We start from the raw sequence: 65,568 nt of genomic DNA on the forward strand, positions 1-65,568 counted from the left end.
TTATGAGTAAAAAATGATTGATTAATTAATTAATTGCTTAGCAGGGTTTGAGGCTATGCAGTCTGTTAGTTCACCTCACCTCCAGATCAGAGTCGTTCTTTCTTTTGTCACCTCACTTTTATCACGTCTGTTCCCCAGAAAGATTAGACGCCTCTCGTGTCTAGAACTCCAAACTTTCTGGTCTCGACTCGGACTCTAATCGAATGAGCTGGTCTCGACTACAACTCTGTCTATTGCAATACATAATAATTTTAAGTAAAAATCTGGACTGTGGATATTTGCAAAATAATGTTATTAAACATGACTCCAGCCCAGTAATGCAGTGTGTGTGTGTGTGTGTGTGTGTGTATGTGTATGTGAGAGAGAGAAAGAGTGTGTGTTACATGTGTCCATCAGTGTGTGTGTATTACGTGTGTCTATTAGAGTGTGCATGTGTTACGCATCTATCAGAGTGTTTGTTATGCGTGTCTGTCAGTGTGTGTTACGCATGTCTATCAGAGTGAGTGTGTTACACATATATATCAATGTGTGTTACGCATGTCTATCAGAGTGAGTGTGTTACACATATCTATCAGTGTGTGTTACGCATGTCTATCAGAGTGAGTGTGTTACACATATCTATCAATGTGTGTTACGCGTCTGTCAGAGTGAGTGCGTTACGCATATCTATCAGTGTGTGTTACGCATGTCTATCAGAGTGAGTGTGCTACGCATATATATCAATGTGTGTTACGCATGTCTATCAGAGTGAGTGTGTTACACATATCTATCAGTGTGTGTTATGCATGTCTATCAGAGGGTGCTACGCATATCTATCAGTGTGTGTTACACATGTCTATCAGAGTGAGTGTGTTACACATATCTATCAGTGTGTGTTACGCATGTCTATCAGAGTGAGTGTGTTACACATATCTATCAGTGTGTGTTACACATGTCTATCAGAGTGAGTGTGTTACACATCTATCAGTGTGTGTGTTACGCATGTCTATCAGAGTGAGTGTGTTACACATATATATCAATGTGTGTTACGCATGTCTATCAGAGTGAGTGTGTTACACATATCTATCAGTGTGTGTTACGCGTCTATCAGAGTGTGCTACGCATATCTATCAGTGTGTGTTACACATGTCTATCAGAGTGAGTGTGTTACACATATCTATCAATGTGTGTTACGCATATCTATCAGAGTGAGTGTGTTACACATATCTATCAGTGTGTGTTACGCATATCTATCAGAGTGAGTGTGTTACACATATCTATCAATGTGTGTTACGCGTCTGTCAGAGTGAGTGCGTTACGCATATCTATCAGTGTGTGTTACGCATGTCTATCAGAGTGAGTGTGCTACGCATATATATCAATGTGTGTTACGCATGTCTATCAGAGTGAGTGTGTTACACATATCTATCAGTGTGTGTTATGCATGTCTATCAGAGTGAGTGTGTTACACATATCTATCAGTGTGTGTTATGCATGGCTATCAGAGTGAGTGTGTTACACATATCTATCAGTGTGTGTTACGCGTCTGTCAGAGTGAGTGTGTTACGCATATCTATCAGTGTGTTACACGTCTGTCAGAGTGTGTTACGCATATCTATCAGTGTGTGTTACGCATGTCTATCAGAGTGAGTGTGTTACGCATATCTATCAGAGTGAGTGTGTTACACATATCTATCAGTGTGTGTTACGCATGTCTATCAGAGTGAGTGTGTTACACATATATATCAGTGTGTGTTACACATGTCTATCAGAGTGAGTGTGTTACACATATCTATCAGTGTGTGTTACGCGTCTGTCAGAGTGAGTGTGTTACGCATATCAATCAGTGTAATAAAAGTTCTTGTATCGAAGGAAGGAAGAGGACAGGGATCGGCTTTGGGCTGCTGACAGTCTTTATTCTCACCAGAGAAAAATATCAAACACATAAACAAAAAGACGGTGCAACGCACACTCAAACACGTCCGGCCTGCAGCCCCCCCCCCCCCATTTCTGGAGAGGAAGTCGGCCACAGCCATCTGAACACCCGGCCTGTGGATCACCTTGAATTTAAAAGGCTGTAAAGCAAGATACCAACGAGTGATCCGCGCGTTGGTGTCCTTCATGCGGTGGAGCCACTGCAGAGGGGCATGGTCCGAACAGAGGGTGAATTCCCGCCCCAGGAGATAATAGCGGAGGGTGAGGACGGCCCACCTGATGGCTAAACACTCTTTCTCCACGGTGCTGTACTTAGCCTCTCTCTTGGAGAGCTTGCGGCTAATGTACAGCACCGGCCGCTCCTCACCCTCTATGTCCTGGGACAGGACCGCACCCAGCCCTCTGTCCGACGCGTCTGTCTGCAACAAAAAGGGGAGAGAGAAATCAGGGGAATGAAGTAACGGCCCGCCACATAGAGCAGCCTTCACCTTTGTGAAGGCCTGCTGGCACAGCTCCGTCCACTGGACCGTATCTGGTGCATCCTTTTTAGTCAGATCAGTCAACGGGCTGGTGAGGTCCGAATAATTAGGAACAAACCTTCTGTAATATCCCGCCAGCCCGAGGAACTGTCTTACCTCCTTTTTGGTCTTGGGACGCGGACAGGTTGCAACCGCTACTGTCTTATCAATTTGGGGACGCACCTGTCCATATCCCAAGTGGAAGCCCAGATACCTTACTTCCACGCGCCCAATTGCGCACTTCATGGGTTGGCCGTGAGCCCAGCTCCTCTCAGCGATCTCAGGACAGCCCTCAAATGCTGCATATGCCGCTGCCAATCATTACTAAAAATAATAATGTCATCCAGATAGGCAGCCGCATACGCAGCATGGGGCCGTAAAATCTTGTCCATGAGTCGCTGAAAGGTAGCCGGTGCCCCGAACAGCCCGAACGGAAGGGTCACGAATTGGTGTAATCCAAACGGCGTCGTGAAAGCGGTCTTTTCTTTGGATAATGGAGACAAGGGGATCTGCCAATACCCTTTAGTTAAGTCCAGTGTCGAATAAAAGCGAGCTGTACCAAGCCGGTCAAGCAATTCGTCCACACGCGGCATTGGATATGCGTCGAATTTCGACACTGCATTCACCTTGCGATAATCCACACAGAACCGCACTGAGCCGTCCGTTTTGGGAACCAAAACTATCGGGCTCGCCCAGTTACTGCTGGATTCCTCTATTACCCCCATGTCAAGCATTGCCTCTAATTCTGCGTGAACCACTTTTTTTTTGTGTTCAGGTAACCTATACGGCCGGCTGCGAATCACCACGCCCGGCTCGGTCTCGATGTGGTGCTGAATGAGGTCAGTACGGCCCGGTAGGGGAGAGAACACATCGGCAAACTCAGCCTGTAATTTGGAAACATCAGTGAGCTGTGAGGGCGAAAGGTGATCTCCCCCCGGGGCCAGAGCGAGAGATTGTTTTTTTACATTCGCCTCTGGCCCGAGATCATCCTCTCCGCTAATCACCGTCGCCAGCATCACTGACTCCGCCTCACTCCACTTTTTCAGGAGGTTGAGGTGATAAATTTGACGTGCCCCTCTCCTATCGGACCGTATTACTTCATAATCGAGATCACCAACTCGCCGTGTGACGGCACCAGTGTAATAAAAGTTCTTGTATTGAAGGAAGGAAGAGGACAGGGATCGGCTTTGGGCTGCTGACAGTCTTTATTCTCACCAGAGAAAAATATCAAACACATAAACAAAAAGACGGTGCAACGCACACTCAATAATTCCACATCCAAGGACGGGCTTCACTCCACGAAACGAGCACAGCTCACTCAGTCCGACTGTCAGCAGTCCCTCTCTCTCTCACACGCTCCTGCTTCTCCTGGCGTTTTATCCTGTCTCCACGCCAATTACTGGAACGAGAAACAGGTGTTCGTGATTTACATTCAACCCGTTCAATCACCGCACATCCCCAGACACTCCCTCCTGTTGCAGACTCCGCTAAACCACGCCCCCCTCGCCACAATCAGTGTGTGTTACGCGTCTGTCAGAGTGAGTGTGTTACACATATCTATCAGTGTGTGTTACGCATGTCTATCAGAGTGAGTGTGTTACACATATCTATCAGTGTGTGTTACACATGTCTATCAGAGTGAGTGTGTTACACATATCTATCAGTGAGTGTGTTACGCATGTCTATCAGAGTGAGTGTGTTACACATATATATCAATGTGTGTTACGCATGTCTATCAGAGTGAGTGTGTTACACATATCTATCAGTGTGTGTTACGCGTCTATCAGAGTGTGCTACGCATATCTATCAGTGTGTGTTACACATGTCTATCAGAGTGAGTGTGTTACACATATCTATCAATGTGTGTTACGCATATCTATCAGAGTGAGTGTGTTACACATATCTATCAGTGTGTGTTACGCATGTCTATCAGAGTGAGTGTGTTACACATATCTATCAATGTGTGTTACGCGTCTGTCAGAGTGAGTGTGTTACGCATATCAATCAGTGTGTGTTACGCGTCTGTCAGAGTGAGTGTGTTACACATATCTATCAGTGTGTGTTACGCATGTCTATCAGAGTGAGTGTGTTACACATATCTATCAGTGTGTGTTACACATGTCTATCAGAGTGAGTGTGTTACACATATCTATCAGTGTGTGTGTTACGCATGTCTATCAGAGTGAGTGTGTTACACATATATATCAATGTGTGTTACGCATGTCTATCAGAGTGAGTGTGTTACACATATATATCAGTGTGTGTTACACGTCTATCAGAGTGTGCTACGCATATCTATCAGTGTGTGTTACACATGTCTATCAGAGTGAGTGTGTTACACATATCTATCAATGTGTGTTACGCATATCTATCAGAGTGAGTGTGTTACACATATCTATCAGTGTGTGTTACGCATGTCTATCAGAGTGAGTGTGTTACACATATCTATCAATGTGTGTTACGCGTCTGTCAGAGTGAGTGTGTTACGCATATCTATCAGTGTGTGTTACGCATGTCTATCAGAGTGAGTGTGTTACACATATCTATCAGTGTGTGTTATGCATGTCTATCAGAGTGAGTGTGTTACACATATCTATCAGTGTGTGTTATGCATGTCTATCAGAGTGAGTGTGTTACACATATCTATCAGTGTGTGTTACGCGTCTGTCAGAGTGTGTGTTACACATATCTATCAGTGTGTGTTATGCATGTCTATCAGAGTGTGTGCTACGCATATCTATCAGTGTGTGTTACGCATGTCTATCAGAGTGAGTGTGTTACGCATATCTATCAGTGTGTGTTACACGTCTGTCAGAGTGTGTTACGCATATCTATCAGTGTGTGTTACGCATGTCTATCAGAGTGAGTGTGTTACGCATATCTATCAGAGTGAGTGTGTTACACATATCTATCAGTGTGTGTTACGCATATCTATTAGGGTGAGTGTGTTACACATATCTATCAGTGTGTGTTATGCATGTCTATCAGAGTGAGTGTGTTACACATATCTATCAGTGTGTGTTACGCGTCTATCAAAGTGTGTGTTACACATATCTATCAGTGTGTGTTACGCATGTCTATCAGAGTGAGTGTGTTACACATATCTATCAGTGTGTTACGCATGTCTATCAGAGTGAGTGTGTTACACATATCTATCAGTGTGTGTTACGCGCTATCAGAGTGTGTGCTACGCATATCTATCAGTGTGTGTTACACGTCTATTAGAGTGAGTGTGTTACACACATCTATCAGTGTGTGTTACGTGTCTATCAGAGTGAGTGTGTTACACATATCTATCTGTGTGTGTTACGCATCTATCAGAGTGAGTGTGTTGCGCACATCTATCAGTGTGAGTTACGCATGTCTATCAGAGTGTGTTACGCATGTCTATCAGAGTGAGTGTTACACATATCTATCAGTGTGTGTTACGAATGTCTATCAGAGTGAGTGTGTTACACATATCTATCAATGTGTGTTACGCGTCTATCAGAGTGAGTGTGTAACGCATATCTATCAGTGTGTGTTACGCATGTCTATCAGAGTGAGTGTGTTACACATATCTATCAGTGTGTTACGCATGTCTATCAGAGTGAGTGTGTTACGCATATCTATCAGTGTGTGTTACGAATGTCTATCAGAGTGAGTGTGTTACACATATCTATCAATGTGTGTTACGCGTCTATCAGAGTGAGTGTGTAACGCATATCTATCAGTGTGTGTTATGCGTCTATCAGAGTGAGTGTGTTACACATATCTATCAGTGTGTGTTACGCGTCTATCAGAGTGAGTGTGTTACACATATCTATCAATGTCTGTTACGCGTCTATCAGAGTGAGTGTGTTACGCATATCTATCAGTGTGTGTTACGCGTCTATCAGAGTGAGTGTGTTACACATATCTATCAGTGTGTGTTACGCGTCTATCAGAGTGAGTGTGTTACACATATCTATCAGTGTGTTACGCTTCTATCAGAGTGAGTGTGTTACACATATCTATCATTGTGTGTTACGCGTCTATCAGAGTGAGTGTGTTACACATATCTATCAGTGTGTGTTACGCATGTCTATCAGAGTGAGTGTTACACATATCTATCAGTGTTTGTTATGAATGTCTATCAGAGTGAGTGTGTTACACATATCTATCAGTGTGTGTTATGCATGTCTATCAGAGTGAGTGTGTTACACATATCTACCAGTGTGTGTTACGCATGTCTATCAGAGTGAGTGTTACACATATCTATCAGTGTGTGTTACGAATGTCTATCAGAGTGAGTGTGTTACACATATCTATCAATGTGTGTTACGCATCTATCAGAGTGAGTGTGTTACACATATCTATCAGTGTGTGTTACGCATGTCTATCAGAGTGAGTGTGTTACACATATCTATCAATGTGTGTTACGCGTCTATCAGAGTGAGTGTGTTACACATATCTATCAATGTGTGTTACGCGTCTATCAGAGTGAGTGTGTTACACATATCTATCAATGTGTGTTACGCGTCTATCAGAGTGAGTGTGTTACACATATCTATCAAGTCAAGTCAAGTCACATTTATTTATATAGCGCTTTTACAATTGGTAATTGTTCAAAGCAGCTTTACATATTAGAAGCACAGAAAAAGGGAAGTGGTTAAAAATAAGCTGTACAACCAAGCGTGGTAATATGTAACATATACAAGATGGTGCTACATTAAGCCAATGTCGGCTGACTCCCAGGGGTGGAAAAAACCCCCTAGGTGAAAAACCCAGCGTGCTAGCACTGGGAAAAAAGTCCTAGGAGGGAAAAAAGCCCTTGGAAGATATATATAATATATGTAAATGGATATGAAGCTCAAAATCAAATTATACATTTTAATTATAGAGATTAATAAAATAGATTATATATAAATATATGTAAGCAGATACGGGGATTAAAAATCCGAATTATAGATGCAGCCAGAACTGAGTCTGTAGGCCCATTGTCTCCTGGGCTACGTTGTAGTCAGGTCCAGATACAGGTTCTCCATCTGATCTGGATACGGCCTGGATCCAGCACCCAGCAAACCTCAGGATAAGCAGAGAGACAGATATTAGCGTAGATGCCATTCTTATTCTGATGTACAGGTATATCTAGTGTTATAGGAAATGTTCTCGGTTCCGGCCGACCTAATTATTGCAGCGTAACAATCCTTTAACGGATTTGAAAAATGTTAATGTATTGATAATGTGTCATGTGTATGCAAGAGCAAAGAGATGTGTTTTTAGTCTAGATTTAAACTGACAGAGTGTGTCTGCTTCCCGAACAATGCTAGGAAGATTGTTCCAGAGTTTACGTGCTAAATAGGAAAAGGATCTGCCGCCTTCAGTTGATTTTGATATTCTGGGTATTATCAACTGGCCTGAATTCTGAGATCGCAATAAACGTGAAGGACTATAATGCATTAAGAGCTCACTTAGGTACTGGGGAGCTAAACCATTTAGAGCTTTATAAGTAAGTAGCAAGATTTTAAAATCTATACGATGTTTAATAGGGAGCCAATGTAATGTTGACAGAACTGGGCTAATATGGTCATACTTTCTGGTTCTAGTAAGAACTCTAGCTGCCGCATTTTGGACCAACTGTAGTTTGTTTAAAAGCCGAGCAGAACAACCACCCAGTAGAGTGTTACAGTAATCTAGTCTTGAGGTCATGAATGAATGAACCAACTGTTCCGCATTTGTCATTGAGAGCATATGTCGTAATTTAGATATATTTTTTAGATGGAAGAAGGCGGTTTTACAGATACTAGAAACATGACTTTCAAATGAAAGATTGGTATCAAAGAGCACACCCAGGTTCCTAACTGAGGACGAAGGTTTAATGGAGCACCCGTCAAGTGTTAGAGAGTATTCAAGGTTTTTTCGTGAAGAAGTTTTTGGTCCAAAGATTAGGATATCAGTTTTTTCTGAATTTAATAATAAGAAATTTCTTGTCATCCAGTTTTTAATGTCAGCTATGCATTCTGTTAGTTTTGTGAATTTGTAGGTTTCGTCAGGGCGCGAGGAAATGTAGAGCTGAGTATCGTCAGCGTAGCAGTGAAAACTAACACCATGCTTCCTAATTATCTCTCCTAAGGGCAGCATGTACAGAGTGAAAAGCAACGGTCCTAGTACTGAGCCTTTTGGTACTCCATATTTAACCTGTGATCGGTACGACATCTCTTCATTAACTACTACTGACTGATAACGGTCAGATAAGTACGATTTGAACCATGCCAAAGCAATTCCACTAATGCCAATATAGTTTTCAAGTCTTTTTAAAAGAATGTTGTGATCGATAGTGTCAAAAGCAGCACTGAGATCTAATAACACTAATAGAGAAATACAGACACGATCGGATGATAAGAGTAGATCGTTTGTAACGAGAGCAGTCTCAGTACTATGGTATGGTCTAAATCCTGACTGGAAATCCTCACAGATTCCATTTCTTTCTAAAAAGGAGCACAGTTGTGTTGAAACTGCCTTTTCTAGTATCTTTGACAGAAAAGGTAGATTCGATATTGGCCTGTAATTTACTAAATCTCTCGGATCTAGTTGAGGTTTTTTAATAAGAGGTTTAATAATAGCCTGCTTAAAGGTTTTTGGCACGTATCCTAGTGTTAAGGATGAATTAATTATATCAAGAAGTGGACCTACGACCTCTGGAAGCATTTCTTTCAGTAGTTTAGTCGGCATTGGGTCTAACATACATGTTGTTGATTTTGATGATTTGATAAGTTTAGATAATTCTTCTTCTCCTATAGTGGCAAATGATTCTAGTTTTACCTCAGGGACACTACAGTGCACTGTCTGAAGCGAAGCTGTAGACGGTTGCATGTTTATAATTTTCTCTCTAATATTATCAATCTTGCAAGTAAAGAAGTTCATAAAGTCATTACTGCTGTGCTCTATGGAAACGTCAGCAGTTGAATCTCTGTTTCTAGTTAATTTAGCCACTGTGTCAAATAAATACCTAGGATTATGTTTGTTTTCTATTAAGAGATTTGAAAAATAAGTAGATCTAGCATTTCTTATAGCCGTTCTGTACTCAATCATTTTTTCTTTCCACGAAAGGCGAAAAACTTCTAGTTTTGTTTTCTTCCAACTACGTTCAGCTTTTCTAACAGCTTGTTTTAGAGCCCGAGTGTGCTCATCATACCACGGCGTTGGATTACTTTCCTTAATCTTCTTTAGACGTAAAGGAGCGACCGCATCTAATGTGCTGGAAAAGAGAGAGCCAATAGTTTCTGTTGCAACATCGAGTTCTTCTAAGTTGTCAGGTATACTAAGGCGATGAAACTGCTCGGGGAGATTATTTATAAAGCAATCTTTAGTGGTAGACGTGATGGTTCTACAATATTTATGGCTGGGTGGTGGTTTTGCAGCCTTGGCTAATTGTATTATACACGAGACTAGATAATGATCTGATATATCATCGCTCTGCTGTAGAATTTCAACAGCATCAATATCAATTCCATGCGACAGTATTAGATCTAGGGTATGATTACGACAATGAGTGGGTCCTGACACGTGTTGTCTAACTCCAATAGAGTTTAAAATGTCTGCAAATGCCAATCCAAATGCGTCTTTATTATTATCTACATGGATATTAAAATCACCACCAACAAGGACTTTATCCGCAGCCAGTACTAACTCTGATAGGAAATCAGCAAATTCTTTGATAAAGTGAGTATGGTGCCCTGGTGGCCTGTATACAGTAGCCAGCACAAATGTCAACTTACATAATGTTACATAAAGCACCATCACTTCAAAGGAATTATATTTGAAATTCTTTTGAGTGATTCTGAATATATTACTATAAATTACAGCAACACCTCCCCCTTTGTGATTGTGTTGATAATCATAACCTTGAGGACTAGATTCATGTAAAGTAATGTAATCGTCTGGTTTTAGCCAGGTTTCTGTCAAACACAGCAAGTCTAGTTTATTGTCTGTGATAATTTCATTTACAATAAGTGCTTTTGAAGAAATAGATCTAATATTCAGTAACCCAAGCTTTATCATTTGTTTATCTGATTTATCTGTGATTTTCATTTTTTGAACATCAATTAAATTGTTACCCTTAAAAGATTTCGGAAGTTTTTTGTATTTACTAGTTCGAGGTACAGACACAGTCTCTATGTGATAATATCTAGGTGAAAGAGTTTCTATGTGCTGTGAATTATTTGAGTTCTGTGACGTGAGGCGGCTAGCAGACGGTCGGTTTAGCCAGTTTGTCTGCGTCCTGATCTGGGCCCTGGTTTGTCATGTTTCAGCTCTAAGACTATTTGCCAAATTTCTAGATAGAAGAGCAGCACCATCCCGGGAGGGATGAATACCATCTCTTTTCAACAGATCAGGTCTGCCCCAAAAGCTTTTCCAATTGTCTATGAAACCTATATTATTCTGCGCACACCACTTAGACAGCCAGCCATTGAGTGATGATAACCTGCTAACTATCTCATCACTCCGACGAACAGGAAGAGGGCCAGAACAAATTACTTTTGCTGACATTGAATTTGCGAGTTCACACACCTCTTTAATGTTAATTTTAGTGATCTCCGACTGGCGAAGTCGAACATCATTTGTGCCGACGTGGATAATGATTTTAGAATATTTACGTGTAGTATTAGCCAGCATTTTTAAATTTGCTTTGATGTCAGGTGCTCTGGCCCCCGGCAAACATGGGACTATGGTGGCTGGTGTCTCTATTTTAACGTTCCGTGTAATAGAATCGCCAATTACTAGGGCACTTTCAACAGGATTCTCAGTGGGTGCGTCACTGAGTGGGGAGAACCTGTTTGATGTTCTAATCGGAACGGAAGAGTGGTGTTTGTTCTTGCCATTATGCCGCCTCACAGTCACCCAGTTAGCCTGCTGCGTGGCTTCTACAACCGGAACCGAATGTGCAGTGTTTACTAGGCTAGTCGCATCCAAAGCAGTATCTAAGGCCCTTTCATTCTCACTATCCTCAATTAAAGTTTGGATGCGTGTCTCTAATTCTAAGATTCTCTCTGTCAGCCTGACAATATCCCTGCATTTATCACATGTGTAAGTCTCACTGCTGACAGAAAGAGCTAAGCTGTACAGAACACTTGCACTGCACTGCACTGTTTCTGGTTTCCGGTTCAACGCTGCTCAACGCTGCTGCCTGCCAGCTGTCTGATCTACGCTCGGAGCTTCGTGGAGATTATCCTAAATCCTTCTCTTTATTCCTATTCGCATAATATAACTTTCTTATTTTTCACTAGATTACTTAACCTATTGCATAGTATTACTAAACGGAACGATTTATTACTAGCAATCCACCAGCGTAATCACCTAGTGTTAGCCATAGCCTGCTAGCTACCGTCTACTTTCTTTTTTTCCTCTAAACCAACCTTCCTTGTCGATTGAATGGCGGATTTATCCGATGTATGTTATTCTGATCTGTCCTCGCCAGATCGGGAAGCTGTGGAGACGTTGCTGCCCGACATTCATCGATCCACCGCGAGGTACAGCGTCCCGCACATCACCCTCGCCCCAGGCACCGGCAAGCGACCGAGACATCCAGCCAGCGAGTCCCGTGTGCGTTGCAGTTTTTCGGACGGCGTTCATCAAACACACGGTCAGTCATGTCCGACGATTATCATGTGTAGTAAATGCAACATGTACAGCTTAGCTCTTTCTGTCAGCAGTGAGACTTACACATGTGATAAATGCAGGGATATTGTCAGGCTGACAGAGAGAATCTCAGAATTAGAGACACGCATCCAAACTTTAATTGAGGATAGTGAGAATGAAAGGGCCTTAGATACTGCTTTGGATGCGACTAGCCTAGTAAACACTACACATTCGGTTCCGGTTGTAGAAGCCACGCAGCAGGCTAACTGGGTGACTGTGAGGCGGCATAATGGCAAGAACAAACACCACTCTTCCGTTCCGATTAGAACATCAAACAGGTTCTCCCCACTCAGTGACGCACCCACTGAGAATCCTGTTGAAAGAGCCCTAGTAATTGGCGATTCTATTACACGGAACGTGAAAATAGAGACACCAGCCACCATAGTCACATGTTTGCCGGGGGCCAGAGCACCTGACATCAAAGCAAATTTAAAAGTGCTGGCTAATGCTAAACGTAAATATTCTAAAATCATTATCCACGTCGGCACAAATGATGTTCGACTTCGCCAGTCAGAGATCACTAAAATTAACATTAAAGAGGTGTGTGAACTCGCAAATTCAATGTCAGCAAAAGTAATTTGTTCTGGCCCTCTTCCTGTTCGTCGGAGTGATGAGATAGTTAGCAGGTTATCATCACTCAATGGCTGGCTGTCTAAGTGGTGTGCGCAGAATAATATAGGTTTCATAGACAATTGGAAAAGCTTTTGGGGCAGACCTGATCTGTTGAAAAGAGATGGTATTCATCCCTCCCGGGATGGTGCTGCTCTTCTCTCTAGAAATTTGGCAAATAGTCTTAGAGCTGAAACATGACAAACCAGGGCCCAGATCAGGACGCAGACAAACTGGCTAAACCGACCGTCTGCTAGCCGCCTCACGTCACAGATCTCAGATAATTCACAGCACATAGAAACACTTTCACCTAGATATTATCACATAGAGACTGTGTCTGTACCTCGAACTAGTAAATACAAAAAACTTCCAAAACCTTTTAAGGGTAAAAATTTAATTGATGTTCAAAAAATGAAAATCACAGATAAATCAGATAAACAAATGATAAAGCTTGGGTTACTGAATATTAGATCTATTTCTTCAAAAGCACTTATTGTAAATGAAATTATCACAGACAATAAACTAGACTTGCTGTGTTTGACAGAAACCTGGCTAAAACCAGACGATTACATTACTTTAAATGAATCTAGTCCTCAAGGTTATGATTATCGACACAATCCTCGACAGAAAGGCAAAGGGGGAGGTGTTGCTGTAATTTATAGTAATATATTCAGAATCATTCAAAAGAATTTCAAATATAATTCCTTTGAAGTGATGGTGCTTTATGTAACATTATGTAAGTTGACATTTGTGCTGGCTACTGTATACAGGCCACCAGGGCACCATACTCACTTTATCAAAGAATTTGCTGAGTTTCTATCAGAGTTAGTACTGGCTGCGGATAAAGTCCTTGTTGTTGGTGATTTTAATATCCATGTAGATAATAATAAAGACGCATTTGGATTGGCATTTGCAGATATTTTAAACTCTATTGGAGTTAAACAACACGTGTCAGGACCCACTCATTGTCGTAATCATACCCTAGATCTAATACTGTCGCATGGAATAGATATTGATGCTGTTGAAATTCTACAGCAGAGCGATGATATATCAGATCATTATTTAGTCTCGTGTATAATACAATTAGCCAAGGCTACAAAACCACCACCCAGCCATAAATATTGTAGAACAATCACGTCTGCCACTAAAGATTGCTTTATAAATAATCTCCCCGAGCAGTTTCATCGCCTTAGTATACCTGACAACTTAGAAGAACTCGATGCTGCAACAGAAACTATTGGCTCTCTCTTTTCCAGCACATTAGATGCGGTCGCTCCTTTACGTCTAAAGAAGATTAAGGAAACTAATCCAACGCCGTGGTATGATGAGCACACTCGGGCTCTAAAACGAGCTGTTAGAAAAGCTGAACGTAGTTGGAAGAAAACAAAACTAGAAGTTTTTCGCCTTTCGTGGAAAGAAAAAATGATTGAGTACAGAACAGCCATAAGAAATGCTAGATCTACTTATTTTTCAAATCTCTTAATAGAAAACAAACATAATCCTAGGTATTTATTTGACACAGTGGCTAAATTAACTAGAAACAGAGATTCAACTGCTGACGTTTCCATAGAGCACAGCAGTAATGACTTTATGAACTTCTTTACTTGCAAGATTGATAATATTAGAGAGAAAATTATAAACATGCAACCGTCTACAGTTTCTCTTCAGACAGTGCACTGTAGTGTCCCTGAGGTAAAACTAGAATCATTCGCCGCTATAGGAGAGGAAGAATTATCTAAACTTATAAAATCATCAAAATCAACGACATGTATGTTAGACCCAATGCCGACTAAACTACTGAAAGAAATGCTTCCAGAGGTCGTAGGTCCACTTCTTGATATAATTAATTCATCTTTAACACTAGGACACGTGCCAAAAACCTTTAAGCAGGCTATTATCAAACCTCTTATTAAAAAACCTCAACTAGATCCGAGAGATTTAGTAAATTACAGGCCAATCTCGAATCTACCTTTTCTGTCAAAGATACTAGAAAAGGCAGTTTCAACACAACTGTGTTCCTTTTTAGAAAGAAATGGAATCTGTGAGGATTTCCAGTCAGGATTTAGACCATACCATAGTACTGAGACTGCTCTCGTTAGAGTTACAAACGATCTACTCCTATCATCCGATCGTGGCTGTATTTCTCTATTAGTGTTATTAGATCTCAGTGCTGCTTTTGACACTATCAATCATAACATTCTTTTAAAAAGACTTGAAAACTATATTGGCATTAGTGGAATTGCTTTGGCATGGTTCAAATCATACTTATCTGACCGTTATCAGTCTGTGGTAGTTAATGAAGAGATGTCGTATCGATCACAGGTTAAATATGGGGTACCACAAGGCTCAGTATTAGGACCGTTGCTTTTCACTCTGTACATGCTGCCCTTAGGAGAGATAATTAGGAAGCATGGTGTTAGTTTTCACTGCTACGCTGACGATACTCAGCTCTATATTTCCTCGCGCCCTGACAAAACCTACAAATTCACAAAACTAACAGAATGCATAGCTGACATTAAAAACTGGATGACAAGAAATTTCTTATTATTAAATTCAGAAAAAACTGATTTCCTAATCTTTGGACCAAAAACTTCCTCACGAAAAAACCTTGAATACTCTCTAACACTTGACGGGTGCTCCATTAAACCTTCGTCCTCAGTTAGGAACCTGGGTGTGCTCTTTGATACCAATCTTTCATTTGAAAGTCATGTTTCTAGTATCTGTAAAACCGCCTTCTTCCATCTAAAAAATATCTAAATTACGACATATGCTCTCAATGACAAATGCGGAACAGTTGGTTCATGCATTCATGACCTCAAGACTAGATTATTGTAACGCTCTACTGGGTGGTTGTTCTGCTCGGCTTTTAAACAAACTACAGTTGGTTCAAAATGCGGCAGCTAGAGTTCTTACTAGAACCAGAAAGTATGACCATATTAGCCCAGTTCTGTCAACATTACATTGGCTCCCTATTAAACATCGTATAGATTTTAAAATCTTGCTACTTACTTATAAAGCTCTAAATGGTTTAGCTCCCCAGTACCTAAGTGAGCTCTTAATGCATTATAGTCCTTCACGTTTATTGCGATCTCAGAATTTAGGCCAGTTGATAATACCCAGAATATCAAAATCAACTGAAGGCGGCAGATCATTTTCCTATTTAGCACCTAAACTCTGGAACAATCTTCCTAGCATTGTTCGGGAAGCAGACACACTCTGTCAGTTTAAATCTAGACTAAAAACACATCTCTTTGCTCTTGCATACACATAACACATTATCAATACATTAACATTTTTCAAATCCGTTAAAGGATTGTTACGCTGCAATAATTAGGTCGGCCGGAACCGAGAACATTTCCTATAACACTAGATATACCTGTACATCAGAACAAGAATGGCATCTACGCTAATATCTGTCTCTCTGCTTATCTTGAGGTTTGCCGGGTGCTGGATCCAGGCCGTATCCAGGTCAGATGGAGAACCTGCGTCTGGACCTGACTACAACGTAGCCCAGGATCCCCGTATCCGCTTACATATATTTATATATAATCGATTTTTAATCTCTATAATAAAAATGTACAATTCAGATTTTGATCTCCATATACATTTACATATATATATCTTCCAAGGGGTTTTTTCCCTCCTAGGACTTTTTTCCCAGTGCTAGCACGCTGGGTTTTTCTCCTAGGGGTTTTTTTCCACCCCTGGAAGTCAGCCGACATTGGCTTAATGTAGCACCATCTTGTATATGTTACATATTACCACGCTTGTTTGTACAGTTTTAACCACTTCCCTTTTTTTCTGTGCTTCTAATATGTAAAGCTGCTTTGAAACAATTACCAATTGTAAAAGCGCTATATAAATAAATTTGACTTGACTTGACTACATGTTGCATTTACTACACATGATAATCGTCGGACATGACTGACCGTGTGTTTGATGAACGCCGTCCGAAAAACTGCAACGCACACGGGACTCGCTGGCTGGATGTCTCGGTCGCTTGCCGGTGCCTGGGGCGAGGGTGATGTGCAGGACGCTGTACCTCGCGGTGGATCGATGAATGCCGGGCAGCAACGTCTCCACAGCTTCCCGATCTGGCGAGGACAGATCAGAATAACATACATCGGATAAATCCGCTATTCAATCGACAAGGAAGGTTGGTTTAAAGGAAAAAAGAAAGTAGACGGTAGCTAGCGGGCTATGGCTAACACTAGGTGATTACGCTGGTGGATTGCTAGTAATAAATCGTTCCGTTTAGTAATACTATGCAATAGGTTAAGTAATCTAGTGAAAATAAGAAAGTTATATTATGTGAATAGGAATAAAGAGAAGGATTTAGGATAAACTCCACAAAGCTCCGAGCGTAGGTCAGACAGCAGACAGGCAGCAGCGTTGAGCAGCCAATCAGTGGGTGTTACCCGTCTATCAGAGTGTGTTACACATATCTATCAGAGTGTGTTACGCATGTCTATCAGAGTGAGTGTGTTACACATATCTATCAGTGTGTGTTATGCATGTCTATCAGAGTGTGTGCTACGCATATCTATCAGTGTGTGTTACACATGTCTATCAGAGTGAGTGTGTTACACATATCTATCAGTGTGTGTTATGCATGTCTATCAGAGTGAGTGTGTTACACATATCTATCAGTGTGTGTTATGCGTCTAGCAGAGTGTGTGTTACACATATCTATCAGTGTGTGTTACACATGTCTATCAGAGTGAGTGTGTTACACATATCTATCAGTTTGTGTTATGCATGTCTATCAGAGTGAGTGTGTTACACATATCTATCAGTGTGTGTTATGCGTCTAGCAGAGTGTGTGTTACACATATCTATCAGTGTGTGTTATGCATGTCTATCAGAGTGTGTGCTACGCATATCTATCATTGTGTGTTATGCATGTCTATCAGAGTGAGTGTGTTACACATATCTATCATTGTGTGTTATGCGTCTAGCAGAGTGTGTGTTACACATATCTATCAGTGTGTGTTACGCATGTCTATCAGAGTGAGTGTGTTACACATATCTATCAGTGTGTTACGCATGTCTATCAGAGTGAGTGTTACACATATCTATCAGTTTGTGTTATGCATGTCTATCAGAGTGAGTGTGTTACACATATCTATCAGTGTGTGTTATGCGTCTAGCAGAGTGTGTGTTACACATATCTATCAGTGTGTGTTATGCATGTCTATCAGTGTGTGCTACGCATATCTATCAGTGTGTTACGCATGTCTATTAGAGTGAGTGTGTTACACACATCTATCAGTGTGTGTTACGCATGTCTATCAGAGTGAGTGTGTTACACATATTTATCAGTTTGTGTTATGCATGTCTATCAGAGTGAGTGTGTTACACATATCTATCAGTGTGTGTTATGCGTCTAGCAGAGTGTGTGTTACACATATCTATCAGTGTGTGTTATGCATGTCTATCAGAGTGAGTGTGTTACACATATCTATCAGTGTGTGTTATGCGTCTAGCAGAGTGTGTGTTACATATATCTATCAGTGTGTGTTATGCATGTCTATCAGAGTGAGTGTGTTACACATATCTATCAGTGTGTGTTACACATGTCTATCAGAGTGAGTGTGTTACACATATCTATCAGTGTGTGTTATGCATGTCTATCAGTGTGTGCTACGCATATCTATCAGTGTGTTACGCATGTCTATTAGAGTGAGTGTGTTACACACATCTATCAGTGTGTGTTACGCATGTCTATCAGAGTGAGTGTGTTACACATATCTATCAGTGTGTTACGCATGTCTATTAGAGTGAGTGTGTTACACACATCTATCAGTGTGTGTTACGCATGTCTATCAGAGTGTGTTACGCATGTCTGTTCGAGTGTGTGTGATTGTTATGTGCATCTATCAGTGTATGTTACGTGTCTCTATCAGTGTGTGTGTTGAATGGCATCTACGCTAATATTAGTCTTTCTGTTTATCCCGAGGTTTACCGTAGTTAGCCGGATCCAGGTCATATCCAGGTGAGATCGAGGACCTGCACCTTGACACGACCACAACCCAGATCGAGTCGACTAGATCATCCATTGTGAAGGCCTCATCAACACGACAGCCAGTGGCACAGCTCCTCAACAACCGTCCATCGTGATGAATACGATCCTCAACTGGATGGAACTGAAATAATACTTTGAATGTTGCGATCCTATCGGACTTATGATAGCAACCTGAGTCGTAACAAAGCACTGTTCGCCAGAGGAGAACTGGCCCCCCGACTTAGCCTGGTTTCTCCCAAGGTTTTTTTCTCCATTTTAACAATTTAATAATTTGCCACCTGATGTCACCTGCTGGAATTTGGGTTCCTTGCCACTGTCGCCTTTGGCTTGCTTAGTTGGGGACACTTGACATTTGACTTGACATTTGATATTCAACAGTGCTTTGATCTGCCTGCATTGACATTATTGTATGTGAACTAAACTGAGCTGGATGATGACATCACTGTTTACTCCAGTGCTGATATAGATGAATTAACTAAATTAATAATTATTGATTCTTACATCGGAATGAATCAATACTGAATTTACTTAAGATGGATACTGACACCATTTTCTTTAAGAATTATATACCAGTTATCAATGTAAAGCTGCTTTGACACAATCTGCATTGTAAAAAGCGCTATATAAATAAAGGTGACTTGACTTGACCTGTCTATCAGAGTGTGTGTTAGGCATGTCTGTCAGAAAGAGTGTGTGTGTGTGTGTGTGTGTGTGTTTGTGTTACACATCTATCAGAGTGTGTGTTATGTGTGTCTGTCAGAGTGTGTGTGTTACTCGTGTCTATTAGAGTGTGTGATGGGTTCTGACAGGTCCTGGTGGGCTTGGCTGGGCTCAGCAGAGGGTCTGATTGATGTTGTTAAAAAATTAAATAAAACAAAAACATCCTCTTCACTCTGCTGATTTACATTTACTGGACACACATGACTACAGATTATTTTTTGCAAAACCTTTTTGATTTGATTGTATTTATAAAAGAGAGATCACTGAAATTACATTTAATTACGCTGTATGGCAGTGACATTTTTATCCATAGTGAGTCACAGTCCATTCAGTTACAGTTTATCAGTCTGTGTGTTTTTTGGTAAAAATGTGCATCCCTTCCCTTTTCCTGTTTTTTTTTTTTATCTTTCTCTTTTTTCTTGCATATATATTAACGAAAATTGTTATATCTGTGCATTGCTAATCCAGAAATAAAACCAATCAGGGCTGCAGTCGAGTCACATGAGAACAAAAGCAAAAACAAATGTACATCTATACATTCTCACACACACACACACACACATACATAATGTGTGTGTGTGCGGACTATCAGTGAAGATCAAATGTGTTTTGCTGATTTTATGGAATATACTGTGTTGCTGTCTAATGGCACACTTTCATTCAATCATCAGAGTTAATGTGAGCCTGCAGTGTGCTAATATAATCTCATCTGCTGCCGTATGTGTCACATTTCAGCATGTCTGATACTAATGTAATATCCTCTCACCATGTCATCCATCCACTCACCCGCCCGGCGGTGAGGCCTAACACCTCCATCCCGGCCAGTGAAACATCAGTCAGATCATCGGAGAAAGACAGGCGTGCTTCTAAGCGCAGATTGTTTTTTAAGAGGAGCAATGAGCTGCAGAACACCAACCTCTTTGCCTGAGATCTCTTGAGCCGATGATGAACGGAACTCCAGCGCCGAACTCCTCCAGCTCGACCCCCTCCAGCCCCCCCGCCAGCTCTCGGCCGTCCAGGCGCTCGCGCTCCCTCCCCCCCGTCTGTGCCGCTGGGCCGTAATGGATTTTTATCAGCCTAAAGTATCAGAGCTGATTTGAGGAGTCCCTCTGCTGCTCTAGAATTCCTTTTGAAATGCCTTTCTTTGGTAGTCTCATTGCACTAGCCTGGGGCAATGGCCTTCAGAGATCACAATGTTATTAATATAAACATGTCAAAACGCATGCTGAAATTCAAAACAGGGGTGCCAAAATGTCAAGGTGTCAAACTGCTGAAATATAAATCACGCTTTAATATTCTAAAGCACTGCAAAAATGGCCGCACTGCAAATAGCTGTAACAATGCAGCTCATTTGAAATGAAGTCATTCTGCTGCACGCTAAAGGTGGGGCAGACACGGCCCGTAATGAGCAAAACAGGACATTATGTCTCTTCCTAATTGTGAAACGGCTCATGTACAGCGAGCAGCAGTTCACCGCATACTTCTGGACGGACTGAAAGATTGATTCTTCTCAGTTCAGTTGCGTTTAAATGATCGAAGAGCGGAACGTACCTGTGGAACAACGGTGGAAACCGAGACAAGAGCTGCGGCGAGGCTTTCTAGCGGCTTTTTGGCTTTTGGCTTGGAACTCATTTGGGTGGTGCGGTTAGAGTTTGAGTTCGGACGAGTCAGTGTTACGAGGCTGAGGTCAGGAACTGATGTGGTTGCTGCTGGGGTTAACCTTAAGAACAAGCAGAACATTTACTGTCCACCAGCAGAGTGAGAGATCATGGTTACACGGCATGAAAAGCATTCATGTGCTTGTCGTGCTGAATAAAGGTTAACATGTGGCCTTGGAATGCACTGCATCTGTGACAAAGCGGAGGAGAGCAGGCGGAGACATGGACTTACCTGATGTGATATGTCACCTCTTCTGCCCTGCTGATCGCGCGCGGCTGTTTGGAGCTGCTCCAGGCGTCCACACGTCACTGCGCATCTGTTCCGACACGGAGCACCAGGCTTCACAGCGACATCTGAAACACACTCGCAAACACACTGACAATCCAAACACTAGCAGTGCAAGTACTTACTGCCTAAACTACAGCCCTCTGCGTTTCCAATTGAATTATTATGCTAAGAAGTAGAAAGTCTGCATTTAATAACTTTCCAGTGTGTAAACTATTCTGATCATAACTTTGAAACATTAAAACTGATATTTTAGTCGGATTGCCTAAATGTTTAAATGTAAATGTCAGATTGTCCTTATGATGATAATGATGACTACTTATATAGCATTACATATATTAACAAGGCCTAAAATCAATCCAAAAACAACAAACTATAATGATAACTGGAGTGAAAATAAAAATCTAACACTCATTAAAAATACAATGAATACAAAGAGAGAAAGGCTTATTAATTAATTAATTAATTAATTAATTAATTAATTAAATAAATTTCATTAAGCAATTAATCAATTTAAAAAAAACTTTTTCCTTCAGGTGTTGTGTTTTTTTTGTTTTTTTTTTCAGTGTGAATTATGTGATTCATTATAATTCGTTTCACTTGGTAAAAGATTTCAGATCTAACAGCCGCTAGTTTCCCATCAGGCAAGTGTGTATAACGAATCCAGAGAAATCAAATCCATTGGGCTCCAGGGTGTCTAAACACTTTGCTGTTGTTTAAATCCTCTTTTAGCCTCATGATACTAAGTTTGTATTTCCCAGAGACACATAAAAATGACGTGAAGTTGAGAACAGATTAATTTACCTAATTCAATTCAAAGAGTAAAAGTGTTGCTCAAGACAGCATCTGGAAGGAATCTTAAGACTGAAGATTGAAGCTTTCCTCTTGTTTCCATGGCGAGGGTAAAGAGTCTGGGTCACTGTATAAGGTTAGTCCTCCAATCACATTAAAGCTTGACACCATCATCTGAAATTTTCAAATTATACCCTGGTGTGTTGATGGACTTCAAAAGTGGCTTCAAAATACTTTGACACAAAACATATATTTTTCAAGTAAAATATATTTGATTTTAGTGCCTTTAGCATTCATGTAAACAACACAGATATGACTGGAGATGCATGTCTGTGCTCTTTGATCTGTGTGTTCAGCCTTTGATCTGTCTATGAGAGTGAAAAATGTATTTTCCAGCGGGGCTGAAGCGCGGCGCTGCTGTGACCCCACAGACGCAGGAAACACCATCTCCAAATGCTCCTGGAAACCTGCAAATGAAAGCTGGAAAATGAAGTAAACATACTCATATCTGTCTGTTACACCATGACCTGCAATGCCTTAAAGCAGAGCTCTTCAACTACTCTCTCCTGGAGGTCACATGATCCAGATGAAAACCGGCGGGAGGCCATGCATTTTTTTCAGAGCAATTATTACACTGCCAGAGCACTTTCATTGTGAGAAACGGGTTAACATGACAAACAAAGCTTAACGCTGAATATTATTTGTGCACGACACGTTAAGATAGTCTGGGGTAATGAACTAAATCCTGTTTAATATCAGCTCCCATCCTCCACTAACAAACAGATTTAGAGAAACAGAGGACTAACATTTAAAAGATCTGCTAAAACCTCATTTCGCACGAGAAAGAAAAAGAAACAAAACGTCTGTTCTTTCCATGAGAAATTTAGGATCATTGGTGAAAAAATGTGATTTGGTGATGTTGACACAATGAGGATGTTAGCATGTATTCAGACAGTGTTTTTAAGCGACATTGGGCTTATTTTGCTGATGACCGTTGTGTGCTGCTGGACTCACCACTGAGTTCTCAGGTAGCGCAGCATTTTCATTAAAATCAGTTGGCATAAAAAGGTGTATTGAAGAGACCCGCCCTAAAGAGTAGAAAGAAGTAAAATATTACATTGTGGAGAGGTCTACTGTATGCCCAGTTTGACAAGTTTCTTGATCTCAGTTCAGTGGTCATTTGACTCTTAAGCTCACCTCAGAGTCCTTCAAACACAAACGGCTCAAATCACTGGCCTTCAGGAATATGGAGAATTAGTACGAGAGCTCACGCTCTGTTTCAGTCTGTGAGGTTCAAACCTGGAACTGTCAGGGTGTGCTGGGATGTCTGCTGGATCATTAGCATACGACCGCGGCCGAGGCGCTGCAGCTGCCATGTAGATTTTCCTCTCGCTCGCTGCCATTTTCTAATTGTCCACTCAGAGCTCTCAGCTCCACTTAGAGCATCTCCTCTGAAACAAGGCCTTCTGGGTAGTGAGATGGAATCAGTGGCCACTGGTCTGCCTTCACATTGTGATCTGCCACTGTAGATCCAGCATAAGAACATCCAGCCTTACGGGCGACACAGCACACACACTTACACACAGACACGTAGAACCCGCCGCCCCCCCATTTACACACACACACACACACACACACACACACACACACACACACACACACACACACACACACACACACACACACACACACACACACACACACACACACACACACACACACACACACACACACACACACTCTCACACACACACAGGTTTGTTTTTGTGAATTGTGGGGACTTTCCATAGGCCGCAATGCATTTTATACTGTACAAACCGTACTTTCTATCCCCCTACCCTACCCCTAACCCTAAACCTAACCATCACAGGAAACTGTGCACACCTTTTTTTTCTCACAAAAACATCATTTAGTATTTTTATTAATTTACATTGTGGGGACCGGTGGCTGGTCCCCACGATGTAGGTGAACTCAGGTTTATATTACATCGTGGGGACATTTGGTCCCCACAATGTAATATAAACAAACTCACACACACACACACACACACACACACACACACACACACACAGACACACACACACTTATATATGTGGTTTACAGGGACTCTCCATAAACATAATGGCTCTTATACTGTACAAACTGTATATTCTAACCCCCTACACTACCGCTAAACATAAACCACCCCCCCATTTACACATTTATCAATACTATAATCCCAAAAGCTGCCTAATGTGAAGCCAAAACCAGGGGCCGTCTCTCAGACACACTCTATTATTGCACAATTAGATTCCTCTTTGATAATTAATACAGATTAAATCATATAGTCACATGTGAAGATCAAAGGCACCCAGTAAACAGATCAAATATCTCAGGCTCGTGTTTCATGCAGTTTCTTGCCTCCAGTTCAGTATATTAAAAAAATATATGTTCTGACACCTCGCTCTGTTCAGATGCAAGCTGACAGAGACACAGTCCAGAATTTTTACATTTTTAATGTAAAAGACGTGTAAGCTCACATCTCTTGTTTGTTGTGTAATTAGCAGAGAAACTGAGGCTGATATCAGGTTAGATCTGTCATGCGGTTGCTCAAACGCTGGTCTGCTGACGCGAGGATCGAACGGCTCCCCGTCGCTGCTATAGTGATGAATTTGACTCACCTTGCATAAAGTGCAAAGCAGCATGGGTTCCTGTCTGAACCTATGATTCCACAATGAGAATGACAGGACAGTTACACAAACAGACATGTTCATCCGTGAGATGACAGGACTGTGATAATGTCATTGATTGTTGAGAAATATGTCTAAGGCAGAGTATCAAGTTATTGAAACAATCTTGATAAAAAATGAACATGCATAATTACTGATTATCAACAGCTTATTTATTGTGTTACCAATCGTAGTTGAATTTACATCTAAAATCACTAGTGAGAAGCACAACAGGCGAGTAGAGGAAAAATAATCTAGCGGCAGCCGGGCTCAGTCGCTCAATGAGAATCAGCATCAGTTTTTGCAGCTGTCACATCCCCAACAATGAGAAAGAAAATTTGCAGACGAACTTAAAAATTCTTAAAAATGCCTAAAAATGGGGAAAATTCAGTTGGTTCACTCAGAGCAGAATCGGTATTTTAACGTTCCTGTTCTTGCATTCCTTCTGTACCATTAAGATTCCGAAAACAGTTTGATTAGGAAAAATAGCGTACCAGTTAATAATCAGTGTTTTAAAACTTTTTCTCCCTATACTTTATTCAAGAGCTTACTAAACTGAGAGTGACTAAACCTGAAAATGTCGGTAAACTTCATACACAAGCTCCACCGCCTCAATCGTCAATGAAGTGCTGCACGTTTTGAAGATAGTCTCTACTTGTAAAATAAAGTAAATAAAGAACTGGTTCTATGAATAGGTACAGCGTTTTCTTTTGGCCAAATACTAAATGACAATAAAGTCTGAGCGCCCACACAGCTACAATAAACTTTGTATAAAAGTTGATAAAGGTGTAATGTGACGCACTTGCTGCCTGAGATGCGTCCGTTAGTGATGGACACAAATCTGACTCCGACATTTGCTGGTGAAAAACCTTGTAACACCTCGTAAGCTTTTTGGTAAAATGTTAATAATATAATGCAAGTGTCTGACTGACCTTACATAAAGCCACAATACTAACTTTGACAACATTGTGTTTGATCATTTAAAGACTGCAGAGTTTTTTTTTTTCATTTCCTCCTGAATAGTAGCGGTTCAAAACGCACACCACGCTGGATATTACCTGCCACTCATTTTACTTAAATGTAACGGTTGGTGACATATCCTCGGAAAAACTCCTGAGATCCAGAAGCTAATGTCAGGGCGTTGCCATGGCGACTTACCTATGATGACTTCACTCACGTTGGATGCAACAATGTCACATTTGCATAGGCCGTACTATTTGAATTCGTGATTGGTTGACTGACAAATAAAAATATTAAAAAGAATGATAAAATAATGTTATTACCCAGTTAAAGGTCATTTCAAATAAGCAATTCTGTTCAGAACCATTTAATTTGATTCGTTTTCATTTCTGTTAAAATTTAGTTCAGTTGCTTTCATTCCTTGAGCTGGTTCAGAGCTCTGGTGTCACAGACACGTGTGTCTCCGTCCCCTTCTGTGTGTAACACCTGGTAGAAAGTGAAATGCATTGCAGGGATGAATAAAATGTTCACTGAGCTACATTCATATCTGCAATCAAATAACATCCTGCAAGGATTTATCACTTCTCACTTCAGGACACTTTCCCAATGAGCCTCTCTGAAACTTCTCTGGCAAAGAAAACAAGCTCACCTCACGAGATGGTAAATGCATTTCTTTCTGCCAAGAGTTAACGTTAGGAAAACACAGCTCGGACATTGTACGTTGCATTGCTTTGCAAACACTCTTGACCATAAATTGGGTTTATATGTGACCTTTGGGTGTGAAGACTGATGGTGTCAGGAACTGGGACTTCCTGTTGGAGCTCGACCCGGATACACTGTGTGTGGTACTTGGTTAGGATGGATGGACACTTTGAGATTTGTATCCTGCATTCTTCACCACCAAACCACCACCAAAGGGACAAGGAAAGACATTTTTGAAATTCTTTTTTTTTTTTTTTTTTATGTGACGGTCTTTATCATTTGGGTTTGAGTGCAAGTTGAATATTAACAGCTTGATCGTACCTGAAAATCTCAACCCATTGTAGATCTTCACACTTTTTAAGTTCAAAGTGCATCTGAAGCAGCTCCAACTGGGATGAAATGATGTAAAGAGACTACGCCACTAACCAACCCAATCCGGCGTCGATCAGTTTACGATAAGAATATTTTTGAGAGACGTGGCCTTCCAGTTAACCCATGTGCTTATCTACGGCCGACCCGTGTTAGAGACCGGCGCGAGACCATTACTTGTGCATTGTCCTATCAGATTAAAGACTAAAGACAAATAAAAATAATATTTCAAACAGAACTCTTACCAACAATGAATGTACAGCAACAGCTGCTGTCGAACATTTCAGTTCAACGGATGAACCATTGTAAAGTGGAGCTGAAACAAGAGAAAAAAAGTTGCCCCAAACTCTACTGTTTATATTTCTACACATTCAAATCACATCCCACAATGCAAAAAAAAAAAAAAAAAAACATTTGTGAAGCATAAAAACTTCTGGTTTGCCCAAATCTCCCTCTCTAACACTGACAGCAGCCTGTGAGACGAGGATGTGCATGTGGCCGCAGTCATGTGACTGGACGGCAGGCTGGCTGATCTGCTGTGATGTAGTATATATGACATGCTGGTCAGAGCGCATCCCTAATAAGAGCAATGAAGACACACTGGGGCAACAAAAGGCAGCTGTTTGCTCACCAGTCAGGTGGAATGAAGGGATTGAACCGGTGGGTCTGAACTGAAGCCATCCGAGCAGAAGCTCTGAATATCTGCATGCCTCCAATTACTGCCTGTCCTGCCAGCAGCCTGTAACACACACACACACACACACACACACACACACACACACACACACACACACACACACGCGCGCACACACACACACGCACACACATTCCTGAGCACTTGGATTAATCTCTTTCTCTTCCCTTTGATTAAGGCAGTACTGCGCTTTAATGGTGAAGCCACAATGTTAGAGTGCTGAAACGATACGCATGTATTTACACAGACAGATTTAGACAGACTTGCCAAACGTCAGCGGTCAGTTCTCTGAACAACATCTTCACATTTAAACTGTTCTGCAGGAGGAAACTCACAGCCAACTTTCATCTGGTTGTTTCCCAAACAAATTATTTGGGTTTTTCCAACAGCATTCAACATTTAAGTATAACATTTTAAGCTCATTATTTTTGGTTGTTCATTGGTTGTAATTGTTCCTGTTCACATTCAAATTGAAGGCCTAGAATAAACATCACAGACAAGAATAAATGCAGTTCAGAGAACAGAACCTGAAGTCTTATAAAAGAACAGAGAGAATTATTAATGATGACCAGACCTGCAGTGAATTCACTTAAATAAACTTAAACTTTGAAAAAAAAAAAAAAAAAAACTTTTTATTTTTTATACAATCACTAGACTAAGGCACATTTCTCAATACTTGGGTCATTTTTTCAAAACTCTTCACACATTTCTCCTAACCAACTTTCAGCTTTCAGCAAATCACAAATCAACTCATTCTTCCAGAACATTAGCAAAGATTTCATCCAACAAACACACTCTGTCAGTCACAAAACACTGACCTAAAAAACACTAACACACAGGAGCATTATACAGTGTTTGTTTTTGTCAAATTTCTTTCTTTTGTAAAATTTATTTACTTATATTACTTATTAACTCTATTTTCTACTCATAATTCACTGCAGTTTATGTTACATGATCCATGTTTACATTACTGTGCAAAATGATTCTCAAGTTTCTCCTTTTGTATAGATTGTGATGAAACTGAAAGATGAAGATCTGTGTAGGTGTTCAGCTACATCTAATTGTTTTGATAGTATTTCATTTTTTTAGATTCTGAAAATATTTCAATGTCGTGTTACTGCAGAAATGTTGCATATTTCGATTTTAATATTTTTGTGTTGTGTTGCTGTTTTGAAAAGAGAATGAAGTGCTGATTGGCCTGTATAGTACATAAAGTTTTGGTGGTGTTTGTGTCTGAGTGAGAAAAGATTTCATGCCATTTGAAAGATGTCATCCATTGAATGCATTTTGTGTCAAAGCAATGATAAATGATCCTCAGTTTGTCCCACATAGACTGATGTCGTGCTCACTGTGTGAAGAGTTTTGAAAAAGTGACACAAGTATTGAGAAATGTGTCCTAGCGATTGTAAAAAACTAACTATGAAGGGCACTTCACATCAAACACAAATATTTGACACAAACTAGATTTTGAATAGAAAAAAATAGATATATAATAGCAGGATTTGTAAAGTTTATTTCTGTGAGTGTGGAGCTTACTTTTTTTTTTTTTTAATTCATTTTGCAGCATTAAACACTCTGAACCTACTGCTGTCTTTACACTCCACACATCTGAGCCCAAAACTGACATAAAATCCTTGCAGTTTGTAAGGCTTTGGAGTTATAAATGCATACAATTTTACATCTCTCCTTCTTTGCTTGAAAAACTTAAAATAATAAAACAGAACCAGGGCTGTTAAAAGAATATGTGTGCATATATAATGATGACAGCTTCAGATTTTTCAAGGCATGTTCACACAGCGTTTGACTGACAAGCGCATAGTAACCGCTAGGTGTTGGACCTCACATGGCCGTCTGAGTTGAAGCACCCTAACCCTCTCAGTCTTCCTCTGAGTCCACGCTCTTGAGCAGTAATACCGGCCATCCTAAGTCCACTAGATGTAAGTGCACATGAAGTGTGCCATTTGGGACAAGGCCCATGTCTTTTTTTTTCACGGTGCCAGCGCCGCTCACTGTAATATATGCCATCAATCCGACACCAGAAAACTGGCTCAGTTCCTCCAGAGCAACTACACGAGCTCCAATGAAAACACGGGTATTTCATGACTCGCCAGAGTAAGATCCTAACCCTAACTAACCCGTATTTAAAGTTTTTATAACAGTAAAACAAAATTGTCATGTAATTTTAATTCTACATTGTATTAAACATGGTATGTTTAACTAAATAAACTTAAACATATATAGGCCTACTTAATGAGTATTTAAATAATATACCCTTATCTTACTCTTATACTCTTTATTCTTGTACAGGCACTGTATAAAGCAGCACATAAGTTATCAATTGAAAAAAGTATTTATTACTACTGTGTGTGTGCATTTGGATGCAGAGCACAAATTCAGAATATAGGGCACCATACTTGGCTACACATCACGTCACTTTGATGCAGAGGGAGAAAATACAAATATAATGCTGTAATCTGCACTTTTTATGATTAGAGGTTGACTGATAGTGGATTTTACAGATAATTATAACCGTGTAATCAGCCGATAGTTTTTAAAATGGATACTGAATGAAAACAAACATAAAACATAAAATACTGCTGAACTTTATTACAAAAATTGAAAAATAGTACTGTACCTTGTACTGTACTTTTTAAATATAAAAAATATTAATATATGAATTATACCATGATCATTCATGCTAGTTCATAGTGCATTATCTAATCCTAAGAGATACATCTTCAAAATGTAAAAATTAATTAGTAAATGTTATAATTAACAATAAACAATACTTTTATTAACCTTAGTTAATGTTGCAAATGGACTCTTATTGTAAAGTGTTTCCATTTCATATAAATCCAAACAGTCATGCTTAAAGATGGGCATCTTTAAATGTCTACACAAAGGCCAGAGCATTGAAATTTGATTAGACACATATATATTGTATGTATACTCTCACGCTTTATTTGCTTATATTTTAGTAGACTTCATTATCTAATCATAATAACCAAATATGTATTACAGTGACGAAAAAAAGACAGAACTGAAATCAAATGCATTTTTGATTTGTTTGAATGTTTCTGTCAGCATGACGATACGGTTTGCTTTCTCAACTTCGCTGCATAACGAATGCATAAAAGTGACCAGCTGGATATAAACTAATGCAAATAGATTGGAAAAATTGTGACATTAAACATTTGGATCAGACTTTTTTTTTTTTTGTCACATTGTTTAGCCACTTGAGGTACTACTAATGCGCTTCTCCATTAATGCAGAATTCAGTCAACAAATGAATTGCTTTATAATGACATGAAAAAACGTATGGTAGTGTACTGTATACATACATACTGTCACTATCTGTTTTAAAGATGTAAGATTTTTGGATTAAAATATTCAAAAACCACTAGAACAGTTTTATATATTTTATATTTTTGTTGAAAGAAGCAATTGTAACCAGGACATGGACCGTGTCGGTGCGTCGCCTATCAATGACATCATACCCGCGTTACCCTCGGTTTCCGCTTTTATTTTGTAGAAACCATGGAAACACCAAAGACGCTTTAATATTTTTTTATTAAACAAGGGAACAACTGTTTTGATACATTTATAGACAGAAAACTAATCATTGTTATATAGTTCAACATGTTTAGTCTTATTGTTTGAATCTCGTTTTCTTGATTATGTTAATATGACATTGTAATATCGATCTATCTTACCGCAGTGTGCAACAGTGTCTCACAGCAGCTGCCGAGCGAACGCACAGAGTAACGTTATAACATCATTTTCAACACTCTCAAATATGATAAACGGTGCTTTGTTACCCCACAAGTGCTTGATCTGTATCTAAAGTGTCCCGCTCTGTGCAGCGCAACCTCACGTCAAAACAAACTCCACGAGGCGTCAGTGATAGTCTTTATTTCGCCTCTGGAGGTCGCTCTCATACTGTATAATGACAGCGGACCCTTCTCATCTACTCCAGCAAAGGACACAACCCGGAAAAACTATCAGTACGGATTTTTTCCGATAACAGATTGTTCCAGCAATCGGTTATCTGTGCCATGAATAGGTAATCGCAGCAGTGGATTGCCTGTTTTTTTTCCAATGAATTGTTCAGCTTTATGAGAAACACAAGAGGACAAAACATTTTAGGCTTTGCTAAAAACATTAAGGCCCGTCAGCTCAACCCGAGCGCCGCCGTTGCTTTGATTGGCCGTGAATTGAGACAGATGCTCTTCGCAGATGTGTGTAGTTATGACATGTACCAGCAGGGGCTAATAGAGCTATATAGTAACCAGCGAAACCTTGACCCATTGAAATAGACATTTGTAAACCATTCATTTAGCTTCTTTGTTCCGTGTTTTGTGTGTAATGGCCTTCAAGATGCCCACAGAGCACTGAAGACATGCTCTCTTCACTCAGTACAGTGAGGCTTTTTCACAGTAAGGTTGATCTCTTGTATTTGGTTTTGTTCGTCCTCACGGTCATTTTAACTTGTGGAGCTACTCAAAGAGAGAGGGAATGTGTGGTGTCGGTGTGCTGCGATGGTGGGGGGTTATAAAGCACATCTGGTTGAGAATGTGGGTGTTTCTCAGAGCCGCTTCCCTTCCCGTACCAGTCAGAGCCGTCGTACGGCTGATTTACGCTCCTCTAATGTCATGGAACGAAAACATGGAAACTGTGCCATAAACAGTGAATTCCTCATAAGTTGAGAGATTATGTTCAGTGCGTAGGGAGGAGGTCCAGCTTTTACGAGAGCATCAGTGCACTGGAGCAGTAAGTGCTGTTATCTCAAGGTGACCCGACGGCTCTCATGCTAAAATACAGTAACTTTCCATTATTTGTTCCTTTAGTCAGGGATACATGTCATTGCCAGTGAGATTATGTTTATGATTTCTCACAGAAAATGTTTTGGTAATGACTTCAGTTGAATGCTTGGCTATTCTGTTTGGGAGGGAGTCAGAAGCAGACAGATGCTCTCTGAGTGTGTGAAAGATTAATGCAAACTCTGGATTACCAGTGCCATTGCAGGCATTACACCAGAGTCTATCGATTTTCCTTCAGCTCATCCGAAAGAAGAAAAGAGAGAGGGCTATTCTCCACAGAGATGCTGCACGTCTGTTTTACCAAGAGGTTCTCCTGTCCATATTCACTCAGCAGTGCTGCTATCACAGGCTGCTCTTCTCTGCCAGTAAGCACAATAAATACTGGAACATTCTTTCTAGTCATGGGCTGGCCAGATTTACAACATGTTGACATTCATGACTGACAGCACAGATATGGTGAAGACCTTGTCACACTGCTGAATCTTTCAACTGCATAAATGGCGAAAGTGTAAGACCACTTTCATATTTCTATATATGAAAAGCCTGTGTGCTGCGTCTCATGAATAGCTTGTACAGGCGGTGTAGGAGTGATGGAGTTGTGAAGAGCTGCGCACTTTAATCTACTCGTTCACAGCCCACAGCGTTCGCACAGGTCTGCATGTTGCCATCCATATAAAGTACATGAGAATTTTAGTTTTTTAGAACAAGTCGTAAAACCCATAGATGTACATTTGCTATGTTGTCTAGTGTTTAGATCAGTTTGAAGATGTCGTGAAGTGAAAGCCTCACTTTGATCTGTAGACAGCAGGGACAAGGCCTGGAAGTATTGAATATATTGAGTATATCCATGAAGATGATCACCAAGCCCAAAAAGTAACTGCTAAACAACAGATAAATGTCTGTGGTGTTGTGAAGAAGTTAAATACAAATAAACCTGACGTCTTTTGCTAACCCCTGAAAATTGTGCCAAATGTGTGCATCTGCAGGGTTGTGTCAGGCAGCAGATATCTGCTGATGCTTGAAGGTATGACATGATAAATATACAGTTTCCCTTTTAAGTTTACAGACCCCCTGCAGAATTTGTACAAATATACGTTTTTATTCTTAGTACTTTCATTCAGAAGCTACATAAGATATTTACATATTTCCCTCAAGACAAAATAATAACAATGTTATGCATTACCTCTCAAGCTGTTCAGAAGTTTCCATCCCCTCGGTTTTTAATGTGGTGTGTTTCCTTCTTGAGCATCAGTGAATGTTTGCAGCTTCTGATATGGTTGTGACAGCGCTGATCCATCTCAAGCGGTCCAGTGGGAAAAAATTGCTTGGCCAGTTTTTATTTTTTTTATGCATATTGGTAAGGTAAAACCACCAGTTTTTAAATGTTTATTTTACTTGGTTTACCCACAGCACAAACTTGAACATATGTACGGTGGACAACCCAATAAGTGGACCTATGAGTCTTAAAATTATTAAAATGGTTTCAATGATTCCAGGATGATTCCAAGAATTTGTCCAAGACCTTCTGTTTAAAATAAATAAAATTGTATATATGATGTGAGTACATCATTACTGTTGTACAACTTCATTTTTAGTATTCTTTTAAAAAATTAAGATTGTTAATATAACTAAATTTAAATAATTTTAAGACTTACTAGGCCCCCTTTTGGAAGTTTGCAGAGTGGTCCTCGGACCCCTGATTGGGAACCACTGTTTTAAACCTCACTGACAAGCAGACACTGTTGTCTGATGTCAATTGTAATCATAATTACTGCAAAATACTTTTATACATTTTGTTCATTTGTTATGCTTATGTGTTTGTTCCTCAAAGCACATGAATAAATTAGGTTTTCCCCAGATTTCAAAGTGAGGGGAAGTGGACATTCTTATAAAGTCTCAAAGCTGAAATGTTCTGCATGTACACTATACTTCCATTCCCCCTGAAAATCACTACGGCTGAGACTCGAATCCTGCCCATTATAAACTGAGATTAAAGTGGAGCTTTGAGAATTGCTGTTCATTACATTTGGACTTTAGTTCTTAGTCTAAGGAACAAGAATGTGCAAAGTCTTTCAATATGTCCATGTACTAGTTGCTCTAGAGATCAGATTTTGTTCAAAGAGCTCGGACCACCCTGAGCTGATATTGAGGTTTCTGTAAATGTCTATATAACCCAAAATGTGTTGAGCACCATGACATAAAGACGACCGCTGTGGTTAAACCAAGTAAAAAAAAAAAAAAAAAACATCAAACAGTCACTTTTGGGAAGAGGTCAAATGTGCAGAAGATAGATGCTGGAAAACCAGTTGGCAGTTAAACAAGGGACTGATGAAATATCATAAAACAAAACAAAACAAAACAAAACAAAATAAAAAACTGTTCTGGATCATCCAGGGAAAGATGGTATTAAAAATCAACCATGTGCAAACCTTTTCACAAGGTCATTTGTGTAAATTCATTTATTATTTTGTCTTGTGGACAAATATGTAATCATCCTTTATGTGATGTACATTGTTCAGGGCAGTCCTAAATAATAAAATAATAAAATGCAGTTTCTATAATTTCTTCTTTATTTTTTTGAATGATGAACATCTTGCAGGTTATAGAGTATGCAAACTTAGTGTATACACTGCAGTAAGAACAGGGAATGTGTACGATCATGAGACTGATGACTGATCAGAACTGCTATTAAGCTCCAACATCCTTTAAAATGATATTCAAGCAGACAAGCTTGAACTGGGAAAATCCTCAGGGTGGGACATTTGTAAAACTCTATCAGAGTAAATGGCTTTTGTGTGTGTGTGTGTGTGACTGCTGATAGATGTTGCTCTAGTTGTGTCAGAGGAGCTGTGGCCACGTTTGGGCAGGTGTGTCTTTGGCTCAGACACGTATCGCCACGAAACAATCAGCTCATTGTGCAACATCTACATTCCAGCCGCCACATGAGCGTCTCAAAGCTGCTGCTCTTCACGTCCATCTGTGAGCCAGCAGCGACTGTGGCCGAACACACCTACATGACTGCTGGCCGGGGGACTCGCTGATTTACTGAATAAACATCCAGTTGATCTGACCTGTTTTCTGTTAAGAGTTCTTGTACTTTAAATTGTGGTTTCACATTACTCGAGTTTATAGTGAGACCTGCTATTCCTCTATCTTTCATGAGTGTTGGATTCTGGGAGTGCCCAAAGAGACTTCAGAGGTATATTTTGTTAGCCCGGGTTGGGTGTCTGGACAAGGTCCCTAAGCTGTTTTATAGTTTAACCAGCCTTGACTTGTTGGATGGTGACATGTATCTGCTGACTAGCAGGATCAGTGCGCTAAGCTGCAGTCTGATGCTTGAAAGGCTTTTGGCATGTGCTGGTGCCTGCGCTTTTCACCCTTGACTGAAAGCATATGCTGCGTACAGTGTTAGCATGAGTTAGCCTGTGTGCATGTGTATGCATATGTGTTAGCTTATGTGTGTGTGTGTGTGTGTGTGTGTGTGTGTGTGTGTGTCCGTCCGTGGGTTCCTGGCCATTTCCGACACATCTGGCAGTGCTTGGCTCCTTCAGGTGAATCATGTCTCTTGGGAGGCTGTCTCACTATGTGTGTGTGTGTGTGTGTGTGTGTGATGGGAGGCTGTCTCACTATGTGTGTGTGTGTGTGTGTGTGTGTGATGGGAGGCTGGCTCACTATATGTGTGTGTGTGTGTGTGTGAGAGATGGGAGGCTGGTTCATTGCGTGTGTGTGTATGTGTGATGGGAGGCTGACTTACTATGTGTGTGTGTGTGTGTGTGTGTGTGTGTGTGTGTGTGTGTGAAATGGGAGGCTGTCTCACTGTGTGTGTGTGTGTGTGTGTGTGTGTGTGTGTGTGTGTGTGTATATGTGTGTGTGTGTGATGGGAGAATGACTTCCAGCGTTGTGGCATCTGCAGTGTGGCAGGAAGTATGTGAATCTGTCTCACAGTTAATTCAGACACCACATGCTTTTCTAATTCCACCCCGTCACCCCCCTCAGCCCTTAAAGGGAAACGTCAGAAACAAAATGTGTAATCACATGCAGTTGATGATCTTTCTGTGGTAGTTTGGAGTGGCTAGAGCTAACTGGTTGTGACAGAAGCGAAGGGAAGGCTGAACACGTTCAGGAGAACGGCAGCACAGGTACGTTCAGCTCTGACAGGGCTTCTTTGCATGGCCGACGGTGTTCTCGGGGCCGAGAGCAGCTTTCACACTTACAAGCCCTAACACACATCAGCTGCCTGGGGCGGCGCATGCCTCCGTCTGCGATCAGCAGATAACAACCTAAAACTGCCGCTCTACACCAACAACTTCTACAGAACACCTAAACATTTACTCTTACCTTCAGCTACCAGGATGAAAGCTGAACAATAGATTGGACATAAAAACCCTACTCATTGTTGTTGAAACGGTTGTCTCTTTCTCTCTCTGTCACAGTTGTGCAGATTGTGTGTGCTAACTGTTTTGGAGGAAAAGGGTCATGGGTGTTACAGGAGAATCAAACAGCGGAGAGAGTTTGTCTCCACCCTAATGAAGAGACGAGAGGATGGAGACACGAAACACCAAATACACCCCCATACTAAAATAAACCAGCTCTGCCCACATCCACACACTCATGCAGACACACCGAACACTGACACCAGGTCACGTGTGTGTGTGTGTGTGTGTGTGTGATGGTTTACACCTGCAGTTTGAATACACGATTTGTTTTACCATCTACATTACCTTCTAATGAATTATTCTTTAAATTAATAATTTCTCACTGAAATTGAGCTTCATTAAGATATTGAACATGGCTCTACTCTTACAATTTTTGAGGAGCAAAGTCTGTCTTTGCATTTTTATTCTCATTTGACGATTTGTGAGTGTTAATTTTGAACCCTGTATGCAGCTATTCATAAGCTTCGATCGGGTCACTTTCACCGATGTGCCTAAATATTTTTTCACAGTTGCACACAGTAGAGCCCAGCTGAATCATGTTCAGAGTTTTAATTGCTCTAAAATGGAACACAATGTTTGGCAGATCCTTCACACTGTTATGACTGTAGATAATGCTTTAACATTTAGTACTCACATATTTCAGGCCTTTACTAGCAACTAAACATGTACCAGTTCCTTCTACTGACACTAATGTCACATAAATTCTTTATAACACACTTTGAGTGTGTTTGGAGAGAGAGAAAGAGACATGAAAGAAAGGGTTGTGTGTCACAAAGTGATAGTGTTGCTGACTGCTGTGTGTGTGTGTGTGCTGATTGAACACTATGGATGGGAATGTCAGTGTTTCTTGTGCTGTGAGGACGGACCGCTGAGCGCATGGGTGTGCAGTGTTTGGCTGGTAATACTGAACGCTGTCCCCTGCTGAAAGATTCCAGAAGCTTCTCCTCCTCACAGGGCTCCTGGGTCATGCGTTTGTCATCATGACCTCTGACCCCTCAGGCCAGCGTGGCAGCAGGAATGTAGGAGATGTTTACGCTGCTGAAACTGATGGAGTCCAGGTGGCCGTTTCAATTCCTCCATTCGCTCTCTTTCTTTCTCTTTCTCTGTATTGCTCGGTAACTCCCTCTTTTCTGCTTGTTATTTCTTTTATATGGATAGAACACGTACTGTGTGTGTATAACAGCTCACGGTTTCAGTTGTTGTTTTGACAACAGCATTTTCAGAGGCAAATGTTCGTGATGAATGTATATGGACGAGAGGAAGTGCAGGCATTGTCAGCGAGCCTTTGGCAGCGCGTGTGTCCCACCTTCGCGATGATGGTCCATCTCTCTCGCCATCATTCATCTGCTGATGGCTTTTTGAAGTGCTCTCTAACTTCTGGAAAGTTTTCCACCTCCCCCCTCTTTTAAAAGGCCATTAAACTGTGTTGTAATGCAAACGGTAATTCTAAAGAGACCAAACAGGTGTCCGATGTGCAGGCAGCGTGTCTAATGTAGCTATTACATGGACAACAGCAGATTATCATAAAAGCATCTCTCCTTAATGTGGACTGGACTGATCAATAGCAGACTGGCGATGAGACGTACACACACACACACACACACACACACACACACTGCAGACTGGAACTGATATTTGCTGCACTTTATTAATCCTCTCTCGTGACCTGAGCGGATTCTACACACACACACACACACACACACACACACCAAGTGTTGATGAAGCCGTGTTTCACTGTCACTTTGTGCTTGACAGACGTTTGTTGTTCTGCTCATCTGAATAGAAGCAAATTCCAGGGTTTGGCTTTGGATTAGGGTTAGGGTCAGATTTGACGTTATCCCATTTACCTTTGCTCTGCCTCTACACACATCTGTCTGTGCTTTGCCTGGGGCTCGTTCTGTGAGCGCAGAGAAGAGAGAGGTCAGAGGTCACACAGCTCCTCCACAACCATCTGACGTAACATCTCTCTGAAAGTGGCATGGGTGTCGGATTTGAATACGAGGACTTCTCATGGCTGCCGTGGCCTCCAGCTTGTTCAAAGGCAATATTTTTAGAGCCACTATGAGATAGAAGCTGCTCTTCGCTGCTCTCTGTGTTTTTGAAGTACTCTCTGCAGGCACAAAGCTTTTACTCGTACCTTTTTGGATTAAAACGATCCTCATTAAAGCACTATGAGGCTTTTCATCCTTTCAGTGGCGTGAGGGAAAGCTTATTTAACATGCTTTATTGAGTTTGTAGCTGCGGAGATGTGTCATGTTTTACTGCACAACAGAATCACTGAAATGTAATTTTAAGTCAAGTCACTTCTTTGCAATAATCAGTGAAATACTAAAATGACAATTACGAAGAAGATTTATTTTTTTAATTCTTTGAATATATATATTAAACCAAGATCCCCAAAACAAAATTTTTATTGTTTCTGAAATTGTAGTTGATAGTCATATCACAATGTTTCTGATCAGCACAGCCTTATTCTAAATTTGTTTGTAGATCATTGTAAAAAATTATTTTCATGATTTGTCATCATAACATTTTTTCTTTTGTCAAATCAACTTATAATTAATGTAGTAATAATATAACATAATATTTTAATTTTTTGTTGATTACACCAATCGGCGTCATTGTATTAACTCACATTTTTTATTTCAATGAACTCAAAATTGTAAGGCAACCTTACTTTTTAAAGTTTAACCAACAATTATTTTTTACAGTGAAGCTGAATGTAATTTAAGTTGATTTGGGCAAATATCTTTAGATAAACAGCCCATGCGCTTTAATGGTACCTAGTTTTTCCTTCAATAAAATACTTTGATATATTTACCAAAACTGTACAGCATGTTATGTAGTATCTAAGAGTACTGTACAATCACATCAAGCTCATCAAATTCACAGTGACTGTTGTTTACACACAAGACTAAATGACCAAATGCTTGCAGTTCAATACCAAGCTTTAATTCAATGACGTTTTTACTGTTGCTGTGTAAAAACATTCTTGTATGTTGTAGATGAAGAGATTTGTGTTTGCATGTGAAATGGAGTCACTGTTAGCAGGAGGGAATCTGCCAGTATGAGCCGGTGCTCGACTCCAGACCGCAGCCTGAGGGAAAAGATCAGCAAAACGAATTCTGTCTTTAAAAAAGCTATCTTACAAACAGCAGCACTGCAATCCAGCCAATTTCTGCATGTTGATTTGATAAGCATCCTCTGGGTCTCGCTGCACGACTGAGGGCTTCCCATGTGTGACTTCATAAAATTTGCCTCTTACAAATAAAGCTTTGATCTCCTGTAAGTAATACAGATTTAACTGAATATTTCAGGCTATATTAGCTACACAGTAATAGTTCCTGCCATTTTACTTGTTGTAAATTTGTAGTTAAAGGAGAAGAGATGCCCACTCAGTCATCTGTCTCTGAGCGTTAAAGAAGAAAAAACCTGTTAAAACCTGCTCTGTAATGGATTAAACGCTGCATGTTTTTACCTGCTGTGTAATTGGTGTATTAAAATGTCAAGTGACTGCACCGAATGTAATATCAGCTCAATAGATAGAAACTTCACAGACTGATTGTCATACATTGCGAGACACAATTACCAGAAATTTGCATTTAGTGAAATGTTTTTTGAATTCAAGCGCATTCAGCATTCAGTGAAAATCCTTCATGTCCTTCTAACAATGAGTACCAATGACCAACCGATTTTCTAGAGAACATACAATTTTCAGGTAGTTTGGAACTGAAAAGTTTGTGTTTTATTTCTGTATTTAAAGAAGACATATGACAACCGAATCGCTGCAAAGAAGAATCTGTTGAAGAATCTGTTGAAACACAATTCTGGCGAGCAAAAGGCATAACTTGCTGGGATTGATCAGAGGCTGTTAAAGCGCGCACACACACACACACACACACACACACACACACACACACACACACACACACACACACACACACACACACACATCCAGTATCCAGTGCTTGAGTGTGTCTTGTGCTGGGCTGCATTGATTTAATGCATTACTCAAACTGCTGGAGAGAGAGAGAGCAGAGGTAGAGAGTCTCTCCTGACTGCATTAGGAGCCTCCAGCCTTTGTGATTCCTTTTGATCAAATCTCTGTGAGAGACGCGTGTCATGCCCTCTTCCAGCCAGCTGTGAGGGGACTGGCCCGCCACCCAGTGGGGGAGGTGTGTGTGTGTGTGTGTGTGTGTGTGTGTGTGTGTATGTGTGTGTGTGTGTGTATGAGTGAGAGAGAGAGAGAGATCTCCTAAGGTGAGAGGCAGAGAGTACGGCGGGTAGGAGGGTCTCATTCCACTCCCCAGCGCCCAGTTCCTGCACACACTCATCCTGGACGCTTTAGAGCCGCTCACACACTCACACGGGCCTGTGGACGAGCGACGCGTTTGTCGATTGCAGGAGAAAGTGTGTGTTGTGTGGGTGAGTGTGACTGAACTGTGAGTGATGGATCTCTCGCAGTAGAACGTAGAACTTGTACAGACAGGAGCTGCTGGAATGGCAAACTGCTCAGAAACACTGGAAACTTCAGTCTGATCAAAATGTCTGAGGTAAGAAGTTTAGTTTGGGTTCAAGTCTTTCTTAGAGAATTTAAATAAGAACAAAAGTGGATTGTGAGTTATATGCAGATGATGTTACAGTGAGAAAAATATGCTTTTTTTTCTGTGTGGTGCTTTCACTGAATTGGCAACTTTTATCTGTGTTGGTCATTTATTGGTGTCCGGGACAAAAATGAGCTAAACTGTGCATTTACATATGAATCAATTTATAAAGAGGTTTTTTTTTTCATTAGTAGATCAATTTGCTAGCTAGATCTTTCAGAAGAAACTTTATTGTGCTGTTCAGATGGGTGTGATATGTCTTCACACAAGTGTGTGAGTGTTTGTTGGTTGTCCGCTGGAATGTAATTCAAGACAGGAGTAATTCTCTGCCACAGACATAATGCTGGATGAATGTTTGTGTGAAGAACGCTTGTTTAATCTGAAGACCAATGTTAAAGACACATTCATTGTAGAGACTCACTGAAATATTTTTTTTAACGGAACAACAGGAGTCCAATTCTTTTTTTCTCAATTCCACTTTCTGGCAGTTTTAAGACATCCTCTCGCTGCTCTCTCTCTCTGTCTTTGTGCTAATGGTGAGGAGTTAGTGTCCCAAAGTGGGACTAAGACCCCGTTACTGGGCGGGCAAACACAGTTAATGGCCTTGGGGTGTGAAAGCTTTGTGTGTGTGTGTTCATTAAGCTCATGTTGATCTGTCATTGTTGTTCGCTGCTACAGGCCTGTGTTGTGAGATCTGACAGTGATACTCTTTCTGTTAGAGATTCCTCCACCGCTCCGCTCATTTTCACCACACGCTGCAGCTTTTCTCTTCATATACCTGCACATCGATATTCTACACTTTTGTGGTCCTATAGGAGAACTACTAACTTGTACAGCTTCTCAAAATAATATTTGTCTGATATTATGTGACATTCTGGATTAAAACATATCAGTCAGTATTTTAATTATGACCTTTGGGTTGAAGTTTACACATTAGCAATAAATACAGAGTACATTCATGCATTTTACAGTTGTCATGATTTTTAATAAATGTAATTATTTTTTGATCATTCACATTCAAAATAATATGCTGTATCACTGCTGTAGTGTATTTAATAATACAGTCAGCCATAAAGCTGGATTATTTAACTGTTAGGGAAAACGTGAATTAGCATGTTTGTATAGAATGCCATGTATTACAAACACAGTAAAAATTCTCACATGTATTTCATAAAGAGGAATTTTATGAACACAATAATGATAGAGTTATGGAAAATGAACAGCACATAAACCAGCATAAGTAGACATTTAATATTCATTCAGAAATTGAACACTCAACACTGTTTGGCATAACATAATGCATCAAGTATTTTTATTTTGAAAGGTATCATGTGCTTTCCATTGACTCTTGTGATGTAGGTGCATTTTCAAATGTCGCTCTCTCTTTTTGTGTGTGTGTGTGTTTTAAGTGCCGGTGTGTTTATTTAAGGTTTGAGGGAAAATAACTGATGTGATTATTGTGGCTGTTGCCCTCTGTTATCTCTATACAGGATTTGTGCTAAAATGTCCATAATTAATATGAAATTACATCTCTATCAACCTCACTGTATGTGCCTAGAGGAGTACTTTATATCATGTATGTATATACACTGAGGTCCAGTCTGAGACCACTAGAGAAAAATGCTCTAATTGTATTTCTTTATTTAATTAATTGTTTATTTAATACAAAATTATCATTACAGCATTACCTGAATAAATGTTGAATTAAAAATGGACATGAATTTGAGAATGTCTCAATAACACGTGTCTCTCTTTTGGTTTAATGACAGCAGGACTGGAGCTACTGTACGTAAACAAAACCTAATGATCATGTTCTCCAGCTTGAGAATATTCCAAAGAGCATCCTAATAAATATATAGAGATACACGCATATATGTAGAAAGATACACACATGTATGTTTACACAGACACACAGACACATATATACAAGGACATTTTTATTATATATATATATATATGCAGATTTAGGAGAACATTAACAAGTTAAAGTATTAAACAGAGCAACAGAGCATAACGGCATGTTTGTGATGATATGTGGAATATATTTAAGCTCAGTGACATCATTATTGTGTGTTTTTGGACAGGCTATTTGCTGCACGGTGGTGAACTGCAACTGTGACAGTTTCAAACCTGGTAAACTGAGGCGGCGTCTCTGTGAACACTGTAGGCACGGCTGGGTCGCCCATGGTGAGTTTCACATGCTATAGAATATTACATTACACACAGACGTTTTTCACACATCTTTGAATCAGGTTTTAAGACTCTTCACTGTCATCTCTGTCTGTCTTTCTTTCTGCCTCTTCTACCTTCCACATCACTTTAAATGAATATTCTGTGTTCAATACAAGTTAAGCTCAATCTACTAAAAATGTTTATTACCTTAAAATAATTTCAACATGTCTTAAAAATTGTCTTAAAAAATTCTGTTTCTGTAACAGTGAGACACTTAAAAAAGAAATTAATGGGGCTAATTTATAAAAGCTAAAATACTGTTTCAAAAGTATAGCGACAAGATGTAAACAATGTGCGTGTCAAAATGATTTTTATTGAGGAAAAAAATGCTTCCTAATCTTTTCTTGGTAAATTTATTTACAAGTTTACAAATTGGTTTCCATAAAAATGTGATACCTACAACAACCATAAAAATTATTTTACAAATTAAATTAGCAACTGTACAGCTCAAATAATACACAACTTTTAACTGAAGTGATTTTATAAAATTATAAGCTTCACATTTCTAGTTTTAAATCCTCAAAGAATATATCGTGGTGGTCATCAATATTATTCTGATGTTTGAGCTTAACTCGTTGAACCTTAAATATTCCTTTAATAAACATAGAAAGAAAGAAAGAAAGAAAGAAAGAAAGAAAGAAAGAAAGAAAGAAATCTGCTCAATATAAATTAATTTATACCTTAATATTGCTTTTCTGACATTAACGCTACGTGGCATAAATGGACAAATTGATGGCCAGTTTAGAATCCCAGTATATTTTTTGTTGTAATTGTTTTTGTTTGTAGATGATAATCATTTACAATATTGTCTGTAATTTCTCGGCCATGCACATAAGCAAATATATACAAACACACTTTTATTAAATACATATGTTATAACATGTTTATGATAAACATCTTTTAAAATTTGTACAAATGCTCACTGAAAGCCACACCATCAAAAAAAAAAAAAAAAAATCCAGATACACACATTCAAAAGTGCTGCCATGAAACACGAAGAGATGCTTTGCTGATTTCTGCATGTGGAATGTAAACTGGTGTCTGTTTTGCTGAATTGCAGCTCTCAGTAAGCTGAAGGTTCATCACATGTACCAAGGAAGCCAGGTGGAGATTGTTCACTCCAATGTGGTGTTTGATATCTGTAGTCTGATGCTTTATGGGACGCAGGCAATTCCAGTGCGTCTCAAGATCCTGCTGGACCGACTCTTCAGCGTCCTTAAGCAGGAGGAGGTTATTCAGATCCTAAATGCACTGGACTGGACTCTCCAGGACTACATCCGTGGTTACGTCCTGCAGGTGAGCTGCTAGCAATCTGCTCCTTTCACTCGACTCACACTTGAAAACCTACTTCAATTTGAGAGGTATAATTACAGTTTTGTCACACTTTTCCTCAAAAATCCAGTGGTGAGCCACCGAGATTTCTTCATTCTATTTGCTTATCAAGTATTCAGGTGGCTGAATTAAATTCATGCTAGTTCCTCTAGTGGAGAATGTAAAGTTAAAGCCTCTTCAGACCTCCAGATGAATGCTGTATGATAAAATATTTATTCTGGTTACAACATGAAGCTGCTGCATGACTTTCAAAGCCTGCTGGCACTCAAGAGTAATTACAGGCGGACTGAAAGACTTGCCCGACTCCCCTCTGATCTCTCCCCTCCCCTCCTACTTCGACAGGGAAACCCGCATCATCTAAATGAAGAAAAATTACGCTCCAGAATGTATCACTCTGCTGCAGTAATTAGACCTCTCAAGTCCACATGCATTAGATGTATGGACGACTTGTTATTTAGTAACTCTGTCAATCTGTCAGAAGTTATGGAGTATTTTAGGGTCCCAGTACAGGACATGTGTTAGTTTAGAATTTATAATGCAAATGATATTCCTTGTGTGTCTAGGATGTGGCCGGTAAGGTTTTGGACCGCTGGGCCATAATGACCTTTGAAGAGGAGATCGTAACGTTGCAGCAATTCCTGCGTTTTGGAGAGACCAAGTCCATCGTGGAGCTCATGGCCCTGCAGGATAAGGAGGGACAGGCTGTTGTTGTTCCGACCCCTAGGACCAATTCTGACATCCGCAGCTTCATCGAAAGCAGTACACAGCGCTCTGTGCGGCCGCCAGCTAAAGCAGAAGCACCCAGTTGTAGTAACGGACACCATTTTGAGACGCTAGTGAACAGTATGGCCCTCATGTTGCCACTGCAACTGCTGAATTCTGTTCCACCATTGCTGAGCTCCAGTACAGAGTCTAGCCACCAGGAGGCACAAATGAGACACGAGACATCAGAACTAAGTCTTGACAGCACTGCTCCATTCGACACGGGCCCTGTGAGAGCAGAGGTGCTGCTGGACACACAGTCTCCAAAGATGGAGTTGGAAGAGTTTAATGTGAGTGGAAACTCTTCTCCCTCCACGCCTTGTACGTCCTCCATCACATCTGAAATCACACACATGTCACCTGAGAACAAGATGCGGTGTGCAGAGAAGAGCGGATCCTTGAAGAAGGGCCGTGTGTTCTGCAGTGCCTGTGAGAAGACCTTCTATGATAAGGGCACGCTGAAGATACACTATAATGCCGTTCATCTGAAGATCAAACACAAGTGCACCATTGAGGGCTGCAACATGGTGTTCAGCTCTTTACGCAGTCGAAACAGGCACAGTGCGAATCCGAACCCACGGCTGCACATGCCAATGAACCGCAATAACCGTGACAAGGACCTGCGGGGCGGTCTGAGCCCAAGGCAGGAGGATGAGGCCGAGGGTGAGAAGAGAGAGTTCGCCTCCATCCCAGAGAGCAGGACTGTCTCAAGTTTCATCATCCGCAACTCTGAGCCCAAACTACACGGCTCTTTATCCGGCATGAGCCAAAGCGGAATCCTCTTTCCCAACCTAAAGACTGTGCAGCCCGTGCTTCCCTTTTACCGAAGCCTGGTGACCCCAGCCGAGCTGGCTCATACGCCGGGCAGCCTGCCCTCCCTCCCGCTTCTGTCCTCCTCTGTGCCCGTCAGCACCAGTCACATGCAGACCGACACGGAGCCGGTGCCAAAGAAGAAGTCTCGGAAGTCCAGCATGCCCATCAAAATCGAGAAGGATGAGCTGGCAGCAGAGGGCATGTCCGGGGAGGAGACTCCGCCCCTCAGCCCCTGTACAGACACAGAAAAGTGTGACATCAGCAGCATGGAGCGTGAACCTGTGGACTGTGATGTTCTTCTCCGATCCACCCCCAACTCCCAGGACACAGAATGGGACAAACTGACTCAGGAGGACAGTCGTATCATCTCACCGTCTTCTCCTTCTCTCTTTCACACTAAACGGAATGATGAGAAAGAAAGGGAGTCCTCAAAATGTGAAGAACCAACATGCAGTTCACGGCCAGACCAACCCTGCAGCCACCGACCGGCCCATTTCACACACAGCAGTGAAAACTGTGCAGACGGCTGCAGTGACCCAGAGACCATATGTACAGATGATAAGGAAGAGCAGTCGCACCCTTGTGAGATCTGCAGCAAGACATTTAAAAACCCTTACAGTGTCAAAATGCATTATCGAAACGTGCACTTAAAGGAGATGCACATGTGCACTGTGGATGGCTGCAATGCTGCTTTTCCTTCCCGTCGCAGCAGAGACCGGTAAGATGATTAGGCATGAGAGAAATCAATGTGTGTGTAATATATTACACCGGGCAGTTATTTAAAAGCACATGACAGTTTTTGTGTTGATGCATTAGTACTAAGAGTCAGGTCCGGCTCCAACTTTGAGAAAGGTGGGCCAAGTGATATTCCTGGTGGGCTGGAGTTTATACATTATTTTATTTTTTTCCCCGCAACAAATTTTATAACTTTATTTTACAACAAAAGGGGCAGGTCTTAAAAGGTATATATGAACTCAAAGGGCTCAACACTAGGACGTTACTGGTTACTTGCCCTGCCAAAAAACCTTGTATTTTAATAAATAATGTTAATAGACAAGTAAACAGTCAGTAATAAACTAAGAACAAATGAACAAATTACATGCAATATCACAAATAAATACAATAAAACAAAGATACAAATGAAATAAACAGATTTCCGGTAGGTCTAACAGTATTTAGGTATGAAATACTATAATGTATAAATCAAATATATATTAATCCTATTAATGCTAAAGAAGTTATTCAATCAAGCAGATTTAAAAAAAAAAAACATTTATTTTGTTCTTTAATTAAGTTTAATAACACAAGACAGCAGCAGGTAAATTAAGGTACTGTCACTTTAAGACCAAAGGCAGGGATCTGACACACATCAGATTTTATTCCAACTGTTTGAGTTGATTAACATTCATTTTACATGCTATAAGACGCATTAGAGACGCAGCTCTCTGTCTCAGTCATCGCGCGAGTTTCTTTCACGTCTTCTTACGCTTAAACTGTTTAAAATCATTTGAATGTTTATGAAGACCACAGCGGTCATGTTCAATACTGCTTACTAGTTTCTAAATAACAAGTGGATTTTTTATACCAAGTGTCCAAAAAGCATGATCTCCTTCAAAATCTGGAGCCGAACTGAACATCGCACCAATTTGCCAATTATTTGGAATGGGGCCACGGTGGGCCTGTAGAGCCGGGCCTGCTAAGAGTTTAAGACTCATTTTATTCATGAAAAAATTTAGAAACGAATGCATGTTGGTTTTCTCTTCAAACGTTTTTGCTTTTAATTCTCTAGACACAGTGCAAACCTGAATCTGCACCACAGGCTGTTGACCAAAGATCATTCAGGAACATCTTCTCTCCGCAGAGAGCATCCAGATCTCCCTCACAAAGAGCCCCTCAGTCAGATGTCTGTCATCCTCAAAGGGAGTCACCGTACAGGCCTCGTCTTCCCCATGAGTAAATCACTGGAGAGAGCAACTGAGCCAGTAGAGGGTGCTGCAGAGAATGAAGCTGTATTGGACCTGAGCACCAGAGGAAGCGCCCACTCATCCTGGGACTCAGACATGGGCAGTGAAGAAGGGCTCCCTCTAGAGGATAGCGACGAGAGCTGCGACGGGCTGAGTGTCGGAGGGGCCGCGTCTCCACCTTGCCTCAGCCAGCAGTCCCACAGCTTATCACCCATCACTTGCCATCTCTGTCAGAAAGTTTACAGCAACAAAGGCACATTCAGGGCTCATTACAAAACAGTGCACCTTCGCCTCCTTCACAAGTGCAAAGTTCCAGGGTGTGACACTACATTCTCCTCTGTTCGGAGCCGCAACCGACACAGTCAGAATCCAAATCTACACCGTAACCTTGCGATGAATACCTCCCTCAGTCAGGAGTAGGACACAAACACAGAGCCATATTCTCCTAAATATACATACTCAGAGATTCACTCTTAACAACTTGGGTTCATAAGCACTCTGGTCATTGTACTGTACAATCAAGCACAACTGGAAGGACAATCATATTTATAATAAACCCTGATGTCTTTTACCTTTTTATTGTTAAGATATGTTTTCATCTCTACCGTAATATCTACTTGAGGATCTTTACTTATATTTATTGATTTTTTGAGAGTAGGACAGAAAGACATATGCCTAAAATGACTGAAGAAATGACAAAGCAAAAGACTGAAGAGACAGTGATGCTCACCAACACGCAAGAAAGCACATGCAAAATCATTTTAATCACCTTTAGAGATCCTTAAAAACAATTAGTGCTGTTATACAGTATGTTTAGTCCCTCTTTCTTTATCCAAAGCTACATAAAAATGATGTTGTGTTTTTTTCTTCTCTGCACTTTTCCACTGAGGGGACACATTTCTCCTCATCATGAGACTGGGACAGAACATTGATACAGCATGACTACAGCAGATTAGAGAAAGAGTGAGCGAGCGAGCACTATCGAGAACTGGCGAGAGAGTGAATAGAAGCCTGAGCTGTTTGAAGGTGCAGGACTCGCATGTGCTGCAGGGAGTTTTCTGGTAATACATTTGTGTTTGCTTGCTGTTCAGATTTGTTTTTATTACAAAAGATTTAGTGAAGTTGGTAGATTGTGTTGCCATTTCAATCAATATGCTCTTTAGAGACTGTTGTGTTCTTGTTGAGTAAGTTATTGTATGTATGTTTTATTTTAGGGGCCAAGCACCTGCAGTGTTTGTTCATTTTCTTCTCATGCCGTGGGAGTCTGTGACGTCCCTAGAGCACATCTGGGGTCTGAAACAAAACAGTTCAAATTTGGGCTTTTCTTTTGCCTTTAACTATTCAACCATGCGGCTTAGCTACATAATTCTTTGTGATGAAATGCATTATTTCGGCAGGACTGGCTTTGTGTTCTCACTCTATTCTTGTTGTGAAATTTGAAAAAATCAGTGAAATCTGTCTTACTGTTATTTCAGTCTGAATCCTTGCTGTCACAGTCATTTTTACAATTGTTACATTAAATAATGCTATATCCTATTAAATTGACTTGTAACTCCCGCTGTCGTGCTTGGCCCCTTAATTGCTGTTTGCAGCTATATTTGCTATAGTTGTTATTCTTGTGGAGACCAAAGATTCTTGAGCAACAGAAGAGTAAAACTGCTCACATGGACACACCAGGGTCCTTGTAAATGCTGAAACACAGATTGCCCTAAAGACTGAAGATTCATTTATACAAAATACATTTGCATCAGTTTAACATGATGTTGCTTTATAATGAGCATGAGGAATTAGTAAAGTCAAAGGATCATACCAGTGAAGGGTTAGGCTGAGGTCAGCAAATGAAGACTTTCTGATGCTAATACATCTGTTTGTGAATCAGAGCTCAACAAAATGAGTCTTACAATGGTAGAGCGAGAAGACTCCCACAAACCTGTGGACATTTATTCCTCTAACTTTTAACTTTGCTTTATATGTACAATCTTTTCTAACCACCCCCACTACCACCAAAAGTGTATGATGAGATGTGATAAGCAGGGTTTTCAGGATTATGACATCAATCTAATGCTAACCCACAGTCATTTATTTGTGTTCCATCATTTTTGTTTGCGTTAATAAACAATCTTAAAATATCAGTACATGTATACTTTTATTCAGAAACCTAGTAAAGCAGGGAGAAACAAATGAAATATAATTTTTGGTTCTTTTCTGAGCTATGTGTGGTTTAACAATCTTGTAATGACAAGCATAACATTTTGACAAGTTCTGTATTCCTTAGCAGAAAAAAAAACCTGACATCAGACAAGTACTTAATTACAGACATCTATGCTGTGACCTCGTTCACTATAACATTTGTTTTCGCAGACATTTTTTATCCAAAGCAACGTACACTGTTGTTTTTGTTTATTTGTCATTTGCACAGTTTACACCGGGTTCACTGAAATTCCTGTAAATAAGCCCAGATTACAGGACATGAACAACAGATGGTATATGTGAATAAAAGCAAAAAAATGCAGTATACATATGGCATAAAACGTAGAACCTTCTCTACCCGCACTCTCAGTCTCACATGCACTTGTCTGTGACAAGCAACTGGAAATGAGCTGAAGTCCATTAATGTGTGTTTGAAATGTAACAAGTAAAGCAGTATGACTGTGATCGTGGGTCAGAAACATGAAATACCAGTGATAAGGAAAACAGAACTTCTGTTGAACTGATCACAGCACCAATCTCACATCAGGTAAAGTTGTTGCATTTTAAATGTTATAAAACTTTACAGTTTATTAATTACAGTATTTTTGCCCAAACAATAATTGTTTTTGTGTGTTACTTTTTCCATTTTTCATTTTAGACCACAGCATTTCATGTAAAAGGTCAATCTGAGGCAGGTGTAAAGTAAAAATTAACTACTGCTGTGAAAACATACCAGCATTTTGCTAGTGGCATGTGTCAGGCATAACTGTGTGATTGTGCATGGTTGATTGATTGATTGATTGATTGATTGATTGTATATATATCAGATTCCATATGTAATTCCAAATGACCATTTTGTTAGTAGCAATCTGGCTCCACCTTGTGGCTCATGACACACTGACACACTATTTTGTTCAGTTGTTTGAACAGTGGGTCCGAATCCACACATAAGAAAGGCAGGCATGAGTTTATAAAGAGTTTGTGGATGAAGTTTGGGTTATGGTTTGGGGAAAAGTTTCCCTTTCTTAAAATTACTCTTCTGTGTCATAACTGCAAGAAACGACTCATGTATCGGCCATCCCAGGAGCTTTTTATGCACTCAAGATGTCCGTTAGGACTTGACAGAATTTTCAGTGTTTTTTTTTTTTGCTTTGTTTTTTTTCATGATCCCAGTAAAGATGTTGGTTATGAATTAAACCACATATGAATGGGCCAAACAGATTAGGTTATGGACAGAACCGATGAAAACAGGTAAGAGCATTAGTTATTGTGTTTAAACATTTAAAGATAATATGCTTTATGAATGAAGCTTCATATTTCTCATTTTCTCTACTGAAGGAAGCTGCAAGGGAGGAGACAATAGAAAATAAGGCAGACATTGTGTGGGTGATGTTTGTTTTTTAAATTATGTTGTTATTTTGATTATTACTGATACTCTGTTAGGTTTGCTCATATAATCTTCATAAGATATTGGTTTAGAACCTGATTAAGGACTATGAAGCTCACAACACATTTGTTTAGGAAAAAAAAAAATTGCTCAGTCTTTATACACTTCAGTTCATAAGACATTTGCTGTCAGTTAAACAACTTTATTTAGTGTACTAATGCTGTAAGTTCAGAAACACTCATACACTACAGCAAACTCTTGACAGTGAATGTCATTTTAGACAATAGTAAATTTATTTAAACAAACAACCCAAATTATAGATTGGTACTGTATTGTTGACCCTTGAAATTGATTCAATCTTCCCTGTACTTTATACAGATTGCTTCAAAGCAACTTTACAGTAATTAGAAGTAATTGTACAAGAAGTGTAACATTTAGTGTGACACAAAATTAACATTTGACTGAAACAAAACTCCAAAAGATTTAGGTCAGGGGTTGGCAATTAAGTTTGGCATTGGACCAAAAAACATTTTCGCCACTAGATGGCGGGCCAGAACATAGTCAAAGGATAATTTAAGAAATTAATTGAAAAATGCAACTAGAATTGCCTGTGACAGACTGTAACAGTGTCTTTTGTAACTGGTATTGAGCTACTCAAAAAGCCACATTTGTGTGGCGGTGTCCAGGTTTTACACTGGATAAATTAATAAAGCAGAGTAGTGACAAGTAACCTGGCAAGTATCTTCATTCACCAACTTGCAACACAGACCGCCTTGCTAAAAATAAACGTGGGAGATGTGGAGTGGATAAAACTAATAACTTGAATAAGCCCATTAATGGCATGTTTGAGTCATGCTCTTAACCATGGGGAAATTTAAACTGTAGTGCATGGTTAAGATATCTCTGGATTACAGTCAGGACACTTTCCAAAGGGGGAAATTTCCAAAGGGGAAATTTGAACTGCGTTCCATAGGTAAGATATCTCCGGAAGGGGGATTAGGGCTGTGTGGTGCAGTTTGAGGTGTCTTGGCAAAAGGGGAGATTGAAACTATGTTTATCAGTTTGAAGTGTACAGGTAGCAGTCCTGTTGGATGACGAAGATTCATTCTGATCTGCTCTGATGAATAGATCCGTTTAGATCCAACTCTGATGGACGACAACAACAACATCAACAACAACAACAACAAACTCCCTGAGACTTCCTAGCTCTTCCATCCAGATAGCAAAATTCTCTGTTTTTACTGTTATTTCTATTCCTTATGCTCTATTTTTATTATTCTTTTTATGTAAAGCACTTTGAATTACCATTGTGTATGAAATGTGCTATACAAATAAAATTGCCTTGCCTTGCCTTGCCTTGCCTTGACCATAAATGTCTGAGTATTTTAAGCTGTTTCCGCTTTTAGGATAAGAAAATTCAAGTGAACGCGTCGGCGCCTCATGCGCAACATCAGTTTTAGTAATTTGACATCACAGCCTGTAACTGTCAAAATAACATACATTCAACCAAATATATAAAAAGTTATACTGCTCATTTTAAGTAGTCTGTGTAGGCTACAATAAAAGCGTTTAAATAATAAATACAAAGTTCAGTCATGAAACTCTAACCGAGCGCTGATTTGGTCTTTCTACGCCATGGCATCAGCCAATCGGAAGTAATTCCATATTCACACAACCATATATATCGTACCCTAGCCTGCGATCGACAAGCTGTGCAATGTGAAGCGCTGTTATCCCTCCTCCTCCCCAGCTCCACCTGTAGAGATCTGCTACGGGGGTTCTACCATCCTTGCAGCAGCCTTTTCCTTGTTGTTTTATTTGACTAAGCTAAACAATTTGTATTTGCTCAGCAGCAACAGCAACAGCGTAGCAGATCTCGTACGCCAAAATCAAGCCATGTATACTTCATACCCCATGCCAATAAATGCTGGTTGAATTTAATTCACTCCGAGAGTTGTCATGATTGAAATATAGTGTAGCCTCCAAATTGTGAATATTGAAACATTTGGATTTGTGTCAAATTTGATAGGTAGTTAACGCCGGTTTCTGTTTCAGTTCAGCTTTAAATTAATTCGTTTGGCTTAACATTTATATAGGCTATTATTTTTGTCATAACTAAAATAGCTACGTAGCTGTAATTTTGATCCTTAATGTTTGATCTTTACATATTCCCTCAATCTTTTAACCAAAGGGTTATTAACATTAGCCTATATTCAGCAGGCAATGTCAGGCTATATAAAATAAATAAATAAAGAGAGATGAGCTATTGTTTGTTTTTCAAAATTGCTTACACTACTTATTTATTGTGATTTATTCTATTTATTCAAAATAGAATAAAATAAAAACTGTAGGGTTTTTTATTTTTTTATCTGTGCTTTTCATCCGCTCCTCTGTGTGGGTAGTGCAGTTTCACTATGCATATTAAACTACAACCAGCATTACAACAGTCTGTGTGCTGATTAACATTTCTGAAATAAATATTTCTGTAAAATACGCATTAGGTTGCACAGAAGAAAGCCAATTTATGACATCTACCGATATAGCGGCAGAGGACTGTTATTTCATTGAACGAACTGAAGATGACGTCACTGGCTCAGATTTGATTGACCAATTGACTGAAAGGGGCGTGAAATGACCGCCCACATGTGGAAAACGAGTTTTGAAGTCGTGTTTCTGTTTTCTATCCGTGACCGGTGTTATGAAATATTCGGTGTCTGAGATTTTCGGTGACACTGGGCGGAGCTTACATGAATATTCACGAGTTTCCTGTTTTGAGTTAAAGCGCCACTGAAAATGTTAGTGCACGCTCTTCGGCTTACATTAAACGTAATTAGCATATGTTTCAGCGTTAAACGAAGTCAAGCTTATATTCTAACTGTTACTGATGCACAAGATTTTATAAGCTGTATTGTTTTATGTCGTGTCATGTGTTAGCTGTTTGATATGAACACAGCCAATGATTCACGGGTCTTGTTAGGATTCGCTAAATGAGCCAATAGCGTTTTAAGTAGCCTATTTTTATTGAGTCTTAAGCTTATAATTTTGAAAGTTTGCCAAAATGTATGGTAGCATAATAATATTAATTGTAAACTCCTGTGGTGAAGGCAGCAGTAAACTTTCCTAGTTTGCAGAACTTGAAGCACTTCTAATCTGGGTAGACTTGAATTTCTATATGTAATGTTTCAAAAATAAATTGCACACATGCAAGAAAACATGTTAATGTACTTTATAAATAGTTTATTTATTATCCAAATAGGCCATGGTGAATTATGCATGCGATAACTAATATAATATCTATAGCCAATATTCTTTCATTCCCAAATATGACTTTTGCCAATAAATATCCCTGTACACCAGACAAAGCAGACACTTTTATTTTTCACTTTGTTTTGAACATGATAGTGTATTAAAATTGTAATAATACATGTTTGTTGTAATGTCATTTTATTATATATTTCAGATTGTGTCAGTAGCAAAGGCTGGTATCACTGGAATCACAAGAGCAGACCAAACTTTCATTTGTCTGGGATTCCAAGACCCTGTGTAAAGTGTACCCATCCCTAGCTGTTTAATCCCTGCTGGTTTCTTTTTTGTGCCGGAAAATGGTTCATTACTCAAAGCTTTTAACAGTGCACATTAGCGACATCTGGTGGTCAGACTTGTATTCTGCATCATATCTAGATCATTGCGGAGCAGATATGGTTTGAAAAAGCACGTGACCAAACAAAGCGTCGGAAATCTGTGACATGTGGAATCACTCTTGTCTTGGATCAATACAGTTCTATCTAATCTGATCTAATCTCATCTAAATTAATTTGTGACAATGAGACCACAACCGTGTCATGCGTAGCCTGATCAACGGATTCACATATTGATTAATAATATAAAATACAATGATGTGATCATAATTGACATGTTCTGTTCAGGGTCTCTGAGACCCCAGCAATAAAACAGGATCAAATGCATTTTCTTTTTATGCATCAGTTGAAGCACCAATGTTTTCTAACCAGCTGTCCCGACTTTCCAATACTGCATGACGTTTGAAGCTTCAAACGTCATCAATCACGTGGTATTGTCATTTCGATACAAGCATCGGTACAGTGCTTTGAAAACTGCATCGAAGCATTGGAGTCACAGTATCAACAGTCCCATCACTAATTGAGAGAGAAATTGTTTTTAATGTTTGTTTTTTTCACTTGTTATGCTATAGTTTCATAAAGTTTCTTGAGTCACTTATTGAAGGAAAAATTATTTATAAAAATTATTTTATAAATAAATAATGTGTTGTGAATGGGAGGACTCAGGCAGGAGATCCAAGTGCAGCGTTTTATTAAGAATGAGAATGGTCGTACAGGCAGGGTCAATCAGGAACAAACAGGAGCAGCAAAGGACAGGCAGGGTCGTAGTCAGGGTACAGGCGGTAGGTCAAAAGGCAGGCAGATATCACTCACAGAACAGTATGCAAGGCAAGGATCAGGACAGGCAGCAACGGATCAAACAACAGGAACAGACAAGGTTGAGAACAGACAGGCAAACAGGGAATCAACGCTCAGAAATTGCAACAACAGTTAACAATACTTCGCGGTGAGGTGGTGTGAGTGGAAGTCCTTTATAGTCCTGATAATGAGCAGCAGCTGGGTGTGGTGATTAGTGATTAGTGTTAAGTGTGTGCAGGTGAGTGGCAGAGAGGATGATGGGAGATGTAGTCCGGGAACTGACAGGAACAGACGGTGATCATGACATAACGCCCCCCTCCCGGAAGGCGCGTCCTCGCGACCTAAAGGAACAGCTAGGGAGGGGGGGGTGGGTGCATTGGAGATCTAACAGTAGCCGGGAACGGGATCTCCAATGCAGCCCCCGGGGACTCAGGCAGCCACGGTGGGTCAGGTGGCTCGGGCGGCCACGGCAGGTTAGGTGGCCTGGGCGGCCACGGCAGGTCGGGTGGTTCAGGCAACCACGGCAGGTCAGGTGGTTCGGACAGCCACAGCAGGTCAGGTGGCTCGGGCGGCCACGGCAGGTCAGGTGATTCGGACAGCCACGGCAGGTCAGGTGATTCGGACAGCCACGGCAGGTCAGGTGGCTTGGACGGCCACGGCAGGACAGAGTCCATACATGGCCCTAGTGGCCTACAGTCCATGAATGGCCATAGTAGTTCAGAGGCCCTTAAAGGCCATGGTTGAGCAGGGTCCCCACCCACAAGCTCCCCACCCCTAGGTATACTGCCCCCCCCCAAAAAGTTCTTGGGGAAATCAAGGGAGGCATTGGCGGGTTCATGGGCAAGGAGCTCGGGTGGCGCCAGCAGGGCAGATGGCCTGAGCGGTAGCGGTAGAGCAAATGGTCCAGGCGGTGGTGGCAGGGCCGACCAAGGCTGCTCTGTGGCCTTATCAAGGAGAGCGGGCAGTTCGGTGACGGCCTCCATGGCCATATCAAGGAGAGCGGGCAGTTCGGTGACGGCCTCCATGGCCGTATCAGGGAGAGCAGACAGCTCCGAGACGGCAGCGGGCTCGGGCTGCTCCGGGACGGCAGCGGGCTCGGGCTGCTCCGGGACGGCAGCGGGCTCGGGCTGCTCCGGGACGGCAGCGGGCTCGGGCTGCTCCGGGACGGCAGCGGGCTCGGGCTGCTCCGGGACGGCAGCGGGCTCGGGCTGCTCCGGGACGGCAGCGGGCTCGGGCTGCTCCGGGACGGCAAAAGAGCTTGAGTTCCTCAACGCACGTAGGACAGCCAAGACATAAAAAGTGAGCACAGCCCTCTGGGCCAAGACAGGACAGACCAGGAGAGCAGGCTGTGCTGGAGCGGACTCACTGGCTGGAGCGGACTCAATGGCTGGAACAACCCCTGCATCCTTGAGCACCGCAGGGGCGGCCATCTTGCCCGTGGGCACTGGCAAAGCAGCCATTTCGTCCATCGCGTCCAGGGTGCTTAAGTCCACTGCAATCGGCGAACAAGAGTCCATAGCAACCGGCGAGCTTGAGAGCGTTGAAACCGGCGAGCTTGAGAGCGTTGAAACCGGCGAGCTTGAGAGCGTTGAAACCGGCGAGCTTGAGAGCGTTGAAACCGGCGAGCTTGAGAGCGTTGAAACCGGAGAGCTTGAGAGCGTTGAAACCGGCGAGCTTGAGAGCGTTGAAACCGGAGAGCTTGAGAGCGTTGAAACCGGCGAGCTTGAGAGCGTTGAAACCGGCGAGCTTGAGAGCGTTGAAACCGGCGAGCTTGAGAGCGTTGAAACCGGCGAGCTTGAGAGCGTTGAAACCGGCGAGCTTGAGAGCGTTGAAACCGGAGAGCTTGAGAGCGTTGAAACCGGCGAGCTTGAGAGCGAAGCGGCAGACTGGCTTGAGAGCGAAGCGGCAGACTGGCTTGAGAGCGAAGCGGCCGGCTGGCTTGAGAGCGAAGCGGCCGGCTGGCTTGAGTGCGAAGCGGCCGGCTGGCTTGAGTGCGAAGCGGCCGGCTGGCTTGAGTGCGAAGCGGCCGGCTGGCTTGAGTGCGAAGCGGCCACCGGGTTTGAGAGCGAAGCGGCCACCGGGCTTGAGAGTGAAGTGGCCGGCGGAGACTTGAGTGCGGAGAGCGAAGTGGCCACCGGGCTTGAGAGCGAAGCGGCCGACGGAGACTTGGGGATGCCAGCTGCTCGGACTGAAATCAACGGTGGATCGGTCACACTGGAACGCAACCCTCTCCGCTCCCGGACTGATCTAGAGACGTGACGTGACTCTGGGCGATCAGCGGCGACGTGACTTTGCTCTGGGCGATCAGCGAAGGCATGACGTTGCTCTGGGCGATCAGCGAAGGCGTGACGTTGCTCTGGGCGATCAGCGAAGGCGTGATGAGGCGGTGTAGCATCCGCCATTTTGGGTGCGCAGTCACTGGCTGGAGCGGACTCAATGGCTGGAACAACCCCTGCATCCTTGAGCACCGCAGGGGCGGCCATCTTGCCCGTGGGCACTGGCAAAGCAGCCATTTCGTCCATCGCGTCCAGGGTGCTTAAGTCCACTGCAATCGGCGAACAAGAGTCCATAGCAACCGGCGAGCTTGAGAGCGTTGAAACCGGCGAGCTTGAGAGCATTGAAACCGGCGAGCTTGAGAGCGTTGAAACCGGCGAGCTTGAGAGCGTTGAAACCGGCGAGCTTGAGAGCGTTGAAACCGGCGAGCTTGAGAGCGTTGAAACCGGCGAGCTTGAGAGCGTTGAAACCGGAGAGCTTGAGAGCGTTGAAACCGGCGAGCTTGAGAGCGTTGAAACCGGAGAGCTTGAGAGCGTTGAAACCGGCGAGCTTGAGAGCGTTGAAACCGGCGAGCTTGAGAGCGTTGAAACCGGCGAGCTTGAGAGCGTTGAAACCGGCGAGCTTGAGAGCGTTGAAACCGGCGAGCTTGAGAGCGTTGAAACCGGAGAGCTTGAGAGCGTTGAAACCGGCGAGCTTGAGAGCGAAGCGGCAGACTGGCTTGAGAGCGAAGCGGCAGACTGGCTTGAGAGCGAAGCGGCAGACTGGCTTGAGAGCGAAGCGGCCGGCTGGCTTGAGAGCGAAGCGGCCGGCTGGCTTGAGTGCGAAGCGGCCGGCTGGCTTGAGTGCGAAGCGGCCGGCTGGCTTGAGTGCGAAGCGGCCGGCTGGCTTGAGTGCGAAGCGGCCACCGGGTTTGAGAGCGAAGCGGCCACCGGGCTTGAGAGTGAAGTGGCCGGCGGAGACTTGAGTGCGGAGAGCGAAGTGGCCACCGGGCTTGAGAGCGAAGCGGCCGACGGAGACTTGGGGATGCCAGCTGCTCGGACTGAAATCAACGGTGGATCGGTCACACTGGAACGCAACCCTCTCCGCTCCCGGACTGATCTAGAGACGTGACGTGACTCTGGGCGATCAGCGGCGACGTGACTTTGCTCTGGGCGATCAGCGAAGGCATGACGTTGCTCTGGGCGATCAGCGAAGGCGTGACGTTGCTCTGGGCGATCAGCGAAGGCGTGATGAGGCGGTGTAGCATCCGCCATTTTGGGTGCGCAGTCTGTAGCGGCTGCCATTATGTGGTTCAGCATGGCGTCGCGTTCTTCCGCGACCCCCACAGTAAAGGTTGAACCAACTGTGAAAAGGGCAAAGTCCAGGAATTCCATAAACGATCCTCGGGGACCATTGGCAAGTAAATAGTCCTTTAATGGTTCATTTAATCCATAAATAAAGAAGTCTATGAGGGCATAGTCTGGCAGATCAGATAAATGAGCAAACTCCAGAAACTTTTGAATATGTGCCTCGAGGGTACTGTTACCTTGCTGCAGGTTGATGAGGCACCATGCTGGGTCCATGTTGAAGCTGGTAATGCTCTGAGAAGCTGCTGGATCTTTGTATGGCGAAGTATTCTGTTGTGAATGGGAGGACTCAGGCAGGAGATCCAAGTGCAGCGTTTTATTAAGAATGAGAATGGTCGTACAGGCAGGGTCAATCAGGAACAAACAGGAGCAGCAAAGGACAGGCAGGGTCGTAGTCAGGGTACAGGCGGTAGGTCAAAAGGCAGGCAGATATCACTCACAGAACAGTATGCAAGGCAAGGATCAGGACAGGCAGCAACGGATCAAACAACAGGAACAGACAAGGTTGAGAACAGACAGGCAAACAGGGAATCAACGCTCAGAAATTGCAACAACAGTTAACAATACTTCACGGTGAGGTGGTGTGAGTGGAAGTCCTTTATAGTCCTGATAATGAGCAGCAGCTGGGTGTGGTGATTAGTGATTAGTGTGTGCAGGTGAGTGGCAGAGAGGATGATGGGAGATGTAGTCCGGGAACTGACAGGAACAGACGGTGATCATGACATAATGTAAAAACTAAAAGAAAAATCTTTTTATAGTACAGCATAGAATGTCTTTTAGGAATACATACCTTCAATCCTCTGATTGCTTTAAAATTGTGCTGCATGTAACAATCCTTCTAATGGTATAGAAATGTAAGAATTACAGTACATGTTAGAATTCCTTTATGTACTGTTCTTAAAAACATTCTATTGATAATATATTATGATTAATAAGATTGAGAATTAAAGTGCAACATATCAATGTATATGCAGTTTCTGTATGTGTTCATTAATGTTGACTTTTTATCCTTTGTTGCAGCTGTTAACAGCTGGCCTATGCCAGTGTTTCACCATTCTTTAAGAGTTTTTTTTTCTTGCTGCTTTCACACAGAATTTGGAAAACATGGTTTAAAAAAAAAGTTGAACATGTATCTTTCACGGTCACCAGTCTATTCACACTACATTTCCCATCATCCATCTTTCTGATCACCTGCAATCCTTCAGCAATCACCCAGTCACTCACCACTAATCACCTGCACCTGTCACTCATCATCCCATCAGCCATGAACTATTTAAGCACACACCTCAGCCACACTCATTGTCTGTTTTCCCTAAAGGATACTAGATGTAACCCTATGTGCTGCTTACCTGGTTGGCTAGCCTTCTAAGAAGTTATCTTCTCCATTCTTCCATGGTCTTCACTCCATGTCCTTCGCCTCCAACATCTTCCTCCTGTGTCTCTGTGCAAGTCTTCATAGATTCACTCTGGTCAACTTCAGCTGAGGTGTGTGCTCATCCAGTCCCCTTCATTCAGTAACTCATCTGCTACACTCAAGCAAGGAGTGAGAACTAAACAACCACCCTTTCATCTTCATTCATCTCTCTGCTTTATTTGGATACCTGTCTGTTTACTTTCTCACCGTGTTCGATGAACTGTTTAAAGTTCTCCCATTGTGCTCTGAGTCTACATATCATTACAGTATCATGCTAACTTCTGTTTTCTGTATAGGTCTGAGATCTAATGGGGTCTGTGTTGTTGAGAAGTTCTGTCAAGTAACAAGGTCTGTTGTTTGTGACACTTGATATCTCATCCAATTTACAATCTTTTTACAATGTGTCATGTACCGTTTAAACCCATGTTTTCCAAATGCCCAATATGTCTTTTAAAGTGCTTTAAAAATCAGTTTGCTTATTTAAATTGATCGCTTTGTTACAGTGAGATCATGACAACCTTAACTGAGAAAGTGCTGCATATTATCTTATGGTGTTGCAAGAGTTATTTAGAGATATGAAAGGCCTCTGACTCACTTGAACACCAATATCGGATAGACGGGGTGCCCCAGACTTGGTGACGGGTGAATTTAGATGCCCTTTTCTATGTGCTCTCTAAAGCACTTTGGGGACCGTGATCATGGGTGCACCGATGACTGCTTGCTAATATCAGTTTGTTTGTGTGTTTTTTTTTTTTTCTTTCTTTCCCCAGGCTAGTATGTTACATGGTTTACAAATGCTCTCCATTTTCTTTTGTCTGTGTCAGTCATGCCATGCTCTGCCTCACTCTACAAGTGATCAAAATCCATGGAGTTCTAATCACACCTGTTACTCAAAGCCGTTTCAGCAGCACTATAAAGCAAACTCACACAGAGAAATTGGTGTCTGGCCTAGTCGAGTGCTTGCCTGAGGATTCCTATTATTATCTGACCATGGTCTTCAAACTTATCTTCAAAGTCTTAGTCATTGACTCATGTCCTGTTATCTCCTCTTTTTGTCCAGTCTGCAAAAGATGCAAAAGTCTCCGTTACAATCCATTACAGTATTCTAAATTTATCTGTCAAGGTTTCTACACACCAGCTGTTTTGTCTGTTCATACCATTTCCATAAACTTATTTTTATTTTTTTTTAAATGCATGTGTCATTGAGTCTGTGCCATCATGACAGTCTGACCCCCCCCCCCCTTCTCTGCAAGAAATGATTGTCATTTTTTTTAATAGTGTTGGCACTGATGATTTCTCAGTCTGTTGTGTGATGCCCTCCTTGTTTGAGAATCTGCGGGTCTATCGGCAGAAGTTCACTGATAAATGCTGCAGATAAGGCACTACATTTAAAATTGGAAGAGAAATTATATTTCAGCACATTGCTGTTTGAGGTGCATTCTTCCTGTTTGACATGCAGGAAATTTTATGCTGTCCCACTAATGTTTGTTTGGTTCCCTTGGTTCACCTTATGCACACCTTTCTTTTTCTATTTACATCGGTCTGATTATTTCAGAGTTGCAATGCTTGCTTTTATTTCCAGATGTAGCCACACTCCACTTCTTTTGGGTCTGAATGAGACCAGGATTTGACCAGAGGATACTGTGATAGTAAAAACTGAGGGGAGATGGAGCAGGTTTCCTCAAATACTTGGAAAATACTCTTATGCAACATTTCCTTTTGAATTTCCTGTAGGTAACCAACTTCACAATGTACCCTGTCTTCCAGATGAGAGGTGCAGATTCTTGATGTTTTTCCTGCTGTTCTGCTGTTCCCTGGTCTCGCTTGTCATCGACAACTTCAGTACGCACCTAGGTAAGCCTCCATAATTTAGCTCTTCTACTCTAATTTGCTCTTTGAACCCTGGAAATGTGGAGTTCTCTTTAGTAAACAGATTGAAAATTGACTCTTGATGTCCCTTTTTGCATACTGAGCTCTTTATTGGGTTAAGCCATGTTTCTTAACTGTTTTGTTCGAAAATATGGCCATCTTCAAATGCAGCCTCTGATCAACCAATGTTAGGTATGATACTTTGTGCGGAGTGGAACAGAGTGCATATCATAAGTCATAAACTCAGGTATCAGAGTGCCCCAAACTTTGGTTTTAGGCAAATAAGGCAGCAGAGATGTATTTAGTAATGTGACAATTAAAGTTTTAGGGATGGTTAATCAATGCATTCATTGACTAAATCAAGAATAACCCTGTTAAAACATTTGTTTGTTTTCCAATACTGTCTGCACCTCTTGGTTTTATTTATTTATTAAAAAAAAAAAAAATCTTTTGGGAAGTTCTTGTTAATATAGATGCATGCTCTTGTAATTTGTTTGCTTGTCAACAGTCTTGTGTTCATCTGCATTGCTTGCATTTATTCAACCTTGTAATAGTTCCATACGTTTGTTTCTCTTTATACGCACTGTATATATGCATCTATCCTAGTTTAGTCAACTTTAGTTGTATAGTTCTTCTTCAAAATAAGTTTTCAAAGGGGTCTTTATACCAGTTTATTTTGGAATTTGCTCCTTTGCATCTTTTTGTATTTCTACCCTTATGTATGGACCCCCTTTTTTAAGCTTATGATTGTCAATAATTTTTGTTATTATTTGTTTAATTATGCCCATTTCAACTCCCCCCCCACCTAACCTCTTAATTTATTTACGTTTTTCTTGTGCCCATAGGCCCCTTTGTATTATTTGTAATTTTACATAAGTCATTTTGAAAATTTGAATTATGTAAAATTACAAATAATACAAATAAAACAATTAAGCAATTGTCAGGTTTTTATTTTATTTTGGTCCCAGTTCCTGTAAATTTCCTGTCTTAGTTTCTGTTCTCTTGATAAGTTTCCTGCATGTTTGTTAACATGCCAACCTATTTTATCCACCTGCTCTTTGTTGACTTGGTGTCTGTATATATGTACTCCATTTATTTCCTTTTCTGTTTTTACATCTATTTAATTTTGTACATCAAAAATAACAAATAATCAGGGAAAGAATTCAAGTTTTACTGCTGCAACTAGATCCTACTTTCAACCCTTTGTTTAATCCTTTATTGGCTACAAACTGCAGCTCAGATCTACTTTGGGCTTTGTGTATGCAAATTCTGCCTCGATGTATCAATCCCCTAGCTTTGATTCGGGCCTTGGACTCCACCTTAAACTATTAACCTATCGATTTTAATGTGGCCAGTCATTCTTCAAACTTCACAAGGCAGACCTAAAGGGACAAGGGAGACCAGTCATCACCCTGTTTGTGACATGGACTTCCGGTCCTTGCCTTGTCTGTCCACCCCTTTGGCTCTATTGTCGTCCTTTCTCCCTCCATCTTGGGTTGCAAAGTAGCAGTTGCCACCTTGATAGCAAGTGTCATCCTGGACCTTTGTTTTTTTTGGCCTTTTTGTTCACAGTTCTTTTGTAATCTAATCTTGTGTCTTTGATGTACTGCACTTTGGTTTCTTCTCTTTGGATGAATGTTCATGTTTTTGTTTATGTAAACATTTGTAATTGTTTTCTTGTAAATGTTTCAGTTGTTTTTGAGAATAAATAAAAGCTTTAAATGTTGTCTTTGATTCATCATTTTTATAGGGGTAGAGTCCTAGGGGTAGAGTCCTAGGGGTAGAGTCCTAGGGGTAGAGTCCTAGGGGTAGAGTCCTAGGGGTAGAGTCCTAGGGGTAGAGTCCTAGGGGTAGAGTCCTAGGGGTAGAGTCCTAGGGGTAGAGTCCTAGGGGTAGAGTCCTAGGGGTAGAGTCCTAGGGGTAGAGTCCTAGGGGTAGAGTCCTAGGGGTAGAGTCCTAGGGGTAGAGTCCTAGGGGTAGAGTCCTAGGGGTAGAGTCCTAGGGGTAGAGTCCTAGGGGTAGAGTCCTAGGGGTAGAGTCCTAGGGGTAGAGTCCTAGGGGTAGAGTCCTAGGG

General features: G+C 41.2%; 1 protein-coding gene across 1 annotated transcript; it reads left to right on the forward strand.

The window, feature by feature from the left end:
• The first annotated feature begins 41,339 nt into the window (after window positions 1-41,339).
• Window positions 41,340-48,998, forward strand: bnc1 (basonuclin zinc finger protein 1). The gene is made up of 5 exons (XM_067389520.1): window positions 41,340-41,424; window positions 43,560-43,662; window positions 44,768-45,003; window positions 45,603-47,332; window positions 48,404-48,998. The coding sequence occupies exons 1-5, from the start codon at window positions 41,416-41,418 to the stop codon at window positions 48,996-48,998; spliced, it is 2,673 nt and encodes an 890-aa protein (XP_067245621.1). The 5' UTR covers window positions 41,340-41,415.
• The last annotated feature ends 16,570 nt before the right edge of the window (window positions 48,999-65,568 follow it).

Source organism: Chanodichthys erythropterus, chromosome 7 (genome assembly GCF_024489055.1).
Source record: "Chanodichthys erythropterus isolate Z2021 chromosome 7, ASM2448905v1, whole genome shotgun sequence".
Taxonomy (NCBI): domain Eukaryota; kingdom Metazoa; phylum Chordata; class Actinopteri; order Cypriniformes; family Xenocyprididae; genus Chanodichthys; species Chanodichthys erythropterus.

Bases quoted from the DNA above. Each gene is read 5' to 3' on its own strand.
- bnc1 (XM_067389520.1), top strand. The intron at 45,004-45,602 runs GTGAGCTGCTAG...TTGTGTGTCTAG, and splicing joins TCCGTGGTTACGTCCTGCAG to GATGTGGCCGGTAAGGTTTT. The intron at 47,333-48,403 runs GTAAGATGATTA...TTAATTCTCTAG, and splicing joins TCCCGTCGCAGCAGAGACCG to ACACAGTGCAAACCTGAATC.